General features: G+C 54.4%; 1 protein-coding gene across 3 annotated transcripts; it reads left to right on the top strand.

Annotated features, from left to right (window-relative positions):
* The first annotated feature begins 29958 nt into the window (after positions 1-29958).
* On the top strand, positions 29959-59937 carry LOC142303917 (PC-esterase domain-containing protein 1A-like). 3 transcript variants are annotated; one of them, XM_075345799.1, is made up of 12 exons: positions 29959-29988; positions 35378-35481; positions 35700-35795; positions 38043-38122; positions 54626-54858; positions 54931-55072; positions 55451-55697; positions 55892-55978; positions 56054-56113; positions 56185-56235; positions 57933-58007; positions 58399-59937. In XM_075345799.1, the coding sequence occupies exons 3-12, from the start codon at positions 35723-35725 to the stop codon at positions 58464-58466; spliced, it is 1116 nt and encodes a 371-aa protein (XP_075201914.1). In that variant the 5' UTR covers positions 29959-29988; positions 35378-35481; positions 35700-35722; the 3' UTR covers positions 58467-59937. The 3 variants fall into 3 exon arrangements, with proteins under 3 accessions (XP_075201914.1, XP_075201904.1, XP_075201922.1); XM_075345789.1 differs by lacking the exon at positions 29959-29988 and adding an exon at positions 29998-30097; XM_075345807.1 differs by lacking the exons at positions 29959-29988; positions 56185-56235 and adding an exon at positions 29998-30097.
* Positions 59938-62278: the final 2341 nt, after the last annotated feature.

The following is a 62278-nucleotide window of genomic DNA, read 5'->3' on the forward strand; positions in this document are numbered from 1 at the left end:
AAAACACACGGCTGGAAAGACGGTTCCCACGGACGGCTGCACTTGCTTTTCCCCAGTAGTTGACGGTGACGGTCCCTCTGTCCTGCACCTAAGTTGATGATGGTTGCGATGGGTTCCCACCGGTAACCCGCTCCCCGGCTTGGATATGGGCCGGAGGAGCCCTACTTTGCCCGCAGGCGCTGGCCCTGAGAAACTGGTGCCCTGGCGGTGGGTGTCTCTCCGTAACGGTCGGACTGTTGCCTTCAATCGGGACTTGGTTGTTTGGAGACAGACGTCCCCTTCACTGACGGATTTGGCAAATTATGGCGACTCCTAGCCTTGCCGGGATCCGAAAGGCCCCTGCCCTGGTGCTGACTGTTCTTCGTATACTGCTCCAGACTGCCGGGCCACTACCCGTCCGCGGTCCTTCCAGCAACCTCCGAGCAGTCACCCCTGCGGACAATCACCGCCGTTTGCTGACCTTGCTGTCTCTCAGCCCGGGGCACACACTTGGACTAACTTCAGGCTTTACAAACTGTTTCTTTTCACTTTACTTCAGCTTCTCTCCTAAGCTCCTCTACCACTTCACTTCCTTCTACTTTCATAGTATCATAGTATCATAGTTTTTAAGGTTGAAGGGAGACTCTAAGGGCGGCTTTGCACATTGCGATATTGCACGTGCGATGTCGATGGGGTCAAATCGAAAGTGACGCACATCCGGCGTCGCAGTCGATATCGCAACGTGCAAATCCTTTTTGATACGATGAACGAGCGCAAAAGCGTCGTTATCGTATCATCGCTGCAGCCTCCGACATTTCCATAATGCCGGTGCAGCGACAGGTACGATGTTGTTCCTCGCTCCTGCGGCAGCACACATCACTGTGTGTAAAGCCGCAGGAGCGAGGAACTTCACCTTACCTCCCGCCGGCTGCAATGAGAAAGACGGAGGTGGGCGGGATGTTTACATCCTGCTCATCTCCGCCCCTCCACTTCAATTGGCCGCCTGCCGTGTGACGTCGCTGTGACACCGCATGACCCGCCCCCTTAGGAAGGAGGCGGGTCGCCAGCCAGAGGGACGTCGCACGGCAGGTTTGTGCGTGTGAAACTGCCGTAGCGATAATAATCGCTACGGCAGCTTTCACTAGATATTGCACGTGCGACGGGGGCGGGACTATCGCTGCAGCATCGGTAACACATTGTTACTGATGTCGCAGCGTGCAAAGCCCGCCTAAGTCCATCTAGTTCAACCCGTAGCCTAACATGTTGATCCAGAGGAAGGCAAAAAAACCCCCCAATGTGACAAACAAGTTCCAATGGGGAAAAAATGTCCTTCCTTCGTCCACATCCGGCAATCAGACTAGTTCCCTGGATCAATACCCTGTCATAAAATCTAATATACATAACTGGTAATATTAAATTTTTCAAGAAAGGCGTCCAGGCTCTGCTTAAATGTTAGTAGTGAATCCCTCATTACAACATCATGCGGCAGAGAGTTCCATAGTCTCACTGCTCGTACAGTAAAGAATCCTCATCTGTGATTATGATTAAACCTTCTTTCTTCAAGACGTAGCGGATGCCCCCGTGTTCCAGTCGCAAGCCTAGGTATAAAAAGATCTTTGGAAAGGTCTCTGTACTGTCCCCTCATATATTTATACATTGTGATTAGATCCCCCCTAAGCCTTCGTTTTTCCTGTCTTGGTATTGCAGCCCACCCATTCCTCTAATAATCTTGGTGGCTCTTCTCTGCACCCTCTCCAGTTCAGCTATGTCCTTCTTATATATCGGTGACCAGAATTGTACACAGTATATAAGTGCGGTCGCACTAGTGACTTGTACAGAGGTAGAACTATATTTTTTTCATGAACACTTCTACCTCTTTTAATGCATCCCATTATTTTATTAGCCCTGGCAGCAGCTGCCTGACACTGTCCACTAAAGTGAAGTTTACCATCCACCCATACACCCAAGTCTTTTTCTGTGTCTGTTTTACCCAGTGTTCTACAAATAAGTACATAATCATAAATGTTATTTCCTCTACCCAAGTGCATGACCTTACATTTATCTACATTAAACACTTTCACTTCCTAAACTGTTCTGCTTGTTTACTCCTTCCCGTCCCTAGCTGGACTGCCTGGTTCTTCCCGCCTCCAGGGCTGTGAATTCCTCGGTGGGCGGAGCCAACCGCCTGGCCCACCCCCTGGTGTGAACATCAGCCCCTGGAGGAAGGCAACAAGGATTTTAGGTTAGCTTTGGTGTTCCTAACTGGGGTGTAGGGTGTGGTGGTGTGATGACCTGTGACCCCTGGCTTGCCCAGGGTGTCACATTCCCCCTTAGCAAAATGCAGACCGTCCGCGGGCTGCCCGTCCAACACCGGTTTTATTTTCTGAAGATATATAAAAAGATAAACGGTAACATATTTACATTTCATAACTTCATCCCAAATCGGGAGGTACATTTCTTAAACGTTGCAAAACGGTTTACGGTTATGGTTTCCGCTCTCTCCCACCCAAGCAACCTGGCCCTGATGCTGCCCCTAAAACCCAGGCAGCACCCCTTGACCCCAAGTCCAGCACAAGTTACCCGAGTCCTTTCGAGTCCAGTCCGAGACCTGTCCTTCCCCTCCAGAGGGTAGCCACCGGTTCCTGTGGTGGCTGGGCCCCAGCCGGCTCTACTGCGGGCCCTCCCTCCAACCTGCCTCTCCGGAGGCGGCAACTGTGGAAACGGTAACGGTAAAACAACTTATTTACATGCCACTAGCGTCTGTGGTTGCCCTGCAAGTTCACGGGCTTGTCCATGGAAAGTCCTCCATGCAACTTTTTAAACGGTCCACTCGGGGACAACGGTGCCGGCAACGGCCGGTTCTCTTAATCACGGTAGGACAATCAGGTGACTTTCACGGTAATCATTAATTTCATCATTTTTCAAAAACTTTCAAAACTTTTTCAAACAAAACTCACACAGACTTGTGGTCCCAACGGGGACTGCTGCAGCGGGCATCCGCTGCCCTTACTCCGGGTAGTCGGCTTCATCTGAGTGAGGGGGTGCAGAACTCACTCGGCTCTCCTGGCTGCCCCTCAGTTTTGCATCTAGGGCGAACCACCCCCTCTCTCCACAGTGCCGGGTATACTGTACAATGTCACCCGGCATCAGGTTACGGCCGGGATGCTCCTCAGGCACGTGGGCATTCACATCCCGCCGGGCTACAAACACTTCGGCCTCCAGGCCCGGTTCATATATAAACCCATAGCCCCGGCGGACATCAAACCGCCTCACCTGCCCTTCATACAGCGGGTCCCGGACACGGAATGTGGGCTGGCGGAGATTCTCCTTTTCTCTAATCGCTCGGGCCACCAGCTCAGCCTTCTTCCTCTCTCTTTCACCGATCTCCAGGCCCAGTGGTACCGGCTCCCTATCCCAATATGGCGCTGCTGCGAGCTCCGGCGCACGGGTCGGGCCCCGCGGGACATTCTGGACGCTGCCCACTGTCAGGGATCTGGGCGGCGGGTCCCGCGGTGTCTTGGCCTTGGGCGCTGCCTTACAGCAACAACCCGGCGCTACCTCAGCCGAGGTGTGGGGGATGGACACAGGGGCTTTCCGCTGCTGGGCCTTCGGCTCGGACCGGGCCATCAGCTCCGGCTCAGGGGACTTCTCGGGGGATGCCTCCGGTGCGGACTTCGGGGCCTTCCATGGCAGCACCTCCGACTTGCTACGGGCTCCGGCTACAGGTCGGCCCGCCGGGGCGGGCATGCTGGGTATCGCTACCGGTTGTGGTGGCAGCGGGCCTAGTGGCGGGGTCACGGCTTCCGGGCCGGGTGGCGAGGGAGGCGGCAGGGGGAGAGGGTTTGGACCGGGCCCCGCAGCCGCGATGACCGTCCCTTCAAGGGCATCGGGGCGTGGGTCACTCACCCTCCCTTCCTCGGCCTCCTCCTCGCGTCTCCGCACGGTCGCAATTACGTCCGCCATGTCGGCCTCCCACTACTCCATGAGGAGCTGCATCCTAACCTGCAGCCGTTGGTAGAGCTGCGCAGTCCGGATCACAACCCACGCCGCGGTTCCAGGCGCGGGGGCTACGGTGTCGCGGGACGGCATCCACATGCTGCTGGCGGCTTTTCCCAGGAACCAGATGTCTGCAGAGTCCTGGCGTCCCTGCTTTTATAGCTGCGCTCACATGCAGCCAGCCGCCATCGCGTCCCCCTTAGCTTCTTTCCGGCCCCTTCTCTATTGGGGCGGGGTTTTTGGCCTTCGCGCCTCTGCTACTCGAGAAGACGCTTGAGCGGGAACTTTTCGCGCCAAAGATGGCGACTTCTGAAATTTTTCAGCCGGATACCTCCGGCGGTCACAAGGCGCACCTCTACCCAACGGCAGAGCGGTAAGATCCTGTTCACAGCGCCAAGTTGTCGCGGGCGGAGGAGGGGACGCCGCGCTCTCCCTACTGCTCGGGTCCGGCTGCTGCGGCTGCTGCGGCCTGCTGCTGCTCGGTGGCTCGAGCGACGGGCCGGATCCCGGGGACTCTAGCGGCGCTCCTCGCCCGTGAGTGAAAGGGGATTGGGTTTTGGGATATAGTTTATTGTCCATGACGCCACCCACGGTTGTGGTGATTTGTTGGCACCACCGCTGCTCTGTATGGGGATCCCGGGAATGATGGTATGGAGCAGCTAATTGTTGTGTTGCCCCTCCATGGGTAGGGGTTGGTGATCCCGGGGCCCAGTGAGGAGGTGGGAGATGCAGGGCTTGGTGGGCGCAGGGACGCGGGGGCAGCCCTGTGCCTTGCGGCACAGTGGTACTCACTCAGCCTGAGACGATGAGACAGTTCTCGGTAAAACACACGGCTGGAAAGACGGTTCCCACGGACGGCTGCACTTGCTTTCCCCAGTAGGTGACGGTGACGGTCCCTCTGTCCTGCACCTAAGTTGATGATGGTTGCAATGGGTTCCCACCGGTAACCCGCTCCCCGGCTTGGATATGGGCCGGAAGAGCCCTACTTTGCCTGCAGGCGCTGGCCCTGAGAAACTGGTGCCCTGGCGGTGGCGGTGTCTCTCCGTAACGGTCGGACTGTTGCCTTCAATCGGGACTTGGTTGTTTGGAGACAGAGGTTCCCTTCACTGACGGATTTGGCAAATTATGGCGACTCCTAGCCTTGCCGGCATCCGAAAGGCCCCTGCCCTGGTGCTGACTGTTCTTCGTATACTGCTCCAGACCGCCGGGCCACTACCCATCCGCGGTCCTTCCAGCAACCTCCGAGCAGTCACCCCTGCGGATAATCACCGCCGTCTGCTGACCTTGCTGTCTCTCAGCCCGGGGCACACACCCGAACTAACTTCAGGCTTTACAAACTGTTTCTTTTCACTTTACTTCAGCTTCTCTCCTAAGCTCCTCTACCACTTCACTTCCTTCTACTTTCACTTCCTAAACTGTTCTGCTTGTTTACTCCTTCCCGTCCCTAGCTGGACTGCCTGGTTCTTCCCGCCTCCAGGGCTGTGAACTCCTCGGTGGGCGGAGCCAACCGCCTGGCCCACCCCCTGGTGTGAACATCAGCCCCTGGAGGAAGGCAACAAGGATTTTAGGTTAGCTTTGGTGTTCCTAACTGGGGTGTAGGGTGTGGTGGTGTGATGACCTGTGACCCCTGGCTTGCCCAGGGCGTCACAGTGGTATGGAGCAGCTAGATGTTGGTTTGCCCCTCCGTGGGTAGGGGGTTTGGTGGTCCCGGGGCCCGATGACGGGGGTTAGGGTGATGGACAGGCGGGTTATGGGGCCTGTGGAGGTGCAGGGACGCAGGGGCAGCGCTGTGCCGCATGGCACGGAGGTACTCACTCAGCCCAAGGATGATGACACAGTTCACGGTAAACAAATGGCTGGTTGGACGGGTCCCTCGGACGGCTATGGTGTAGATGTTCCCTGCAAGTTACCAGTGACTGTCTCTTCCCTGCACCTAGAAACGGTTGTTGGTAGCGATGGATTCCCACCGGTAACCCGCTCCCTAGCTTGGATATGAGCCGGAGGAGCCCCTCTCTTGCCCGCAGGCGCTGGCCCTGGGAAACTGGTGTTTTGGCGGTGGTGGTGTCTCCCCTTCACGGTTGGACTGTTGCCTTCAATCGGGACTTTGCTGCTGGGAGACCCGGAGGTCCCCTTCACTGATGGATTTGGCAAATTACGGCGACTCCTAGCCTTGCCGGGATCCGAAAGGCCCCTGCCAATGGTGCTGGCTTCTCTTTGTATACCGCTCCGGTACCGCCGGGCCACCACCCGTCCACGGTTTTTTCGGCAACCTCCGATCAGCCTCTCCTGCAGACGGTCACCGCCGTCTTCCAACCTTGCTGTCTCAGTCCGGGGCACACACCCGGACCAACTTCAGGCTCTGTTGCTCTCACTTTCCTTCACTTCCACTCCTGTCACTTGCTCCTCTACCACTTCCTTCTACTCTCCAAACTAATCTGTTTACTCCTTCACTTCCCCTAGCTTACTCCTGGTTTTTCCCACCTCCAGGACTGTAAACTCCTCGGTGGGTGGAGCCAACCGCCTGGCCCACCCCCTGGTGTGAACATCATCCCCTGGAGGAAGGCAACAAGGATTTGTGTTCTGACCTTGGTGTGCCTGCTGGGAATGTGGGGTGTGTGGTGGTGTCATGACCTGTGACCCCTGGCTTGCCCAGGGCGTCACACACACACACACACCCCCACATGGTGCATATGAGCAGCCGCCCCTCCCCCCAGTCAGGAGCTGAAAAAAGCAGCAGGGGAGGAGTTCAGTCAGTCGGAGGAGAGCAGCAGAGCAGTCAGGAGTGTGTCTCCTGGGCTGCAGAGAAAGTTGCAGAGCGGTCAGGGGTTGGATCCCCTGGACTGCGGGAACAGGTCAGGCACTAGGAGGGAACTCAAAGTGGACCGGGGCAGGGTAGTGGCCCGCCGGCATCAGGAACCCGGAGTAGTGCAGGGAAGTGGACTTCCCCCGTTCCAACCAGAGGAGCTAAGCAGACTACAAGGTGCAGTGCAACAAAAGAGGGCTCCTGCTCATTGCACCATGTGTGGGACCAGCACACCCCTCCAAAAGGCTCCCGGTCACCGGCAAGTTGGTTCACAAAGGACTCTGTGTTTCCTGACAACACACATCAGCCTAGCTTCATCCAACACCAAGACAACCGAACTGTGAGTTTCCTGCTCCCTGCAATCCCTGCCACCACCACAACTCCCAATTGGGCCCTGGGACTACACCTCCCCTTCCCGTGGAGGGGATTCCACCTTGCTGCCCCACACCACCAGTCCCGGGCACGATCCCCAGAGGCAGCGGCGGTGCCACCATCTCATCACCGCAACCCACGGGTGGCATCACGGACAATGTCCCTTACCTAATCCCCTTTTTGCTGTGGAGCCTGGGATCACAGACCGGGTCACGCCACCTACAGAAGCGACCCCTTGGCCCGGATCTGAGTACCCCCTATCCCTGGGCTGCAGATTCGGCGGCCACGACACAGCGGGGTTCCCAAGTGCAGAAGGTGCCGACACAGGGGAACTCTGGCTGGGCCCAGCCCCAGCGCAGAGTAAATCGGAGCAGCCCGCAGACGCTCCATGTGACGCCCTGGCAAAGCCAGGTTGTCACAGAAAGAGTTAATCCTCCTTGGTAATCTGATCTCACACCGGTGCAGCAAGACAAACCACATCCCCCAGGGTAAGAGAAAAGCAGAGCAGAGGGGAGGGGCTGGAGCAGAGTGTTTGGAGAGGAGACAGAAGAGGAGCCTGGAGTTGTAGCTCCCAGGCTGATAGTAAGCGTGCTCCAAGAGGGCCGGGACAGGCCGTAGTGAGGAAGGGGCCAGAGGTAGCCGGAGAAGGGTAGTGGCCCCCCGGTACCTGGGTGACCTGGATCACTACAGGGGAGTGGATTCCCCGTTCCCGGCTGAGGAGAAAGAGGAAGAGACTGGAGAGAAAGGCACCTGGCTGCAGGGAAAGAACAGGAGCTGCTGCACCGTGTATGGGACACTAACACCCCCGTACCGAAGGCTGCGGACACCGGCAGTTCCTAGTTTACCAGTGACTCCGTGTGAATTACTTGTGAGTACGCCCGTGCCCTCGGGCACCGCACCGCAGCACTGCGCCCTGCTTACCCCATCACCGGGCCCCGGGACAGCCAACCCCCTACCCACGGAGGGGAGAACTAACATCTAGCTGCTCCATACCATCACTCCCGGGATCCTCGTCCAGAGCAGCGGTGGTGTTCCAACCTCACCACAACCGTGGGTGGCGTCACGGACAATCTCCCTTACCAAATCCCCTTTATACTGTGAAGCCTGGGATCACAGACCGGGTCACGCCACCGTGATACCCACAGAAGTGACCCTGTGGCCCGGATCTGAGTAACCCCTGGTCCCCGGGCGACACACTCCATACTGGGAGCAGCAACAGCGCCAGCTGGGTAGGGAGATTGCCGCCCGCGAGAAGCGCAAGGCAGAAGTCTTATCCCAGACCATCCAGGAGAAGGACAATCTGCGCCATGCCACCTTCCGGGTGAGGGACCCGCTACACGAAGGCCAGGTCCGGCTCTTCGACCCCCGACATGGATGGGGATTCATTTTCGAGTCGGGCCTGGAAGCCGAGATCTTCATGTCCTGGAGGTTTTATCCTTGCCTCCAGAGCCAGCCCTCCTCACCACCAGGTAATACAGCGGCTCCTCTATATTTAGGTGCGGGGTGCTTACCATCCTCACGCACACTGCTTCTGCCCTGTGGCTTTATCATTTTTCACCAACTTTTGTACTGCTCCATAGCCACTGGGCAGACTTGTGCTTGGTTTTCACCTTGTCACTTGTCTACATTATGTCTCTTTGGGGGCCACATGTTCATTTATATGCCTGATCTTAGGCACACATGTACTGAATTATATACAGGTTTTTTCATGTGCATGTTAAAAATAGGATTGACGTAAAATAAATATGCTTAGCCAGTATATTAACGAGTGGAGAGAAATAGGTGCAAAATCATATGTGGATTTATTCAATAAAAGTTAAAGTCATTACAGAAAAATAATGTCTTGGCTTTAGTTAGTGAAGAGAGAAAGATAAGAAGATAAAGAAAAGAGTCCATTTATCTGAAGCTGGGTTCACACTAAGCGACAGCGACGTCGCTGTTATTTCACCATTTTCGGTGACGTAACAGCGACCTTGTAAGTCGCTGTTATGATCGCTGCTTAGCTGTCAAACACAGCAGACGCAGCAGCGATCATAACGTCGCTACATGTGCAGGGAGCAGGGAGCCGCGCACACTGCTTAGCGCTGGCTCCTTGCTACAGTACATATCGGGTTAATTAACCCGATGTGTACTGCAGCCACATGTCACAGTGCAGAGAGCAGGGAGCCGCGCACACTGCTTAGCGCTGGCTCCCTGCTCTCCTAGCTACAGTACACATAGGGTTAATTACCCGATGTGTACTGCAGCCACATGTGCACAGGGCAGGAGCCGGCACTAGCAGCAAGAGCGGCGGAGGCTGGTAACGAAGGTAAACATCGGGTAACCAGGGAAAGGTCTTCCCTTGGTTACCCGATGTTTACGCTGGTTACAGCTTACCGCAGCTGCCAGTGCCGGCTCCTGCTCGCTTCATTTCGTCGCTCTCTCGCTGTCATACACAGCGATGTGTGTGTCACAGCGGGAGAGTGACGACCAAAAAATGAAGCTGGACATTCAGCAACGACCGGCGACCTCACAGCAGGGGCCAGGTCGTTGCTGGATGTCACACACAGCGACAGCGACGGGACGTCGCTGCAACGTCACAGAAAATGGTGACGTAGCAGCGACGTCGTTGTCGTTGTCGCTTTGTGTGACACCAGCTTTATATAGCTGTGATGTTGTGATAAGCCGTCGTCTCTCCTTCGTCTGGTGGAGAATGGTCCCATCCTAACCCTTTGAAGTGTGGTCTGCTTATGCGTCGCCCTGGGCAAGCCAGGGGACACAGGTCACACACCACCACACCCTACATCCCAGGTAGGAACATCTCAGCTAACCAAAAATCCTTGTTGCCTTCCTCCAGAGGCTGATGATTCACACCAGGGGGTGGGCCAGGCGGTTGGCTCCGCCCACCGAGGAGGTCACAGCTCTGGAGGCGGGAAAAACCAGGCAGATTAGCCCAGGCAGGGCTCGAGTGCAGATAGCTCAGGGAGGAGCAGGAGTGAGGAGCTAAGTAGAGGAGTTAAGAAAGTGAAAGTAGAAAAGTGGAAAAGGAGGAAAGCAAGTGAGGTGACAGGAAAGAAAGAAAGCCTGAAGGGTCCAGCTTGGTGTAGGACCAGGTCAGCAAGGTCAGCAACGGCGGTGACTGTCTGGAGGGGGACCGTTTGGAAGTTCCTGGAAGGACCCCGTAGGCTGTGTGCCCGGCGGTCTGGAGCAGTGTTCCGAAGGACAGTCAGCACCAGGGCAGGGGCCTCTCGGACCCCGGCAAGGCTTGGAGTCGCCATAATTTGCCGAATCCGTCAGTGAAGGGGACGTAGATCCCCCAACAACCAAGTCCCGATTGAAGGCAACAGCCCAGCCAGTGTAAGAGAGACACCGCCACCGCCAAGGCACCAGTTTCTTAGGGCCAGCGCCTGCGGGCAAATAGTAGAGCTCCCCCGGTCCAGCTTGAAGCCGGGGAGCGGGTTACCGGTGGGGACCCATCGCAACCAAAAGATACACAAAGGTGGAAGGAAGAGGGACATCACCGTCACCTACCGGGAGAGCAAGTGCAGCCGTCCGTGGGACCGTCTATCCAGCCGTTTGGTTTACCGTAAAACTGTGTCCACGTCTCAGGCTGAGTGAGTACCACAGTGCCGCAAGGCACAGCGCTGCCCCCGCGCCCACCGGGCCCTGCACCTCCCAAACCATCACCGGGCCCCGGGATCACCAACCCCTACCCACGGAGGGGCAACACAACACCTGGCTGCTCCGCATCACCATCCCCGGGACCCCTGTACTGAGCAGCGGTGGTGAAATCACCACAACCGTGGGTGGCGTCACGGACAATAAACATTTCCCACACCCAACAAACCCCTTTCACTCACGGGCGAGGAGTGCCGCTCGAGAAGCCCCCGGGATCCGGCCCACCGCTCGAGCCACCACTGAGCAGCAGCCGCCGGACCCGAGCCGAAGGGGTGAGCATAGTGTGCTGACACCCTCCTCCCCGCCCGCGACAACTTGTGTGACGCCCTGGCACAGCCAGGTTGTCACAGAAAGAGTTAATCCTCCTTGGTAACCTGATCCCACACCGGTGCAGCAAGACAAACCACAGCCCCCAGTGTAAGAGAAAAGCAGAGCAGAGGGGAGGGGCTGGAGCAGAGTGTTGGAGAAGCAGACAGAAGTGGAGCCTGGAGTTGTAGCTCCTAGGCTGAAAGAAAAGCGTGCTCCGAGAGGGCCGGGACAGGCTGTAGTGAGGAAGGGGCCAGAGGTAGCCGGAGCAGGGCGGTGGCCCCTCTGTACCTGGGTACCCGGATCACTACAGGGGAGTGGATTCCCCGTTCCCGGCTGAGGAGAAAGAGGAAGAGAGTGGAGAGAAAGGCACCTGGCTTCAGGGAAAGAATAACAAGGGCTGCTGCACCGTGTGTGGGACACTAACACCCCCGTACCGAAGGCTGCGGACACCGGCAATTCCTAGTTTACCAGTGACTCCGTGTGACTTACTTGTGAGTACACCCGTGCCCTCGGGCACCGCACTGCAGCACTGCGCCCTGCTCCCTGCTTACCCCATCACTGGGCCCCGGGACAACCAACCCCCCCTACCCACGGAGGGGAGAAATAACATCTAGCTGCTCCATACCATCGCTCCCGGGATCCCCGTCCAAAGCAACGGTGGTGTTCCAACCTCACCACAACCGTGGGTGGCGTCACGGACAATCTCCCTTACCAAATCCCCTTTATACTGTGGAGCCTGGGATCACAGACTGGGTCACGCCACCGTGATACCCACAGAAGTGACCCTGTGGCCCGGATCTGAGTACCCCCTGGTCCCCGGGCGACACACTTAAATATAATTAAACTCCTCCCTCTGATTCTCCTTGTCTCTTTAAATGGTCTTGGAACATTATTTCAAGAACTCTCTATCATTTTTAGCTATAGCATTATGTCATATCACGTGGTCCAAAATCTGCAGAGTAAAGGGGGCTTTACACGCTACGATATCGTTAATGTTTAGTCGTCGGGGTCACGTTGTTAGTGACGCACATCCGGCGTCATTAACAATATCGCAGCGTGTGACACTGACCAGCGACCTTAGGTGACCTCAAAAATGGTGAAAATCGTTCACCATGGAGAGGTCGTCCCAAACTCAAAAATCGGTAAGGGTTGTTTATCCAGGTGGTTCATCGCTCATGCGGCAGCACACCTATGTGTGACACCGCATGAGCGAGGAACGTCTCCTTACCTGCCGCCGGCCACAATGCGGAAGGAAGGAGGTGGGCGGGATGTTACATCACGCTCAGCTCCGCCCCTCCGCTTTGATTGGCCGGCCACTTAGTGAGGTCGCGGTGACGTCGCTGTGATGCCGAACGTCCCTCCCCCTTGAAGGAGGGATTGTTCGGCAGTCACAGCGACGCCGCCAACCAGGTAAGTATGTGTGACGCTGCCGTAGCGATAATGTTCGCTACAGCAGCGATCACAAACAATCGCATGCGCGACAGGGGCGAGTACTTACACGGTCGCTATCGCTACAAATTGCTAGCGATATCGCTACCATGTAAAGCCCCCTTTAGTGTCATGCGCAGTACAGACTTGTAAAACCAAACAATTTACCCTTTTCCATAGAATGTACAGACCTTTTGAAGCTCGCTGACCCTTGACCTTAGTGTAACACTTAGAAAGACTTCAATGCTAATTTCAGATCTTCGCTCAAATACCAGATAGAATATAGCCCTGAGCTGTCAGCTATTGATGTACCATGGCAGATGGCTTGGTTCTACCCATGTCAGATGTCTCTGGCTAGAAACGTCAACTCACAGGCACTCTTAAAGGGATGGGCAAAATACATACATTTTATGAATGCATGTAATCAAGTTTATGAATCAAATCTCCATAAACTCACTATTTTACAGTGCACCCCCATAGATCGAGCCGCTGTACCTTTCTGTGAGGTAAATCCTGGGATATGAAGAGGAATTATGACTAGAAGTCATAATTGCTCTCATCACTCCCTGGCAGTGCCCCCCTCCCTCCTTGTTCCCAAATGTCCAGCATCTGTGAAGGTGTCACATCCCACTTACACCTCCAACAGCCATCTCCTCTGATATGGAGATGAGATGATGTGCGGACAATGGACACAGGATGGCTCCCTGCCGTCACCCTGTAACAAGAGTTGTATCTCATTAGCAAGGCTATGGAAGTAGCCAGACAGAACGACTCCAGTAAAAAATGGTTCATATCTCGCAAGCCATATCTCCGATAAATATGGCAACCATAAAAATGGTGTTTGCGCAGGCGGACGATGCTGGCACACCTTTTTTATGGAAGGGGGAGCTTGGGAAATACCCCAGGCGTGATATCAGCCATATGGGAACTCGTAGACAGGTCATGAGTCCCCTCGTTCTGTAGCTAAATTCATAACTGTCACAATGAGAGCATTGGCGTCCGCCTACGACGCTCCCAGGCAAAGTTATGGCCAATATCCCCTTTGCTGGATAATTCTGATCCATGCAGGGGGAGTGGCAGTGCTTCCCTGTGAGGTCACTAAGGTAGGAGGGGACCTGGATCTGCCCAGGTTGATAACCCTACTTCGGCCATTTTCCAGTGTTCTTCTCGCTGGGGGCACGTGCAGGAAACATCTGTGGGAGTTCCTAGAAACCTGGTCTACAGCGCCCCCCTGTGGCCAGACACACAAGGTAACTGATGTAATTGTATACCTGTTTGTAACCCATGCTTTATCTGTAACTGTACTCTGACATAACTGTATATTCTGTAGATTCCCTATTGTATATATTGTAGTTTCTAGTGTGCTTTAGGCGATTAAATTATATAATTAATCTTGGGCTGTTCTGTTATCTCGATCTTGAATCCCACGTCTGTGTGTTCGGCTAATAGTTACCGTAAATCGGTTGGTGGCAGCGAATTGTGCCAAGGATTATTGTGGGGAGGCCAGTGAGATTCGGGGAGATTTTATATATTCCGCCCGCGGAGGTCGGGGGAATATATACCTTACTCTCACCGGGGACCCTGCAATAATCGGCATAAGTAGTATAGCGGCCTCCTTGCTTATTGTCGGGCAATTCCATAATTGGCCTGACTATAAGAGGGGCGCTAGAGAGCGCGTCATGTGCTCTGTCTGTCGGGAGGTATAAAGGAGGGGTGACACCCCCTTGCTACCCCCCGATTGTGACGTACTGGTAGCCAGCGCGGGGGATTTCTGAGTGACCCCCCCGGTGGTTTGTGACATATTGGTGGCATAGCGGTGGGATCGAGATAATAGTGTGTGTGAGTGTGAGACCCATACTCCCAGACACTAAAGACTGCCTGCAGCAGCTGTGGCTGCTGGGGTCTTCAGACCAGCTCAACACTAGAGTGTCAGAGTGCAGATACTGTAAGGTGTGTGGAGGCATCAGGTGTCAGTTCTGTGTCAGTGACCAAAGTCTGCAACAATGGCTGATGGCACCAGGAGCAGAGCTATGCAACTGGCCAATGCTAAAGCAGGAGCCGAAGAGAGGGAGGACGGTGCTGTGGACAGCAATGAGGAGGTTGCCCACGAGTCCTCCAGGAGCTCGACGCCAGAAAACAGCTCTGCAGAGGACATTGCACAACCGGGCACTGCTGGACAAGATGAGGAGCAGCTCGCCCAAGGGTCCTCAACGAGCCAGATGCCAGCCCTCCGCTCTGCAATGGACAGTGAATCACCAGGCTCCGCAGCGGGCCGCAGATCACCACGTGCCATTCCACCGAGCCTGGGAGGCTCGGATAGCCTTCTTCAAATGGCTATGGCCCTACGCCAGGCTGGAGACCGGGAGGGCTACAAGGAACTCATGGCCGAGCGTGAGCGGCAAGCAGCGCGTGAAGAGCGCCAGGCAGAGCGTAACTACCAGCTGCAGCTAGCTCAGCTCCGGCCCTCATCAGCCACCCGTGACCTTCCAGACACCAAACTTCCAAAGGTCCGTGTTGAGGACTTCCCAGTGCTGGAGAAGGATGGAGACTTGGACTCTTTCTTGACTGCTTTTGAACGGACTTGCTTGCAGCATCATCTGAACAAGGACCAGTGGGCCAAATACCTGACCCCCCGTTTAAGGGGTAAGGCCCTGGATATCCTTGGGGACTTGCCTGCTGAGGCGGATCAGGGCTACGACACCATCAAGCGGGCCCTGATCCAACAGTACAACCTCACCCCGGAGTCCTACCGCAAGAAGTTCCGGACGCTACAGAAGGGACCAAAGGACTCCTGGGCTGACCACCGGCGGGCACTTGCCCGAGCTGCCGACCACTGGACCCAAGGCCTGCAGCTTTCCACCGGACCGGAGATCCTGGACTTGTTCATCACGGAGCAACTCTTGTGGAACTGCCCTGAGGATCTCCGCCAGTTCATCCGAGACCAGAAGCCAAAGGGGTCCACGGCTACAGCTGCCCTGGCCGATGACTACACCAACAATCGGGCTCCTGAAGCCAGGAGAGCAGCCACCAGCAGCACCTGGAGAGGGGGTAAGATGAACTCTGCGACTGCCCCACCTGCCCCTAGACTGCAGGGGGTGTCCCCCTCAACTCCCCTCTCCAGGCCCGTGGCAGAGCCAACACGGTGCCACCAGTGCAACCTACCTGGACACTTCAAGGCCATGTGCCCTCAGCGTCCCAAGGCCCCGGCTCCGTCCCCGTACCAAGGGCCGCCCAAGGTGTATTGTGTGGGTGGGGGTGGTGGTAGGTCCCTGGACAGCTTCCAACCTGTCACCGTCGGCCAGTCGGTGACCATAGGACTGCGAGACAGCGCCTCGGAGGTGACTCTGGTGCGGCCTGAGATGGTGTCCCCCCAAGACTTGATCCCTGGAAAAACCCTCGCTGTCTCCGGGATTGGAGGCATTGACCCGGCGCTGCCTGTTGCTGACATTTATGTGGACTGGGGCGCAGGGCGAGGGGTGAGGGAGGTGGGGGTAACTGATCGGATCCCTGCAAACGTGCTACTTGGGACAGATTTGGGGCAAATAACCTCCCAGTTTGGCCCCGCCCCAAAGGCTGAACCTTCAGCCAGTGCTGACGTGCCTCCGGACAATGTTAATGTGTTATCTATGAATGATGTAAGGGAGGAGGGAGTGAACTCTGATATTTCTGCTTGCACAGACACCATAGACACACACACAGCTGCAGCTGTGACAGGGGAGGGGGTCAGAGAAAGGTGTGACAATGCCTCTACAAGTAATCAGCCTGTGAGCTGGGATCTGTTGCCCTCTGCAGGGATAAGCAGAGAGCAGGGTGCTGCAGGGGGAGGACCAGTGTGTGGGGTGGGGGCTACCACAGCAAATGTGGGGTCCCCAGAGATTTCACAGCGGGGTTCTGTTGCTGCAGGAGGGGAACAGGCAGGTGAGATTGGGGCCGGTCCAGGAGCGGAAGTGCTCCCAGGTAAGATCTCGGTGCAGGGTTCCCCCACAACCGGGGTGTCAGGAAGCCAGGTAGGTCTGCCTGAACCGGCGACTTGGTCAGGAATGGAGGAGGAGCAGGCACGACCCACGGTCGCAGCGGCTGTGGCCGCTGTCACCCGCAGTGGGAGTGCTGGAAGCCAAGGGGCCTCCCGGAGGTCCGATAGCTCTTCCCCTTCTGACCAAGTGGCAGCCGAGTCAGGTGGAGGCCAGGACACAGGTCCCGGGGTACTGACCGAAGATGTGACAGTCTCGTCGATTCTGGCCACATCTGGTCAGGGGTTTCAGGCAGCGTTAGAAGCTGACGACAGCCTGAAAGCTCTAAAGGAGCAGGCGGCACAGCCTCCCTCGGACTCGGACCCGGAGCGAGTGGTCTGGGACCAAGGACGGCTGTACCGGGCCACGGTCCAGCAGGGTTCACCGGAGGCGTGGCCCAGGGACCGACAGTTGGTGGTACCCTATCCGTTCCGGACGGAGTTGTTGCGGATCGCACATGAGATTCCGATGGCCGGACACCTAGGGATCGCTAAGACCAAGGCCAGGTTAAACCAGCATTTCTACTGGCCAAAAATGGGGGCCGATGTGGCTGCCTACTGCCGTTCGTGTGAAACCTGTCAGAGAGTGGGGAAGGCGGGGCCACGCCCCAAAGCCCCACTGGTATCTCTGCCCATCATCGATGAGCCTTTCAGGAGGGTGGCTGTGGATCTGGTCGGCCCGCTGGCCATCCCCAGCAGCTCCGGGAAACGCTTCATACTGACGGTAGTGGACTATGCCACCCGGTACCCAGAAGCAGTGGCCTTGTCGTCCATTCGGGCTGACAAGGTGGCCACCGCATTGCTGGAGATTTTCTCCCGAGTGGGTTTTCCCCAGGAAATGCTCACTGACCGGGGGACCCAATTCATGTCCCAGCTGATGGAGACCCTCTGTAAGCAAGTCCAGGTGCGACATCTGGTGGCCAGCCCGTACCATCCACAGACTAATGGCCTGTGCGAGCGGTTCAATGGCACCTTAAAGCAGATGCTTAAGATGTTGGTCGACTCCCATGGGCGTGACTGGGAGCGGTATCTCCCACACCTGTTATTTGCTTACCGGGAGGTTCCACAGGCCTCAACAGGATTCTCACCGTTTGAGCTCCTGTACGGGCGACGTGTGCGGGGCCCCCTGGCTCTGGTGAAAGAGGCTTGGGAAGGGGATTTGGCCACCCCTGGAGTGTCGGTCATCGAGTATGTCATGCGCTTCCGGGACAAAATGCAGGCCTTGACGCAACTGGTACACGACAATATGGCTCAAGCCCAGGCTGATCAGAAGCGTTGGTACGACCAGAACGCTTGTGAGAGGACCTACCAAGCGGGTCAAGAGGTGTGGGTACTGGTCCCCGTACCACAGGACAAGCTTCAGGCAGCCTGGGAAGGCCCATACCTCGTGTACCAGCAGCTCAACCCTGTGACGTACCTGGTCACCCTGGACCCTGCCCGTGGAAGGCGGAAGCCCTTCCATGTGAACATGATGAAGGCACATCATGAGCGGGAGGCATGTGCGCTCCCCGTGTGCAACCTGCCCGAGGAGGGAGAAGCGGAAACCCTCTTGGATATGCTAGCCCAGGTTAGGGCAGGCGGATCCATTGAGGATGTGGAGGTTGGCCACCAGCTCTTGGAGGACCAACGGTCCCAGCTGTGGGCCACCCTACACCCCTTCCGGGGGTTGTTTACCAACCAGCCCGGAAGGACTGACTTGGCTGTCCATCACGTGGACACTGGGGATCATCCCCCGATCCGGCATTCAGCATATCGGGTCTCCCTGGAGGTGCAGCAACACATGCGCCAGGAGATTGACGAGATGCTGGAGCTGGGGGTGATCCAGGCATCCAACAGCGCTTGGGCCTCGCCTGTAGTCCTCGTCCCTAAGAAGGACCGAACCACTCGGTTCTGCGTGGACTACAGGGGGCTCAATGCTGTCACGGTCGCCGATGCGTACCCAATGCCACGCATCGATGACCTGCTCGATCAGTTGGCCGGGGCTCAGTACCTGACCATCATGGACCTGAGCCGGGGATATTGGCAGATCCCCCTGACTCGCAAGGCCAGGGAACGCTCTGCCTTTATTACCCCATTTGGACTGTACGAGTCCACGGTGATGCCATTCGGGATGAGGAATGCCCCTGCCACTTTCCAGCGGATGGTCAACACCCTGCTCAAGGGACTTGAAGGGTACGCGGCCGCGTACCTGGATGACATTGCCGTCTTCAGTCCCACCTGGGAGGACCACCTAGAGCATCTAGCACAGGTGCTCAGGCGGATCCACCGGGCAGGTTTGACCATCAAGCCGGGAAAGTGTCAGCTGGCCATGAGCGAGGTCCAGTACCTCGGTCACCGGGTAGGTGGGGGAACGCTGAAGCCCGAGCCTGAGAAAGTGGAGGCCATCGCATCCTGGCCCACCCCCAGGACCAAGAAGCAGGTGATGTCCTTCTTGGGGACCGCTGGGTACTATAGGAGGTTTGTTCCATGCTATAGTAGCCTGGCAAAGCCCTTGACGGACCTCACCAAGAAGAAGCTGCCCTCTGCAGTCGATTGGACAGTGGACTGCGAGACAGCCTTCCGGGCCCTAAAGGACGCCCTGTCCAGCCCGCCCGTGCTACAGGCAGCCGACTTCACGCGGCCGTTTGTAGTACAGACCGACGCCAGTGACTTCGGCCTCGGTGCGGTGCTCAGCCAGGTGGACTCGGCGAGCCAAGAGCACCCAGTCTTGTACCTGAGCAGGAAGCTGTTACCAAGGGAAGTGGCCTATTCTACAATGGAGAAGGAGTGCCTGGCCATAGTGTGGGCCCTGCAGCGTCTGCAACCCTATCTATACGGGCGCCACTTCATCGTGGAGACGGACCACAATCCCCTCAGCTGGTTGCACACCGTCTCTGGGACGAATGGGCGATTGTTGCGATGGAGCCTTGCGCTCCAGCAATACGACTTCACCATTCGCCACAAAAGGGGCCGTGACCACGGTAACGCAGACGGGCTGTCCCGACAAGGAGAGGTCGCGGACGGGCGCACGGGGGAACACCGGAGTGTGCTGCCCCCTAGCGCCCTCAAAAGGGGGGAGGTGTGAGGTAAATCCTGGGATATGAAGAGGAATTATGACTAGAAGTCATAATTGCTCTCATCACTCCCTGGCAGTGCCCCCCTCCCTCCTTGTTCCCAAATGTCCAGCATCTGTGAAGGTGTCACATCCCACTTACACCTCCAACAGCCATCTCCTCTGATATGGAGATGAGATGATGTGCGGACAATGGACACAGGATGGCTCCCTGCCGTCACCCTGTAACAAGAGTTGTATCTCATTAGCAAGGCTTGGAAGTAGCCAGACAGAACGACTCCAGTAAAAAATGGTTCATATCTCGCAAGCCATATCTCCGATAAATATGGCAACCATAAAAATGGTGTTTGCGCAGGCGGACGATGCTGGCACACCTTTTTTATGGAAGGGGGAGCTTGGGAAATACCCCAGGCGTGATATCAGCCATATGGGAACTCGTAGACAGGTCATGAGTCCCCTCGTTCTGTAGCTAAATTCATAACTGTCACAATGAGAGCATTGGCGTCTGCCTACGACGCTCCCAGGCAAAGTTATGGCCAATATCCCCTTTGCTGGATAATTCTGATCCATGCAGGGGGAGTGGCAGTGCTTCCCTGTGAGGTCACTAAGGTAGGAGGGGACCTGGATCTGCCCAGGTTGATAACCCTACTTCGGCCATTTTCCAGTGTTCTTCTCGCTGGGGGCACGTGCAGGAAACATCTGTGGGAGTTCCTAGAAACCTGGTCTACAGCGCCCCCCTGTGGCCAGACACACAAGGTAACTGATGTAATTGTATACCTGTTTGTAACCCATGCTTTATCTGTAACTGTACTCTGACATATGTATATTCTGTAGATTCCCTATTGTATATATTGTAGTTTCTAGTGTGCTTTAGGCGATTAAATTATATAATTAATCTTGGGCTGTTCTGTTATCTCGATCTTGAATCCCACGTCTGTGTGTTCGGCTAATAGTTACCGTGAAGCGGTTGGTGGCAGCGAGTTGTGCCAAGGATTATTGTGGGGAGGCCAGTGAGATTCGGGGAGATTTTATATATTCCGCCCGCGGAGGTCGGGGGAATATATACCTTACTCTCACCGGGGACCCTGCAATAATCGGCATAAGTAGTATAGCGGCCTCCTTGCTTATTGTCGGGCAATTCCATAATTGGCCTGACTATAAGAGGGGCGCTAGAGAGCGCGTCATGTGCTCTGTCTGTCGGGAGGTATAAAGGAGGGGTGACACCCCCTTGCTACCCCCCGATTGTGACGTACTGGTAGCCAGCGCGGGGGATTTCTGAGTGACCCCCCCGGTGGTTTGTGACACTTTCAAATACATTTTTTGGTGTTTTTTACATTAAGTACAGGTGCATGTGTGGGTTATTTGACCTATACATGCACACTGCAATATAAAATATATAGAACACCTCCCTGGCCTGGTTCTGTTCGGCAACTTTTCTACCCCACAACTATCTATTAAGGAATTTCTGTCCTTACCCACACCCCGTTGACCTATTCCTTTTTTGCATGTTTTATACTATTTTGTATTGTCCTTAATAAAAATGTATATTTTTGTACACTATCTGTGCCTTATCTCCTTTTCCTCCTTTTTTGATATGTCCCGGAGGGATGTCTATTCCCACCTGCTCGTGGGTCATCCCGATCGAGACCTGGAGCCCGGCGAGCTGGTGAGCTACACCCGGCACCGTGGAAAAAGGGGGTAGTTTGCCCTGAATGTCAGGAGGAGGGTCCCCCGAAGTGCCCTGCAGTGCGGCCACTCCTCTCCGCCACCCTCCAGTCCCGAGTATCCCGATGATTATTACAAAAGTTAAATAGGTAGCGGTTCCCGGCTACCTTACTGCCCGTCCCCGTTAGGACTATGTTGAAGTTCCTGTTTTATTGATGTTTTAAACAAGAGACAAGGCCGAGAACTTGCAGGCCACCCAAAAACTATTGGGCCTTGTAAATAGCCCCTGGGCCAACCTTTGTCATCATCCCGCAGCCTCCGGAGAGGCTGGTTGGAGAAAGGGCCTGTGGCAGAGTAGGCTGGGGTCCCGTCACCATGTAAACCGGTGACTACCCTCCGGGTCAGGGGTCCCCTGGATGTGGGACCTCTGAGAGAGACTGCCGGGTAAGGAACTTATTACCCGGCCCGTGTGGGCAACACCCGGACCCGAACCCGTTTCCTGGACTGGGGAAAAGGGGTGCTGACCTGGTTTGTAGAGGCAGCATCAAGGTGTAGGTTTGTTTGGGTGGGTTATGGTGAAAAGGACCCGGTCCCGTCCCGTTCCCAGTTAATAAAAATGTTTGCAACGTTTAAGAAAAATGCCTCCAGTCATAGGAAGAAAATAAGCTTGCGTAAAAGATGTAAATATGTTATTATACTTGTATATATGTTTTCCTTTTTATCTTTTCCAGTTTAAAGCAAAAATAAACCAGTGGTGGTCGGACAGCCCGCGGACGGTCTGTGTTTAACCAAGGGGGAGTGTGACGCCCTGGCCGGGCCAAGTAGTCACAAATAGGGCCCCGCATTACACCAGTCCCTCACCAGGTAATACACAGCCGACTATGTACGTCCTAGTCACCTCCCTCAGGGCTGATGGGCACACCAGGGGGCGGAAACAGGCGGTTGGAAGACGCCCACCGAGGAATCCTGATAGCCTGAGGCAGGAGAAAGTACAGTTCGGAGTTGGAGAGTGAGACAACAGTTTGAGAGTTCAAGGAGAGTGGAGGTCAGGCCTGTTGGTGGCAGGCCTGAGACAAACTGACAGGTGCCAGGGTCGGAGCCCTGGTGCCTTAGGCTAGGAGGCAGACAGTGGTCTCATCTGCAGGAGCCGGGAATATGGCTCGGTGGAACCGTGGTGGACCGGGGCAGGGTGGTGTCACGCCGGTACCGACCCAGGGAACCGACCCGGAAACCGGAGCACACAGGGGGGTACTCAGACCCTGAAGCTAGGTCCAGAAACGACTGGGGACTAGTTAATTCACTGATTGAGGCCAGGACTCTAGGTCCTGTCCCACCCAAAGTCCCGAAAGAAGACAACAGCCCACCGAGGGGGATAGAAGGCCACGGCTCAGCGATCCCACGGGCCAGCGTCTGCGGGCAAGGGCTCCCTTGGCCGTCACAAGCCGGGAGCGGACTCCTGAAGTTGCAGGGTCAGGTAGTCCAACATTCACAAAGGTGCGGGAGAAAGACAGAGACCACCAGCCGGGTGGGGGACCAGAACGCAGCCGGCTGCGGGCACCGACCACCATCATTTTGGTTTACCAGAGACTCGTGTGTTTCCTTTAATAGTGAGTACACCAGCACCCTGCGGTCGCCCATCTCCCTGCATCAACGCCCACCGGGTCCCGGGGCCACCATCCCTGCCCACGGAGGGGTTAACAACTTGCTGCACAACATCTCCCCTGGGTGCCCCGTCACAGCAGCGGTGGTGTCCAACCTCACCAAACACCGTGGGTGGCGTCACGAACTCTAATACGGCCCAGCCGTACATATACATCCAACCCCCCCCCGCCTTTTCATTCGGAGCGTCCGCAGGACCCCCCAGATCCGGAGAACCTCGAGCCACCCACAAAAGGTCCGGATCCGAGCAGCAGCGGCTGCTGGTCACGGGGGCGGCACATCTGCTTTTGGGACTTTGGTTGGGACAGGACTTATAATCCTGCCCTCAATTGGTTAATTAGCTAGGCCGTTGGTTCCGGTCCTGGCTTCAGGGTCCGAGTACCCCCTTGTGCAGTTTCCGGTCGGGTCTCCGGTGTCGGTACCGGCGGGCTCCAACCCTGCCCCGGTCCACCTCGGATCTCCGGCAGCCATCTTCCCGTCGCCTGCTAATGTGACGCCCTGGACTATTCAGGTCGTTCCAGGTAGACACAACAACACTACACACCCCCTTCCCAGTTAGGTAACAGCAGTCAAACTTAAAGCCTTGTCACCACCCTCCAGGTTTGATGTCCACACCAGGGGGGGTGGAGCCAGGCGGTTGGCTCCACCCACTGAGGACTTCACAGGCCTGGAGGCAGGAGAACAGAGTAGTGGGAGTTGAAGTCTAGCCCAGGCTCTGGAAGGAGTCAAGTTCAAGTCCAGAAGCAGACCTGTGCTCAGGCCTGCCAAAGACTACTCCGGTGGCTGGGTTGGAGCCCAGTCACCATTGGCAAGGAGGCAGACGGTAGTGGCCGCCTGTAGGAGACCGAGCATACGACCGGTGGAACTGTAAGGGACCGTGACAGGGTAGTGGCCCGCCGGAACCGGGGAGCCAACTGGATACCGGAGCACCAGGCAGGGTACTCAGACCCCGAACTAGGCTAGAAGCCACCACCATAGTCAAATTAACTGATTGCGGTCTGGACCTCAGGGGTTTATTCCCACCTAAGTCCCGATTGAAGGCAACAGCCCAACCATTCCGGATAAGTGCCCCCGCCAAGGGCCAGAGATCCAAAAAGCCAGCGTCTGCGGGCAAACGGGCTCCTACGACAGATACACGCCGGGGAGTGGACTACCGGTGCCCAGGCACAGGAGTCAAGGTTCACACACAGAGGTGCAGGAGAAAGGCGGACATTACCAACCTAATCCGGGAGAAGCTGCAGCCGGCTGCGGGCCCCGTTCATCACTCCGTTTGATTTACCAGCGACTCTAGAGTCTTGTGTCAGAGTGAGTACACCAGTGCCATCCGGCACCGCACCGCAACACTTCACCCTGAACCCCGGCCCTCGCCAACCAGACCCCGGGACCAACATCCCCTACCCACGGAGGGGTCAACACCTAGCTGCGCCACTACACCGCTCCCGGGGGCCCCCACACTTTCACCGCAGCGGTGGTGTCTACAATCACCACAAACCCGTGGGTGGCGTCACGAACTATCACCTCAAACCAAACACCCCAAATTCCCGCGTGTAGCGCCAACTCCCCTTGCAGAGCGACGTGACCCCCGGGTCCGAGAGAGGCTCGAGCCACCACCTGCAGTGCGAGCACGGATCAGAGCGGCTCGGCAGTCGCAGCCGAGCCCGCGGGGAGGTAGACGGAGACCACCGGCTGCCACCTAGCCAATGCATTAGGGCTCCTTCCCTGGTACCGTTAAACTTGAGCTTCTCCTCAGCTGTAGCTACCCCTAGCCCCAGCCCACACTCCTCTCAACCTGAGCCTCCCCTCCGCTGGAGCTACCCCCAGCCCACACTCCTCTCAACCTGAGCTTCTCCTCCGCTGTACTGTAGCTACCCCTAGCCCACACTCCTCTCAACCTGAGCTTCTCCTCCGCTGGAGCTACCCCCAGCCCACACTCCTCTCAACCTGAGCCTCCCCTCCGCTGGAGCTACCCCCAGCCCACACTCCTCTCAACCTGAGCTTCTCCTCCGCTGTACTGTAGCTACCCCTAGCCCACACTCCTCTCAACCTGAGCTTCTCCTCCGCTGGAGCTACCCCCAGCCCACACTCCTCTCAACCTGAGCTTCTCCTCCGCTGGAGCTACCCCCAGCCCACACTCCTCTCAACCTGAGCTTCTCCTCCGCTGGAGCTACCCCCAGCCCACACTCCTCTCAGCCTGAGCTTCTCCTCCTCTGGAGCTACCCCTAGCCCCAGCCCACACTCCTCTCAGCCTGAGCTTCTCCTCCGCTGGAGCTACCCCCAGCCCACACTCCTCTCAGCCTGAGATTCTCCTCCGCTGGAGCTACCCCTAGCCCCAGCCCACACTCCTCTCAGCCTGAGCTTCTCCTCCGCTGTAGCTACCCCCAGCCCACACTCCTCTCAACCTGAGCTTCTCCTCCACTGGAGCTACCCCCAGCCCACACTCCTCTCAACCTGAGCTTCTCCTCCACTGGAGCTACCCCCAGCCCACACTCCTCTCAACCTGAGCTTCTCCTCTGCTGTAGCTACCCCCAGCCCACACTCCTCTCAACCTGAGCTTCTCCTCCGCTGTAGCTACCCCCAGCCCACACTCCTCTCAACCTGAGCTTCTCCTCCACTGGAGCTACCCCCAGCCCACACTCCTCTCAACCTGAGCTTCTCCTCCACTGGAGCTACCCCCAGCCCACACTCCTCTCAACCTGAGCTTCTCCTCCGCTGTAGCTACCCCCAGCCCACACTCCTCTCAACCTGAGCTTCTCCTCCGGTGTAGCTACCCCCAGCCCACACTCCTCTCAACCTGAGCTTCTCCTCCGCTGGAGCTACCCCCAGCCCCAGCCCACACTCCTCTCAACCTGAGCTTCTCCTCCGCTGGAGCTACCCCCAGCCCACACTCCTCTCAACCTGAGCTTCTCCTCCACTGGAGCTACCCCCAGCCCACACTCCTCTCAACCTGAGCTTCTCCTCCGGTGTAGCTACCCCCAGCCCACACTCCTCTCAACCTGAGCTTCTCCTCCGCTGGAGCTACCCCCAGCCCACACTCCTCTCAACCTGAGCTTCTCCTCCACTGGAGCTACCCCCAGCCCACACTCCTCTCAGCCTGAGCTTCTCCTCCGCTGGAGCTACCCCCAGCCCACACTCCTCTCAACCTGAGCTTCTCCTCCACTGGAGCTACCCCCAGCCCACACTCCTCTCAACCTGAGCTTCTCCTCCGCTGTAGCTACCCCCAGCCCACACTCCTCTCAACCTGAGCTTCTCCTCCGCTGTAGCTACCCCCAGCCCACACTCCTCTCAACCTGAGCTTCTCCTCCGCTGTAGCTACCCCCAGCCCACACTCCTCTCAACCTGAGCTTCTCCTCCACTGGAGCTACCCCCAGCCCACACTCCTCTCAACCTGAGCTTCTCCTCCACTGGAGCTACCCCCAGCCCACACTCCTCTCAACCTGAGCTTCTCCTCCGCTGGAGCTACCCCCAGCCCACACTCCTCTCAACCTGAGCTTCTCCTCCGCTGGAGCTACCCCCAGCCCACACTCCTCTCAACCTGAGCTTCTCCTCCACTGGAGCTACCCCCAGCCCACACTCCTCTCAACCTGAGCTTCTCCTCCGCTGTAGCTACCCCCAGCCCACACTCCTCTCAACCTGAGCTTCTCCTCCGCTGGAGCTACCCCCAGCCCACACTCCTCTCAACCTGAGCTTCTCCTCCGGTGTAGCTACCCCCAGCCCACACTCCTCTCAACCTGAGCTTCTCCTCCGCTGGAGCTACCCCCAGCCCACACTCCTCTCAACCTGAGCTTCTCCTCCACTGGAGCTACCCCCAGCCCACACTCCTCTCAACCTGAGCTTCTCCTCCACTGGAGCTACCCCTAGCCCCAGCCCACACTCCTCTCAACCTGAGCTTCTCCTCCGCTGGAGCTACCCCCAGCCCACACTCCTCTCAGCCTGAGCTTCTCCTCCGCTGTAGCTACCCCCAGCCCACACTCCTCTCAACCTGAGCTTCTCCTCCGCTGTAGCTACCCCCAGCCCACACTCCTCTCAACCTGAGCTTCTCCTCCGCTGTAGCTACCCCCAGCCCACACTCCTCTCAACCTGAGCTTCTCCTCCGCTGTAGCTACCCCCAGCCCACACTCCTCTCAACCTGAGCTTCTCCTCCACTGGAGCTACCCCCAGCCCACACTCCTCTCAACCTGAGCTTCTCCTCTGCTGTAGCTACCCCTAGCCCACACTCCTCTCAACCTGAGCTTCTCCTCCGCTGGAGCTACCCCCAGCTAACACTCCTCTCAACCTGAGCTTCTCCTCCGCTGTAGCTACCCCCAGCCCACACTCCTCTCAACCTGAGCTTCTCCTCCGCTGGAGCTACCCCCAGCCCATACTCCTCTCAACCTGAGCTTCTCCTCCGCTGTAGCTACCCCCAGCCCACACTCCTCTCAACCTGAGCTTCTCCTCCGCTGTAGCTACCCCCAGCCCACACTCCTCTCAACCTGAGCTTCTCCTCCGCTGGAGCTACCCCCAGCCCACACTCCTCTCAACCTGAGCTTCTCCTCCACTGGAGCTACCCCTAGCCCCAGCCCACACTCCTCTCAACCTGAGCTTCTCCTCCGCTGGAGCTACCCCCAGCCCACACTCCTCTCAACCTGAGCTTCTCCTCCACTGGAGCTACCCCCAGCCCACACTCCTCTCAACCTGAGCTTCTCCTCCGCTGTAGCTACCCCCAGCCCACACTCCTCTCAACCTGAGCTTCTCCTCCGCTGGAGCTACCCCCAGCCCACACTCCTCTCAACCTGAGCTTCTCCTCCGGTGTAGCTACCCCCAGCCCACACTCCTCTCAACCTGAGCTTCTCCTCCGCTGGAGCTACCCCCAGCCCACACTCCTCTCAACCTGAGCTTCTCCTCCACTGGAGCTACCCCCAGCCCACACTCCTCTCAACCTGAGCTTCTCCTCCACTGGAGCTACCCCTAGCCCCAGCCCACACTCCTCTCAACCTGAGCTTCTCCTCCGCTGGAGCTACCCCCAGCCCACACTCCTCTCAGCCTGAGCTTCTCCTCCGCTGTAGCTACCCCCAGCCCACACTCCTCTCAACCTGAGCTTCTCCTCCGCTGTAGCTACCCCCAGCCCACACTCCTCTCAACCTGAGCTTCTCCTCCGCTGTAGCTACCCCCAGCCCACACTCCTCTCAACCTGAGCTTCTCCTCCGCTGTAGCTACCCCCAGCCCACACTCCTCTCAACCTGAGCTTCTCCTCCACTGGAGCTACCCCCAGCCCACACTCCTCTCAACCTGAGCTTCTCCTCTGCTGTAGCTACCCCTAGCCCACACTCCTCTCAACCTGAGCTTCTCCTCCGCTGGAGCTACCCCCAGCTAACACTCCTCTCAACCTGAGCTTCTCCTCCGCTGTAGCTACCCCCAGCCCACACTCCTCTCAACCTGAGCTTCTCCTCCGCTGGAGCTACCCCCAGCCCATACTCCTCTCAACCTGAGCTTCTCCTCCGCTGTAGCTACCCCCAGCCCACACTCCTCTCAACCTGAGCTTCTCCTCCGCTGTAGCTACCCCCAGCCCACACTCCTCTCAACCTGAGCTTCTCCTCCGCTGGAGCTACCCCCAGCCCACACTCCTCTCAACCTGAGCTTCTCCTCCACTGGAGCTACCCCTAGCCCCAGCCCACACTCCTCTCAACCTGAGCTTCTCCTCCGCTGGAGCTACCCCCAGCCCACACTCCTCTCAACCTGAGCTTCTCCTCCGCTGGAGCTACCCCCAGCCCACACTCCTCTCAACCTGAGCTTCTCCTCCGCTGGAGCTACCCCCAGCCCACACTCCTCTCAACCTGAGCTTCTCCTCCGCTGGAGCTACCCCCAGCCCACACTCCTCTCAACCTGAACTCCAAACGCAAGCTGCTTGGTTTCCCACCCCGGGCTGTCTAGACCTCTAGGTGGGCGTTCCCTACCGCCTGGTCCCGCCCACTGGTGTGCCTGTCTTGCCCTGAGGGGGGTGACTAGGGTTCAGGTCGGCTGTGTGTGACCTAGGTGAGGGAGGGTGTTATGCGGGGCCTATTGTGTGACCACCTGGTTTTGCCAGGGCGTCACATAAATACCCCCCTTTCATTTGAGTGGCCGCACGACACCCGGGTCCAGAGACCCTCGAGCCACCGCGGATCTGCCACAGGGCGCACACAGGCATCCTCCCATCATCTCCGCCCCTCCCCTGCGTCTCTGCCCCTCATCTGTGTCTCCGCCCCTCCCCTGTGTCTCTGCCCCTCATCTGTGTCTCCGCCCCTCATCTGTGTCTCCGCCCCCTCATTATTGTCTCCGCCCCTCCCCAGTGTCTCCGCCCCTCCCCTGTGTCTCCGCCCCTCCCCTGTGTCTCCGCCCCTCCCCTGCGTCTCTGCCCCTCATCTGCGTCTCCGCCCCTCCCCTGCGTCTCTGCCCCTCATCTGTGTCTCCGCCCCTCATCTGTGTCTCCGCCCCTCCCCTGCGTCTCTGCCCCTCATCTGTGTCTCCGCCCCTCATCTGTGTCTCCGCCCCCTCATTATTGTCTCCGCCCCTCCCCTGTGTCTCCGCCCCTCCTCTGCGTCTCCCCCTCATCTGTGTCTCCGCCCCTCATCTGTTTCTCCGCCCCCTCATTATTGTCTCCGCCTCTCCCTTGCGTTTCGTCCTCTCATCTGTCTCTGCCTCTCCCCTGCGTCTCCGCCCCTCATCTGTGTCTCCGCCCCTCATCTGTGTCTCCGCCCCTCCCCTGTGTTTCCATCCCCGCTTCTGAGTATCCTCCAATCCCGTGCCTTCTTCCCTTTATCGCCGCCTCTCCCGTGGCTTCCGCCCTTTATCTCCGCCTCTCCCGTGGCTTCCGCCCTTTATCTCCGCCTCTCCCGTGGCTTCCGCCCTTTATCTCCGCCTCTCTCCCGTGTCTCCTCCTCCTCTGTATCTCCGCCCATCTATTGTGTCTCCTCCCCCTTATCTCCGCCCATCCCTTGTGTCTCCGCCTCTCTCATGTGTCTCCTCCAATCCCCTGTGTCACACAGTGTGGAGGGCGGGGTTAGCGGAGCTATGTGTGGGCGGAGCCTGCAGTGGAGTTTCTCGGTATGTTCGGGTGTGAGAGGCCGGGGGTGAGAGCGGCCCGGGCTGTGCTGAGTGCGGCCGTGCACTGCGGGGAGAGCGCTGCACCGAGCCGTGTACACCGCTGTGTGCTGTATGTATACCACTGCTATATCTCTATACTGTCCTCCTGTCCTGCAGAGCATCTCACCTATATCTCTATACTGTCCTCCTGTCCTGCAGAGCATCTCCCCTATCTCTATACTGTCCTCCTGTCCTGCAGAGCATCTCCCCTATCTCTATACCGTCCTCCTGTCCTGCAGAGCATCTCCCCTATATCTCTATACCGTCCTCCTGTCCTGCAGAGCATCTCCCCTATCTCTATACTGTCCTCCTGTCCTGCAGAGCATCTCCCCTATCTCTATACCGTCCTCCTGTCCTGCAGAGCATCTCCCCTATATCTCTATACTGTCCTCCTGTCCTGCAGAGCATCTCCCCTATCTCTATACTGTCCTCCTGTCCTGCAGAGCATCTCCCCTATATCTCTATACTGTCCTCCTGTCCTGCAGAGCATCTCACCTATATCTCTATACTGTCCTCCTGTCCTGCAGAGCATCTCCCCTATCTCTATACTGTCCTCCTGTGCTGCAGAGCATCTCACCTATATCTCTATACTGTCCTCCTGTCCTGCAGAGCATCTCCCCTATATCTCTATACTGTCCTCCTGTCCTGCAGAGCATCTCCCCTATCTCTATACTGTCCTCCTGTCCTGCAGAGCATCTCCCCTATATCTCTATACTGTCCTCCTGTCCTGCAGAGCATCTCCCCTATCTCTATACTGTCCTCCTGTCCTGCAGAGCATCTCCCCTATATCTCTATACTGTCCTCCTGTCCTGCAGAGCATCTCCCCTATATCTCTATACTGTCCTCCTGTCCTGCAGAGCATCTCCCCTATATCTCTATACTGTCCTCCTGTCCTGCAGAGCATCTCCCCTATATCTCTATACTGTCCTCCTGTCCTGCAGAGCATCTCCCCTATATCTCTATACTGTCCTCCTGTCCTGCAGAGCATCTCCCCTATCTCTATACTGTCCTCCTGTCCTGCAGAGCATCTCCCCTATATCTCTATACTGTCCTCCTGTCCTGCAGAGCATCTCACCTATATCTCTATACTGTCCTCCTGTCCTGCAGAGCATCTCCCCTATCTCTATACTGTCCTCCTGTGCTGCAGAGCATCTCACCTATATCTCTATACTGTCCTCCTGTCCTGCAGAGCATCTCCCCTATATCTCTATACTGTCCTCCTGTCCTGCAGAGCATCTCCCCTATCTCTATACTGTCCTCCTGTCCTGCAGAGCATCTCCCCTATATCTCTATACTGTCCTCCTGTCCTGCAGAGCATCTCCCCTATCTCTATACTGTCCTCCTGTCCTGCAGAGCATCTCCCCTATATCTCTATACTGTCCTCCTGTCCTGCAGAGCATCTCCCCTATATCTCTATACTGTCCTCCTGTCCTGCAGAGCATCTCCCCTATATCTCTATACTGTCCTCCTGTCCTGCAGAGCATCTCCCCTATATCTCTATACTGTCCTCCTGTCCTGCAGAGCATCTCCCCTATATCTCTATACTGTCCTCCTGTCCTGCAGAGCATCTCCCCTATATCTCTATACCGTCCTCCTGTCCTGCAGAGCATCTCCCCTATCTCTATACTGTCCTCCTGTCCTGCAGAGCATCTCCCCTATATCTCTATACTGTCCTCCTGTCCTGCAGAGCATCTCCCCTATCTCTATACTGTCCTCCTGTCCTGCAGAGCATCTCCCCTATCTCTATACCGTCCTCCTGTCCTGCAGAGCATCTCCCCTATCTCTATACTGTCCTCCTGTCCTGCAGAGCATCTCCCCTATCTCTATACCGTCCTCCTGTCCTGCAGAGCATCTCCCCTATATCTCTATACTGTCCTCCTGTCCTGCAGAGCATCTCCCCTATATCTCTATACTGTCCTCCTGTCCTGCAGAGCATCTCCCCTATCTCTATACCGTCCTCCTGTCCTGCAGAGCATCTCCCCTATATCTCTATACTGTCCTCCTGTCCTGCAGAGCATCTCCCCTATATCTCTATACGGTCCTCCTGTCCTGCAGAGCATCTCCCCTATCTCTATACCGTCCTCCTGTCCTGCAGAGCATCTCCCCTATATCTCTATACTGTCCTCCTGTCCTGCAGAGCATCTCCCCTATATCTCTATACTGTCCTCCTGTCCTGCAGAGCATCTCCCCTATCTCTATACTGTCCTCCTGTCCTGCAGAGCATCTCCCCTATATCTCTATACTGTCCTCCTGTCCTGCAGAGCATCTCCCCTATATCTCTATACTGTCCTCCTGTCCTGCAGAGCATCTCCCCTATATCTCTATGCTGTCCTCCTGTCCTGCAGAGCATCTCCCCTATCTCTATACCGTCCTCCTGTCCTGCAGAGCATCTCCCCTATCTCTATACCGTCCTCCTGTCCTGCAGAGCATCTCCCCTATCTCTATACCGTCCTCCTGTCCTGCAGAGCATCTCCCCTATATCTCTATACCGTCCTCCTGTCCTGCAGAGCATCTCCCCTATCTCTATACTGTCCTCCTGTCCTGCAGAGCATCTCCCCTATATCTCTATACTGTCCTCCTGTCCTGCAGAGCATCTCCCCTATATCTCTATACTGTCCTGTCCTGCAGAGCATCTCCCCTATATCTCTATAACCGTCCTCCTGTCCTGCAGAGCATCTCCCCTATATCTCTATACCGTCCTCCTGTCCTGCAGAGCATCTCCCCTATATCTCTATACTGTCCTCCTGTCCTGCAGAGCATCTCCCCTATATCTCTATACTGTCCTCCTGTCCTGCAGAGCATCTCCCCTATATCTATACTGTCCTCCTGTCCTGCAGAGCATCTCCCCTATCTCTATACCGTCCTCCTGTCCTGCAGAGCATCTCCCCTATATCTCTATACCGTCCTCCTGTCCTGCAGAGCATCTCCCCTATCTCTATACTGTCCTCCTGTCCTGCAGAGCATCTCCCCTATATCTCTATACTGTCCTCCTGTCCTGCAGAGCATCTCCCCTATATCTCTATACTGTCCTGTCCTGCAGAGCATCTCCCCTATATCTCTATACCGTCCTCCTGTCCTGCAGAGCATCTCCCCTATATCTCTATACCGTCCTCCTGTCCTGCAGAGCATCTCCCCTATATCTCTATACTGTCCTCCTGTCCTGCAGAGCATCTCCCCTATATCTCTATACTGTCCTCCTGTCCTGCAGAGCATCTCCCCTATCTCTATACCGTCCTCCTGTCCTGCAGAGCATCTCCCCTATATCTCTATACCGTCCTCCTGTCCTGCAGAGCATCTCCCCTATATCTCTATACTGTCCTCCTGTCCTGCAGAGCATCTCCCCTATATCTCTATACTGTCCTCCTGTCCTGCAGAGCATCTCCCCTATCTCTATACTGTCCTCCTGTCCTGCAGAGCATCTCCCCTATATCTCTATACCGTCCTCCTGTCCTGCAGAGCATCTCCCCTATCTCTATACCGTCCTCCTGTCCTGCAGAGCATCTCCCCTATCTCTATACTGTCCTCCTGTCCTGCAGAGCATCTCCCCTATATCTCTATACCGTCCTCCTGTCCTGCAGAGCATCTCCCCTATCTCTATACTGTCCTCCTGTCCTGCAGAGCATCTCCCCTATATCTCTATACTGTCCTCCTGTCCTGCAGAGCATCTCCCCTATATCTCTATACTGTCCTCCTGTCCTGCAGAGCATCTCCCCTATATCTCTATACTGTCCTCCTGTCCTGCAGAGCATCTCCCCTATATCTCTATACCGTCCTCCTGTCCTGCAGAGCATCTCCCCTATCTCTATACCGTCCTCCTGTCCTGCAGAGCATCTCCCCTATCTCTATACCGTCCTCCTGTCCTGCAGAGCATCTCCCCTATCTCTATACTGTCCTCCTGTCCTGCAGAGCATCTCCCCTATATCTCTATACGGTCCTCCTGTCCTGCAGAGCATCTCCCCTATATCTCTATACGGTCCTCCTGTCCTGCAGAGCATCTCCCCTATATCTCTATACTGTCCTCCTGTCCTGCAGAGCATCTCCCCTATATCTCTATACTGTCCTCCTGTCCTGCAGAGCATCTCCCCTATCTCTATACCGTCCTCCTGTCCTGCAGAGCATCTCCCCTATATCTCTATACCGTCCTCCTGTCCTGCAGAGCATCTCCCCTATCTCTATACTGTCCTCCTGTCCTGCAGAGCATCTCCCCTATATCTCTATACTGTCCTCCTGTCCTGCAGAGCATCTCCCCTATATCTCTATACTGTCCTCCTGTCCTGCAGAGCATCTCCCCTATCTCTATACCGTCCTCCTGTCCTGCAGAGCATCTCCCCTATCTCTATACCGTCCTCCTGTCCTGCAGAGCATCTCCCCTATATCTCTATACCGTCCTCCTGTCCTGCAGAGCATCTCCCCTATATCTCTATACCGTCCTCCTGTCCTGCAGAGCATCTCCCCTATCTCTATACTGTCCTCCTGTCCTGCAGAGCATCTCCCCTATCTCTATACTGTCCTCCTGTCCTGCAGAGCATCTCCCCTATATCTCTATACTGTCCTCCTGTCCTGCAGAGCATCTCCCCTATCTCTATACTGTCCTCCTGTCCTGCAGAGCATCTCCCCTATATCTCTATACGGTCCTCCTGTCCTGCAGAGCATCTCCCCTATATCTCTATACCGTCCTCCTGTCCTGCAGAGCATCTCCCCTATCTCTATACTGTCCTCCTGTCCTGCAGAGCATCTCCCCTATATCTCTATACGGTCCTCCTGTCCTGCAGAGCATCTCCCCTATATCTCTATACGGTCCTGCAGAGCATCTCCCCTATATCTCTATACCGTCCTCCTGTCCTGCAGAGCATCTCCCCTATATCTCTATACTGTCCTCCTGTCCTGCAGAGCATCTCCCCTATATCTCTATACTGTCCTCCTGTCCTGCAGAGCATCTCCCCTATATCTCTATACTGTCCTCCTGTCCTGCAGAGCATCTCCCCTATATCTCTATACTGTCCTCCTGTCCTGCAGAGCATCTCCCTTATATCTCTATACTGTCCTCCTGTCCTGCAGAGTGTGTGTGTGTATGTGTGTATATATATATATTATATATAGTGTGTGTGTGTATGTATGTAAGTCTGTGTATATATGTCTGTGTGTATATATGTGTGTGTGTGTGTATATATGTGTGTGTGTGTATATATGTCTGTGTGTGTGTGACTTTCCAGCGGTGACGCACACGCCAGGATAGATAACACTATAATACCGCACACCGGCACTGACATGATGTCGCACTCATTACGCTGTAGGAACCAGTGATCAGTCTCCTATAATACTGCAGTTGTTGACTCTTTCTTTCCTATAGATCGCCCCGGGGCGCCCCCTGGTGGGGGTCACACTGACCGCGTCCTCCATTATTCCCTCTGTGGACGTCGCTCGCGCTGTTCTAGGACGTATTTCCCGTAACAAGTAGGTGACATTTCTTCCCAGCACTTTTAGTTTCTCTGTTTATTGACTGCGGTGGATGAAAGCCGGACCCCAATAACCTGTCGGACCCCAATAACCCTCCGCCCTCCCGTATACTGCAGTATTGGGGGGACAGATGTCCTGTGCTTGTAACGCTCCATCATGCTGGGGCCTGTGGGGAGTTCTGCTGTCGGTGACGGCCGTCTCTCTGTCTCTTACAGGCTCTGGATGTTGGGGTACAGTTATGGGGGGCTTCCGCTCCGCTGATGTCCAGCAGTTACTACACAACAAGTTTGTCGTTATCCTCGGAGACTCCAGTAAGTGACGACTTCCTCCATGTACTGTGTGTATATAGTGTACTGTATCCGTGTACTGTATCCGTGTACTGTATCTGTGTACTGTATCTGTTTAATGTGTATGTATCTCCCTCATGTCTGAGCAGTTCTCCCCAGTAGTCAGGTCAGGGCCGGCTGCTCCTGGTGGTGATGGCTCTGGCCTCGTGTCTGAGCAGTTCTCCCCAGTAGTCAGGTCAGGGCCGGCTGCTCCTGGTGGTGATGGCTCTGGCCTCGTGTCTGAGCAGTTCTCCCCAGTAGTCAGGTCAGGGCCGGCTGCTCCTGGTGGTGATGGCTCCGGCCTCGTGTCTGAGCAGTTCTCCTCAGTAGTCAGGTCAGGGCCGGCTGCTCCTGGTGGTGATGGCTCCGGGCTCGTGTCTGAGCAGTTCTCCTCAGTAGTCAGGTCAGGGCCGGCTGCTCCTGGTGGTGATGGCTCCGGGCTCGTGTCTGAGCAGTTCTCCTCAGTAGTCAGGTCAGGGCCGGCTGCTCCTGGTGGTGATGGCTCGGGCTCGTGTCTGAGCAGTTCTCCTCAGTAGTCAGGTCAGGGCCGGCTGCTCCTGGTGGTGATGGCTCCGGCCTCGTGTCTGAGCAGTTCTCCCAGTAGTCAGGTCAGGGCCGGCTGCTCCTGGTGGTGATGGCTCCGGGCTCGTGTCTGAGCAGTTCTCTCCAGTAGTCAGGTCAGGGCCGGCTGCTCCTGGTGGTGATTGCTCCGGGCTCGTGTCTGAGCTGTTCTTTCCAGTAGTCAGGTCAGGGCCGGCTGTTCCTGGTGGTGATGGCTCCGGGCTCGTGTCTGAGCAGTTCTCTCCAGTAGTCAGGTCAGGACCGGCTGCTCCTGGTGGTGATGGCTCCGGCCTCGTGTCTGAGCAGTTCTCCCCAGTAGTCAGGTCAGGGCCGGCTGCTCCTGGTGGTGATGGCTCCGGCCTCGTGTCTGAGCAGTTCTCCTCAGTAGTCAGGTCAGGGCCGGCTGCTCCTGGTGGTGATGGCTCGGGCTCGTGTCTGAGCAGTTCTCCTCAGTAGTCAGGTCAGGGCCGGCTGCTCCTGGTGGTGATGGCTCCGGCCTCGTGTCTGAGCAGTTCTCCCCAGTAGTCAGGTCAGGGCCGGCTGCTCCTGGTGGTGATGGCTCCGGCCTCGTGTCTGAGCAGTTCTCCTCAGTAGTCAGGTCAGGGCCGGCTGCTCCTGGTGGTGATGGCTCCGGGCTCGTGTCTGAGCAGTTCTCTCCAGTAGTCAGGTCGGGGCCGGCTGCTCCTGGTGGTGATTGCTCCAGGCTCGTGTCTGAGCAGTTCTCTCCAGTAGTCAGGTCGGGGCCGGCTGCTCCTGGTGGTGATGGCTCCGGCCTCGTGTCTGAGCAGTTCTCCTCAGTAGTCAGGTCAGGGCCGGCTGCTCCTGGTGGTGATGGCTCGGCCTCGTGTCTGAGCAGTTCTCCCCAGTAGTCAGGTTAGAGCCGGCTGCTCCTGGTGGTGATGGCTCCGGGCTCGTGTCTGAGCAGTTCTCCCCAGTAGTCAGGTCAGGGCCGGCTGCTCCTGGTGGTGATTGCTCCGGCCTCGTGTCTGAGCAGTTCTCCCCAGTAGTCAGGTTAGAGCCGGCTGCTCCTGGTGGTGATGGCTCCGGGCTCGTGTCTGAGCAGTTCTCTCCAGTAGTCAGGTCAGGGCCGGCTGCTCCTGGTGGTGATGGCTCCGGGCTCGTGTCTGATTAGTTTCTCCCCAGTAGTCAGGTTAGAGCCGGCTGCTCCTGGTGGTGATGGCTCCGGCCTCGTGTCTGAGCAGTTCTCCCCAGTAGTCAGGTCAGGGCCGGCTGCTCCTGGTGGTGATTGCTCCGGCCTCGTGTCTGAGCAGTTCTCTCCAGTAGTCAGGTCAGGGCCGGCTGCTCCTGGTGGTGATGGCTCGGCCTCGTGTCTGAGCAGTTCTCCCCAGTAGTCAGGTCAGGGCCGGCTGCTCTGGTGGTGATGGCTCCGGGCTCGTGTCTGAGCAGTTCTCTCAGTAGTCAGGTCAGGGCCGGCTGCTCCTGGTGGTGATGGCTCCGGCCTCGTGTCTGAGCAGTTCTCCCCAGTAGTCAGGTTAGAGCCGGCTGCTCCTGGTGGTGATGGCTCCGGCCTCGTGTCTGAGCAGTTCTCTCCAGTAGTCAGGTCAGGGCCGGCTGCTCTGGTGATCTTGGCTCCTGGTGGTCTTGGCTTCTCGTGGTCTCGGCTCCTGGTGGTCTCGGCTTCGGGTTCACGGTGTCTCCTTTCTCTTTCAGTCCAGAGATCGGTGTATAAGGATCTGGTGAAGTTCCTGCAGACTGACAGTTTTCTTACCTTTAATCAGCTGAAGCATCGGGTGAGGTTCTGGGTTCTCTTGGTTTTCGGGGCTGGAGGGTCTCCGCTTTGTCTCCGCTTTGTCTCCGCTTTGTCACACTTGTCCTTGTTATATGTTCGTGATTATATAGTCAGTGAATCGCAGGGAAGAGAAAGCGGAAAAGTCTTTGTTCCGCGAATCACTGAGAAGAGATGGGAAATATCTGTGTCCGGCAATCGTTTGGTAAATAGAAGATAATCACATCAGAGACCCCAGGCCCTGTAATTACCATGACGATTGCAGCTCTGGAGACTCCGCCTGCCGTTATCAGGGACAGGGGCCCTCATAAAGCAGTATTGAGGCGAGTGATGGTCTGGTCTTGTGGTCCTGGACCAAGACGCCCCTATGAGGATTGGTCCAGGCTTGTGACGTGCTCACAAAGTCTAGTCCCGGGCTGTGATTTTTTTCCCCCGTCTCCCATGTAACCCACGGCGTGAATGTAGCGCCCCTGAGACACTCAGGGCACTACAGGAACTGCATCCTCTTGGGGATGCAGGACCTATTCCCTGGGACCTGGGAGTACCAGAGCCGATACCACCAAAGCACACCCAAAATCCTAGTTCTCCACTCCACACTGGGCATAGAGGGTTAACCATGTAAGGGGATGGTCGTCATGGGAAGGAACGAGTCTCCGTGTATAGCCAGCCTGGAGGGAGGGTCAGTCAGTAGTCGGTAGGAAAGTGTGGCACACAGTAGAGGTGTGCGGACGTGCCGGAGCTGGGTCCGTGCAGCGGTGACCACGGGGGCACAGGAGAGAGGTTGGATACTGGAGATACACTGGGACTGGAGCACGCACGGGGCACAAGGTACTAGATCAGGCACCAGTTCTACACGCCTTGATAAATACCTGCCCGGTGAGGACACCTTCACGGACTTCACCGAACCAAATAATCCGGGGGCATCAGCAGTAAACTAGGATCTGGGTTCAGACACTTACCTCTCTGCAGGGTCCGCACTGTCCGCCGTACGGAGGAGACTGCACCCCAATAGGGACAGTTGGGCCCAAACACTCCACTCTACGGGGACCCAACCAACAGAGTGTGCCGGGGACAGAGCAACCTGGGTCACTACATTGGCACTGATTCTCCAAGGACCTGAAACGCATCTGCACTAAACGTATCAAATATCGGGGGAAATGCATAAGAGCAGCAAACACGCAATATTCAGCATGGTGTGTGGTCCGGACACCTGCAGAAAAAACCCCGCAGAATTTACACTGCATGTGAACACGGCCTCAGCGGTACATTTTTATATTTTTTTTATTATGGGTTCATAAGAGAAAATTAATCACCCCATACTTTTACGCCATGTACCGATCCCATTAAATAATCTGATGGCTGTGTTGTTCGGATCGTTACGATTACAAGGACACCAAAGCACAAAAATTACGTTCTAATTTTTTTATTAATTTATTTAGGGGAATAAAAATCTCTTACTCTCCTGTAGTATACAGGTCATAGAGACGCTGCTCTCTACACTGGATCCCTGTGTGCAGTGGAGTCAGAGGCCGCACTGCAGCTTCGAGTATAGAAAATTCTCCCTCTGACATCACCGGAGTCTGTGGCTCAAAAGATAGGGCTCCTGCTGAAATGTTTGAGGGTTGTGGTTTGAATCCAAAAAATGGATGAAAAATTAACGAAAAAAAATTACATATTTGCAATTATTTCTCATTTTATAGTAGGGGTGGGGAAACTCCGGTCCGTGGGCCGTATGTGGCCCACAATGGCTTTTTCTGCGGCCCCCGGGGACCGCAGTGCTGTGGCGGCAGCCGCATGTTGCTGGCTGGGTGACCCTTTAAAACCTTGCATGGCGCGTTCAAAGCTAATTTACATGAAGGACTACGTACCCACGCTGGCACTGGCTACGTGAAGACGTACTTTGTAGGCGCGAGGTGCGCTCCAATACAGCAGAAGAGGAGCGACTGCCCCATCATCCCCAGGTCCTACTGTGCTGGGCAGCGCTCTCTGTGCTTGGCGGCAGCGCTCTCTTTGCCTGGCGGCAGCACTCTCTGTGCTCCTAGCCCCCCCCCCCCCCCCCCCGCCCAGGTCTGCTTGTGCCCCAGACTCCCCCCAGTCTGTCTCTGCCCCCCAGTCTCCCCAGTGATCTCTGTGCACCCAGCTTCCCTCACAGCTGTCTGTGCCCCTGTGGCATCCCCCAGGGCTGTCTATGTCCTTCCAGCATTCCCCAGGGCTGTCCGTGCCCCCTGCTATGTATATACCACAGCAATGTTTGTGCCCCCAGCTATGTCTGTGAAACCCAGTTATGTATATACCCCAGTGATGTCTATGCCCCGCTGCTTCCCTAGTGATGTATATTCCTCTCAACCCTCCCCAGCAATGTTTATGCCCCCCCTGTTATGTCTGTGCTCCTCATCAATGATGTATATATCCCCAGTGATGTATGTACCCCCAACTGATGTCTATGCAAACAGCCACATCTATGTCCCGCAGCTTTTCTAGTGATATATACTCCTCCCAAGTGATTTATTTGCCCTCAGCATCTCCTTTCATGTCTATGCCCCCAGCCTCCCCAGTGATCTATATTCCTCCCAACCGTCCGATGTATATGCTCCCATCCCCTCCTGTGATGTGTATATACAGCAGTCCCAGCCAACTGAAACCTGGAAAAGCAGTTGTGAAAAGCAAAAAGATCAGTATCGCCTAATATCACAGCTGCACCAAAGATTAGAAGCTCCGGCCGGCACCGTGAGTGAATTGTGTGACCAAATATAGCAGGGTCGTCTGGACAAGATCCGTGACTGCCGGGACAGCGGGACCGGGACAGCGGGATCGGAAGCTCAGGTCCTTTCCAATGTTGTTGCAAAATTTGACTCTTAAGCTGGGTTTACACACTGAGACTTTCTAGCGATCCAACCTGCGATCTCAACCTAGCCGGGATCGCTACAAAGTCTCTGGTGAGCTGTCAAACAGGCAGACCTGGCCAACGACCTAACAGCGATCCGGACCTGCAGAGCGACTAGCTGGTCGTTGGGGACGTGTCAAAAAAGCAGGTGAACTTCACCCGACTTCATTTAATGCCACGCGGCTCTGTGTGCCGTGTAAATAAATAAATAATTAAAAAATCCGGCGTGCGGTCCCCCCCTATTTTAATACCAGCCAGATAAAGCCATACGGCTGCAGGCTGGTATTCTCAGGATGGGGAGCCCCACGTTATGGGGAGCCCCCCAGCCTAACAATATCAGCCAGCAGACGCCCAGAATTGCCGCATTCATTAGATGCGACAGATCTGGGACTGTACCCGGCTCTTCCCGATTTGCCCTGGTGCGTTGGCAAATCGGGGTAATAATGAGTTATTGGCAGCCCATAGGTGCCAATAAGTCCAAGATTAATCATGTCAGGCGTCTCCCCGAGATTCCTTCCATGATTAATCTGTAAATTACAGTTAAAACACACACACACACCCGAAAAATCCTTTATTAGAAATAAAAAACACTAACAAATTCCCTCATTACCAATTTATTACCCACAACAAAGCCCTCCATGTCCGGCGTAATCCACGGTCCTCCAGCGTCGCATCCAGCTCTGCTGCATGCAGGTGACAGGAGCAGCAGAAGACACCGCTGCTCCTGTCACCTCCACGCAGCTAATGAAGAGAGCCGTGTGATCGGCTGAGCTGTCACTGAGGTTACCTGGATCCAGCGGTGGATGCAGCGGTGGCCGCGGGTAACCTCAGTGACAGCTCAGCTGATCGCGCTACTCACCTCAGTTGCTGGTGATTTTCCCCCCCCTCTCTCATACTCACCGATCACCGGCGCTGCACGGTGTTCACACTGCTCCGGCGGCTTTTCCTTTTTTGAAAAAGCCGGACGCTCATTAAACAATCTCGTATTCCCTGCTTTCCCCGCCCACCGGCAAATGTGATTGGTTGCAGTGAGGCACGCCCACACGCTGAGTGACAGCTGTGTCACTGCACCCAATCACAGCAGCCGGTGGGTGTGTCTATACTGTGCAGTAAAATAAATAAATAAATAATTAAAAAATCCGGCGTGCGCTCCCCCCAATTTTAATGCCAGCCAGATAAAGCCATACGGCTGCAGGCTGGTATTCTCAGGATGGGGAGCCCCACGTTATGGGGAGCCCCCCAGCCTAACAATATCAGTCAGCAGCCGCCCAGAATTGCCGCATACATTAGATGCGACAGTTCTGGGACTGTACCCGGCTCTTCCCGATTTGCCCTGGTGCGTTGGCAAATCGGGGTAATAAGGAGTTATTGGCAGCCCATAGCTGCCAATAAGTCCTAGATTAATCATGTCAGGCGTCTCCCCGAGATTCCTTCCATGATTAATCTGTAAGTGACAGTAAATAAACACACACACACACACCCGAAAAAATCCTTTATTAGAAATTAAAAACACAAACACATTCCCTCATTACCAATTTATTACCCACAACAAAGCCCTCCTTGTCCGGCGTAATCCACGGTCCTCCAGCGTCGCATCCAGCTCTGCTGCATGCAGGTGACAGGAGCAGCAGAAGACACCGCCGCTCCTGTCACCTGCACGCAGCTAATGAAGAGAGCCATGTGATCGGCTGAGCTGTCACTGAGGTTACCTGGATACAGCGGTGGATACAGCGGTGGATACAGCGGTGGCCGCGGGTAACCTCAGTGACAGCTCAGCTGATCGCGCTACTCACCTCATTTGCTGCGTGGAGCTGACCGGAGCGGCGGTGAGTAGCGCGATCAGCTGAGCTGTCACTGAGGTTACCCGCGGCCACCGCTGCATCCACCGCTGGATCCAGGTAACCTCAGTGACAGCTCAGCTGATCACACGGCTCTCTTCATTAGCTGCGTGGAGGTGACCGGAGCGGCGGTGTCTTCTGCTGCTCCTGTTACCTGCATGCAGCAGAGCTGGATGCGACGCTGGAGGACCGTGGATTACGCCGGACAAGGAGGGCTTTGTTGTGGGTAATAAATTGGTAATGAGGGAATTTGTTAGTGTTTTTTATTTCTAATAAAGGATTTTTCGGGTGTGTGTTTTTTAACTGTAATTTACAGATTAATCATGTCAGGCGTCTCCCCGAGATTCCTTCCATGATTAATCTAGGACTTATTGGCAGCTATGGGCTGCCAATAACTCCTTATGACCCCGATTTGCCAACGCACCAGGGCAAATCGGGAAGAGCCAGGTACAGTCCCAGAACTGTCGCATCTAATGTATGCGGCAATTCTGGGCGGCTGCTGACTGATATTGTTAGGCTGGGGGGCTCCCCATAACGTGGAGCTCCCCATCCTGAGAATACCAGCCTGCAGCCGTATGGCTTTATCTGGCTGGTATTAAAATTGGGGGGGACCTCACGCTGGATTTTTTAATTATTTATTTATTTATTTATTTATTTTACTGCACAGTTATAGACATGCCCACCGGCTGCTGTGATTGGGTGCAGTGACACAGCTGTCACTCAGCGTGTGGGCGTGTCTCACTGCAACCAATCATATTTGCCGGTGGGCGGGGAAAAGCAGGGAATACGAGATTGTTTAATGAGCGGGCCGGCTTTTTCAAAAAAGGAAAAGCCGCCGGAGCAGAGTGAACGCCGTGCAGCGCCGGGGATCGGGGATCGGTGAGTATGAGAGAGGGGGGGACACTTCAGTCACTCGGGGGATTAGCGGTCACCGGTGAATCCTTCACCGGTGACCGCTAATCAGTACGCTACACAGACAGAGCCGCGGAGTCGCTGTAAAGTCCCCTTTACACACTGAAACTTGCTAGCGATCATGCTGCACAGCGGGAAACAAAGGACCTAGGAATGGTCCTGAACGATTTGTAGCGATCAGCAACTTCACAGCAGGGGCCAGGTCGCTGATAGGTTTCACACACTGCAATGTCGCTGGGGAGGTCGCTGTAACGTCACAAAACCGGTGACGTTACAGCGATGTCGTTTGCGATGTTGCAGTGTGTAAACCCAGCTTTAGTGATAGTCATCGGAGACGGCTTTTTTTTTTTTTTTTTTTGTAGACTATAGGAGACGTGCTCTGCAACCCATAGAATTGATAGTGGAAGACAAATACAGGCGTATCCACACGTTGACATTTACCTAGACATTGCTTGGAAATCCCCTCGGGATCACGCAGATGTCATCTGTACACGCAGTATCCTATTTTACCAGTGAAACTAGACTTGTGGTCAGCAACACAGAAGCCGGGGTAGAAACACTTTCTGTAGTCTTTTCAAAAATACACGATGATATGATTCTTACATACAGTGGGTACGGAAAGTATTCACACCCCTTTACATTTTTTACTTTGTTTCATTGCAGCCATTTGGTACATTTTTTTTTCTCATTAATGTGCACTCTGCCCCCCATCCCCCATCTTGTCAGAAAAGAAACAAAAGTAGAAATTTTTGCAAATTTGTTAAACAAGAAAAACTGAAATTTCACATGGTCATAAGTATTCAGCCCCTTTGCTCAGTATAACACGTGGTCATAAGTATTCAGCCCCTTTGCTCAGTATAACACGTGGTCATAAGTATTCAGACCCTTTGCTCAGACACTCCTATGTAAGTCCCATGCTGTCCATTTCCTTGTGATCCTCCTTGAGATGGTTCTCCTCCTTCATTGGAGTCCAGCTGTGTGTAATTACACTGATAGGACGTAATTTGGAAAGGCGCACACCTGCCTATATAAGACCTCACAGCTCACACTGCATGTCACACCAAATGAGGATCATGAGGTCAAAGGAACTGCCCAAGGAGCTCAGAGACAGAATTGTAGCAAGGCACAGATCTGGCCAAGGTTACAAAAGAGTTTCGGCAGTACTCAAGGTTCCTAAGAGCACAGTGGCCTCCATAATCCTTAAATGGAAGAAGTTTGGGATCACCAGAACTCTTCCTAGACCTGGCCGTCCAGCCAAACTGAGCAATCGTGGGAGAAGAGCCTTGGTGAGAGGTAAAGAAGAACCCCAAGATCACTGTGGCCGAGCTCCAGAGATGCAGTAGGGAGATGGGAGAAAGTTCCACAAAGTCACCTATCACTGCAGCCTCCACCAGTCGGGCCTTTATGGCAGAGTGGCTGACGGAAGCCTCTCCTCGGTGCAAGACATATGAAAGCTTGCATAGAGTTTGCAAAAAAAAAAATACATGAAGGACTCCAGACTATGAGAAATAAGATTCTCTGGTCTGATGAGACAAAGAGAACTTTTTGGTAATAATTGTAAGCGGTATGTGTGGAGAAAACCAGGTACTGCTCATCACCTGCCCAATACAATCCCCACAGTGAGACATGGTGGAGGCAGCATCATGCTATGGGGCAGGGACAGGACGACTGGGTGCAATTGAAGGAAAGATGAATGCAGCCGAGTACAGAGATATCCTGGAAGAAAACCTCTTCCAGATGCTCTGGACCTCAGACTTGGCCGGAGATTCACCTTCCAACAAGACAATTACCCTAAGCACACAGCTAAAATAACAAAGGAGCGGCTTCAGAACAACTCTGTGACCATTCTTGACCGGCCCAGCCAGAGCCCTGACCTAAACCCAATTGAGCATCTCTGGAGAGACCTAAAAATGGCGTCCACCAACGTTCACCATCCAATCTGACGGGACTGGAGAGGATCTGCAAGGAAGAATGGCCGAGGATCCCCAAATCCAGGATCCCAAGAAGACTCATGGCTGTACTAGCCCAAAAGGGAGGGTGCCTCTACTCAATACTGAGCAAAGGGGCTGAATACTTATGACCATGAGAGATTTCAGTTTTCCTTGATTATAAAATTTGCAAAAATTTCTACATTTCTATTTGTTTTCTGACGGGATGGGAAGATGGGGGGATGGGGTGTAGAGTGCACATTAATGAGAAAAAATTGTACCAAATGCCTGCAATGAAACAGTGAAAAATTTAAAGGGGTCTGAATATTTTCCGTACCCACTGTATGTCATTCTACATCACTAATGGAGTGTGGTCCTCAGACCACGTGGGTGCACCACCGCCCTGGACTAGACCAAATCATCAGTAATGGAGTGTGCCCTGGAACAGACCACTTGAGAGTGCCACAGGTGAGCATCACTGCCCTGGACCAGACTGCATGGTTGACCAGTCTTCCGGCTCTGGTGACTATTCCTCTAGCTCTGGTGACCATTCCTCCGATGAGTATTCCTCTGGTGAGAATTCCTCCTGCTCCGGTGACTACTGCTCCGGTGATAATTCTTACAGCTCCGGTGATCATTTTTATGGCTCCTGGGAGCATTCCTCAGGCTCCAAGGGCTATTTCCTCCAGCTCTGTTGAGGATGGCTCCTGTGAGTATTCCCTCCAGCTCTGGTGTCGATTTTCCATGGTTCTGGTGTCGATTTTTTTTTTTCCCGCCTCTGGTGTCGCTTTTTTCCCCGCCTCTGGTGTCGCTTTTTTCCCCGCCTCTGGTGTCGCTTTTTTCCCCGCCTCTGGTGTCGATTCTCCCCCGCCTCTGGTGTCGATTCTCCCCCGCCTCTGGTGTCGATTCCTCCAGTGACTATTCCTCCGGCTCTGGAGAGAATCCCTCTGTCAGTTTTCCCGGTTACACTCCGTGTGTACACAGCCGTACACGCACAGGGGACCTGTCTGAAGCTAGACAACCACCAGGCGCTCCGGGCAATATACAATTTTAGGAACCTGTTTCCTTCTGTTCACACACAGCTCCAGACACAATCTAAATCCCGAGGATGGATGTGTATGAAGTGCGCGGTCCGTACAGTCAGGTCCACCATTACCAAGCACAGGGACTTTCTGTTCTGTCAGTGCCACAAAGTTCCTTCATCCCCAGATGTCCTCAGTCCAAGGTTTTCTCGGCAGATTAGTTACACGCTCCAGTGTAAACATTGGGAAACAGCAGAGGTTCTCTACATCCAGTGTCCTCAGCTGTGGCCGAAAACCCACAAACCCCAGTCTCCAGAACACGATGACCCGTTACAGGTGACACGCAGATAAACAGCAGGATCTATAAACAGATATAAACCCAATGCGTATATCACCGCTCTCTTCCCACCGGACATAAAATATACATTTTGTTATTGCCGCATCCGTACAGGCCGCTCTCTCCAGACCCTTATTCCTAAAATAATTGTATCCACGCTTTAAATGCCATAAAGAAAAAGAATAATCTGCTTCCCTCTCTTCTCCCATGAGCCCGGACACCTCCTGTTATACTGTATGGAGTGGGGAGAAGAGCGGGAACAAGGGAGATGCAGAAAGTGCTGCTGAGCTTTCTAACAAGTACTTTACCTCCCCCGAGCTGTAGTCACAGCTGCCCTGCTCAGTGCTGCTGTGTAATGTGTAGCAGCATGGAGGGCCTGGCAAGTGTTTATATCACTGCAGTGCTGTGTACACAGCTGCCCTGCTCAGTGCTGCTGTGTAATGTGCAGCAGCGAGGAGGGCCTGGCAAGTGTTTATATCACTGCAGTGCTGTGTACACAGCTGCCCTGCTCAGTGCTGCTGTGTAATGTGCAGCAGCATGGAGAGCCTGGAAAGTGGTTATATCACTGCAGTGCTGGATTCACAGCTTCCCTGCTCAGTGCTGCTGTATAATGCCCTCCATGCTGCTGCACCTGGGAAGTGTTTATATCACTGCAGTGCTGGATTCACAGCTGCCCTGCTCAGTGCTGCTGTGTAATGTCCTCCATGCTGCTGCTTCTGAACATATGCTATATAGACAGGACATCATAGCAGTGCGTCTCCTCACCAGCCCAGCGCCTGCAGAGGGGAATATAGGTGAAAATGCTGGATACAAGTCTATCGTGATATTGATCGTGTACACACAGGACGGCTTATTCTGAAACGTTACATGAAAGTCCAGTTCCCCTTCAACTCTCCCTTTTCTCTTACTCTCCACTGTGATGGTGAACAAACCATTGCCGTTTTCTGCCTTCGCACTTTGCCCTCCAGTCACACATTCTTTTCATCCATGCAACACTCCTCCCTGCTTCTTCCTCGCCAGCACTCCCCCCTGCTTCTTCCTCGCCAGCACTCCCCCCTGCTTCTTCCTCGCCAGCACTCCCCCCTGCTTCTTCCTCGCCAGCACTCCCCCCTGCTTCTTCCTCGCCAGCACTCCCCCCTGCTTCTTCCTCGCCAGCACTCCCCCCTGCTTCTTCCTCGCCAGCACTCCCCCCTGCTTCTTCCTCGCCAGCACTCCCACCCCGCTTCTTCCTTGCCAGCACTCCCACCCCGCTACTTCCTTGCCAGCACTCCCCCCAGCATCTTCCTCGCCAGCACTCCCCCCTGCTTCTTCCTCGCCAGCACTCCCCCCTGCTTCTTTCTCGCCAGCACTCCCACCCTGCTACTCCCCCCAGCATCTTCCTCACCAGCACTCCCCCCTGCTTCTTCCTCGCCAGCACTCCCCCCCCCCCCCCCCCTGCTTCTTCCTTGCCAGCACTCCCCCCTGCTTCTTCCTCGCCAGCATTCCCCCCTGCTTCTTCCTCGCCAGCATTCCCACCTGCTGCTTCCTCGCCAGCACTCCCCCCTGCTTCTTCCTCGCCAGCACTTCCCCCCCCCCCCCTGCTTCTTCCTCGCCAGCACTCCCCCCTGCTTCTTCCTCGCCAGCACTCGCCTCTGCTGCTTCCTCGCCAGCACTCGCCTCTGCTTCTTCCTCGCCAGCATTCCCACCTGCTTCTTCCTCGCCAGCACCCACCTCTGCTTCTTCCTCAGCAGCATCAACTACAGAGAAAAATGTCTGTCTAGAATGGTTTCAGCCCCTCTTCTTATCTTGCGCTGTGGTACTGGTCCGGTACTTACCCATTTATGAAGGTGTTCGGGATTCACAGATCCTAGCACGTATTCAATGAGGGCAGAGGGTCCAGACTGAGCCAGAAGAAAAGAGTCATGAAGTCCATTCACACTGACAGATTTTCCGGACAAGTCCAGACCGGCTGCCGCTCAGCCAAGGAACGAGTGAAACGCCCGAAATGATGATCGTTCTCGGCAGCACATCATATTCTGTAATCTGTGCTGCCGAGAACAATGGCTGCCTATGTGCCCTGAACGATCTATTACAGACCACAGTTAAGGCGCAGCCGTACTGTGTGAACAGAATCCTAAACGCCGCAGGCCGGCCACCATCTATCACTGTGTACATAGACCCTCAGACTGCTGGTACTCCACGATATATAAAGATCCATCACAAGATCACAGCCACATACAGGCCGGTGAGGACAGGTTTGGGGGGCTCCTATACTGCAGATAAGGGGGTCTGCGGCTTTAAGTATAGTGATTCTATTGCTCTGGTTTGAGCTTGTCACATCAATGCTGGTGTCACTGATCACCGATGTCCTTTGGGTCCTTCTTCTCTTCATGGTCCCCTCTGATGGATGGTGGCTTACACTGCCTTATTGAGATCCTGGTGTCACTGATCGCCGATGTCCTTCGGGTCCTTCTTCTCTTCATGGTTCCCTCTGATGGATGGTGGCTTACAATGCCATATTGAGATCCTGGTGTCACTGATTGCCGATGTCCTTTGGGTCCTTCTTGTCTTCATGGTTCCCTCTGATGGATGGTGGCTTACACTGCCTTATTGAGATCCTGGTGTCACTGATCGCCGATGTCCTTTGGGTCCTTCTTGTCTTCATGGTCCCCTCTGATGGATGGTGGCTTACAATGCCATATTGAGATCCTGGTGTCACTGATTGCCGATGTCCTTTGGGTCCTTCTTGTCTTCATGGTCCCCTTTGATGGATGGTGGCTTACAATGCCATATTGAGATCATGTATTTTTCTGAACTAGTTATCTAAACTGTCTTCTCTGAGCCGACAGTGCGAGGAGGGGGGTACACTGATGGGCAAAAGGGTAACAATGTTTTGCACTTTTGACTTTCTGACTCCAGATCTCACCATCCACTCAAGCCTCAGATGTGAGGCTACCATCATCTAATAGCCAAGATGATGGTCTATCTCATATGCTAAATAGCTGCAAATCACATTTATATATGATTAGTTATGCAAATTCTCCTCATGTCAATGCATTGTTAGTGTTTTGTAAATTCACCTTTTGGCTTTCACCCCTCCTGAATTCTAGACATGATCTCCATCAGATTCAAGCATATTTTGACCGAAATCTGATCACAGGTCTCTTCTCCTCGTTCCCAGTGTTGGTGTATACTGGTCAGGTCTCTTCTCCACGTTCCCAGTGTTGGTGTATACTGGTCAGGTTTCTTCTCCACATTCCCAGTGTTGGTGTATACTGGTCAGGTCTCTTCTCCACATTCCCAGTGTTGGTGTATACTGGTCAGATCTCTTCTCCACATTCCCAGTGTTGGTGTATACTGGTCAGATCTCTTCTCCACGTTCCCAGTGTTAGTGTATACTGGTCAGGTCTCTTCAATATGTTCCCAGTGTTGGTGTATACTGGTCAGGTCTCTTCTCCACGTTCCCAGTGTTGGTGTATACTGGTCAGGTCTCTTCTACACGTTCCCAGTGTTGGTGTATACTGGTCAGGTCTCTTCTCCGTGTTCCCAGTGTTGGTGTATACTGGTCAGGTCTCTTCTCCACATTTCCAGTGTTGCTGTATACTGGTCAGGTCTCTTCTACATGTTGCCAGTGTTGGTGTATACTGGTCAGGTCTCTTCTCCACATTCCCAGTGTTGGTGTATACTGGTCAGGTCTTTTCTCCATGTTCCCAGTGTTGGTGTATACTGGTCAGGTCTCTTCTCCACGTTCCCAGTGTTGGTGTATACTGGTCAGGTCTCTTCTCCACGTTCCCAGTGTTGGTGTATACTGGTCAGGTCTCTTCTCCACGTTCCCAGTGTTGGTGTATACTGGTCAGGTGTCTTCTCCACATTCCCAGTGTTGGTGTATACTGGTCAGGTCTCTTCTCCACGTTCCCAGTGTTGGTGTATACTGGTCAGGTCTCTTCTCCACGTTCCCAGTGTTGGTGTATACTGGTCAGGTCTCTCCTCCACGTTCCCAGTGTTGGTGTATACTGGTCAGGTCTCTCCTCCACGTTCCCAGTGTTGGTGTATACTGGTCAGGTCTCTTCTCCACGTTCCCAGTGCTGGTGTATACTGGTCGGGTCTCTTTTCCATGTTCCCAGTGTTGGTGTATACTGGTCAGGTCTCTTCTCCACGTTCCCAGTGCTGGTGTATACTGGTCAGGTCTCTTCTCCATGTTCCCAGTGTTGGTGTATGCTGGTCAGGTCTCTTCTACACGTTCCCAGTGTTGGTGTATACTGGTCAGGTCTCTTCTACACGTTCCCAGTGTTGGTGTATACTGGTCAGGTCTCTTCCCCATGTTCCCAGTGTTGGTGTATACTGGTCAGGTCTCTTCTCCACGTTCCCAGTGTTGGTGTATACTGGTCAGATCTCTTCTCCATGTTCCCAGTGTTGGTGTATAGTGGTCAGGTCTCTTCTCCACGTTCCCAGTGTTGGTGTATACTGGACGACTCTCTTGGGGATGTATACAGCTTTCTCTTCACCCACAAGTGTTGGATTGGGTTGAGGTCTGGGGACGGTGGGGACAATTCAGCTTCTCTACTTCATTGTCATTGACCCATTTCTTCTCCAATCTCGGCGTATGCTTCGGGTCGTTCTCCTGCTGGAACACTATGTCGTCCTTTTCATACCCATAGTACTCGAGAGTATGAAGTAACTCGTCTTGTAGGATCCTCACATATAGCTCTGCATTGAGACCACCATCCATCCTAGTCAAGTGTCCAACGCCTTTGGCTGTGAAACAACAATATCAGGGTTCCTCCACTGAACATTACAGTTCCTTCTTCAATTTCTCGATTCGTTAGCCCCTGTTCCCGTGTTTCTTCCAGACCCATTTGCCCCCATCAGAGCCGTGTACTGACTTCCTTCTCATCGCTCCAAATCTCCCGTTTCCAATCTTCCACTTTTCATTCTTTATAATCTGGAGCTGATGCTTCTTATGAGGATATTGCAGTTGAGGCTTCTTCACCTTTTTTCGGGCCACCATTCCAGACTTTTGTAACGCGCGTCGCCCGGTGTTTGCATGGACATCTGTGATCTCATATTATGGAGCAGTCGAGCCGTCTCCACTGCCGGGTTTGTCGCCTCAACGCTGATAGACCTTGTGATGAGTAGAGATGAGTGAACCTGATTGTGAAACCGAACACCAACTTAAAAAAAAAATAAAAAATCAATGTTTGGGTGCTTTGTGTGCAAACCGCACTCGCACGAGCAAAGCTGAGCTCAGGTACGCTCAGTGCTCAGCCCTGTGCGAGCCACTCGCAGTGTTTGAACGGCTTGTACTGAGGATGTGAGGATTATTCAGAGAAAAGTGATGATAGTCAGCTGTCCTGGTACATCCACCCAACCCCCTGCAGCGCAGCCAGAAGAACATCCTGCGCTGCCAGAAATCAGCAACTGGTGGAGGTGACAAATTCAATTAGGCCAGTTCCTGAGCCAGCACACCCCCTGCGGAGTGAATTGCCCTGCTCAGGAGGTAGGAGGAGAACTGCAAGTTTATGACCGAGCCTCAAAGGATTAGGTCCAGACTCTGCTAGTCTGAACGGAGCCGTTGAAAAAGTTACAATATTGGGGAATACGTCAATTCCACAAATAAGATAGGCATATTTTCAGATTCCTGACAGCAAGACACACGTCTTTCCGCTAATCTGTAAGATGTGCGGAGCCAACAATAATCAATAACTAGGTGTAGAAAGACCACAGGCACCCCGAGTTTCCTGTCTATGGATAGATCAAATAATAAGGAGAAATATTATTGGCATATCTTCCATGTGAGACGCTCAGGGGCAGAGATATGAGGAAAACTGAAAATCTATATTTCACTGGATAAGTAGAAGGCCAGCCCAGTGTGAGGTCATAGGTGGGAGGGCACATGTAATGCGGCCAGATTCATAACCTCAGAGCTTTTTTTTGTGATGTGCTTTTCCGGGTGGTGTTGTGTGATACACATGGGGGAAGTCCCAGGAAGCTTGTGGCTCCACAGCGCCCCCTGTACCAGCCACCATTCATATTCATAAGGAACAAGGTAACTGTTCCATCTGTGTATCTGTTTGTAAACATGTCTTATCTGTAACTGCACTTCTGACATATAATCTGTAAATCCCATCTTGTATATACTGTATTATCCAGTGTGCCCTTAAGGCGATTAAATATATAATTTAATCTTAAGCTGTTTCTTTTATCTTTATTCCCAAATCCCATATCCTTGAGTTCGGCTAAGTTTACATGCTACCTGGGCTGCTTTCTGGCCCGATATACAGTAGTCCAGCTAACGGACCAGGACTATATCTAATGAGGAACTGATGGCAGTCTATCGCACTGTACTGGGACTGGCAGAATTCTGTTCCACTGGGGCTAGTGGAAAGTTCCTGTTGGGGTTGTGGGAAAGCTGGGTGCCGCACCGGAGGTGGCACAGCTGACTCAGTTCCACTCCCCGTGTCTCTCTGTGCCTGTGGGGATAGGAGGATTCAGTGCTGCATTGTGCCATGTGGACCTTTGGGGTGCAGACCGTCGCGTGTTGGAGGAAGTGACGAGGTCGTCTCTCTTGTCCCCAATGTATTAGAGACGTCAGGGTTGGGCTGAAATGTGCAGTTTCATCACAGATTGACAGGGTCGCGACCGAGCGGAGGAATGTCCGAGTGACTCGACCCCCCCCCCCCCCCTTCCCCGGCCCGGTTCGTGACAGAGGGTAATAACAGCACGATTACATGTAGTGTACAACACAAAAAATTGTGTGAAAAAGCTGCCCACCATACCCTGGAAGACTCAAACAGCCAATCAGTTTTTTTTCTCTGGGGTTCGGGTGAAGCTCGAACCAGTAGAGGCTCGGCTCGTTGGCTGCCTTTGAACCGAACCTCCATGGGTTCACTCCGATATTTTGACTGGACGGCCACCTCTTGACTTTTGAATGGATGGGCAGACTTCATTTCCTATTCTTCCACCTCTCATGGCTTACATGATGCAGCTTGGAAATTTTCTTGGCCCAGAGACCGCTATCGATGAACTGGGTGATACTGTTACTCTTTTCTTGTAAAATCTTCTACATGGCGGCTCCTCAATTTGAACCAGTGACTTTCACTTGGGAAGAAACCTAATAACACATGGAGCTATTAGGGAATGTGAGAACAGGTTGTGATTTGTAGTATATGGGAAGAAAAGGAGCAAAACAGTAACAATGCACAGACAGGAGGAGAATCTGCATAACTGATGTTATGCTACATAGAGGCAAATCATATTTATGTGTGAGAAGCCAAGATGATTGTCTATAAAAATGAAGGTCATCTCGCCCTCAAAGCTGTAGAGGAAGAGAGATATGGAGTCGGAAAGTCAGAAGATCAGAACATTGTTACCCTTTTGCTCATCATTGTATTTCCATTCTTTCATTGGTAGCTTTGTATCTGGATCTTCCTTTATTATTGGGATGTTATTAGACAGCGGAGGCCACTTCTGCTTTCTGGTGGGTTTTCCTTTTTCATCCATTTTTTTTTTTTTTTCCTCTGATTCCTCCTCATTTTTCTGCACTTTTGCAGTGATACATGCCCTCCATCCTCCTCTACATGGCTGAGCCGTTGTGTTTCTCTCTGCAGGGGGAATTCATTTTTGAGAACGACGTGCTGATAGAGGGCGGCCAGCATGAGGAGATGCACAATGGGACTACGTATCGGGAGGTGCGGCAGTACCGGAGTGGCCACCACCTCGTCCGCTTCTACTTCCTGACCCGCGTCTACTCCACGTACCTGGAGAGCATACTGTCAGATTTCCAGAGTGGCCCCCAACCGGACGTGCTGATGATAAACTCCTGCGTCTGGGACGTCAATAGGTGACCACCGCCGCCATGGTAGCTGCCACCATACTGATTACTGTTCCTCATTGTCCTCATCTTCTTCTGCAGGTATGGTGACCATCATCTGGAGGCCTACAAGACCACACTGGACCTCCTGTTCCTGCGCCTCAAGGAGGTGCTGACCCCCCATTGCCTCATCCTCTGGACCACGACCATGCCGGTCGGATACAAGGACGACGAGATCCCAATGGTAACTGCTGCAATGTCGCAGATGTTGGTGGGATTTGATCCTAGGACCCCAATGCTCCACATGAGCCCGGTGCTGCCTGGAGTAGACGTACATGGCACCATGTTTGGGTTGAGCGTTGTGCTCTGTTTGATGCCGTCACCTCACACAAATGGCCTCTGTTTGGCAGGTACACCAAAAAAAGACCTCAATATATACTTTCCACAGACGTCTCCACACGTGGCTCTATGTAGATGGACACTGGGGCACATCATCCACAGGGTCCCACTGTAGTGACGGTACCTGCCTAGTGTGTGGTATTTTTATCGTGTACCTTTTGTGATGCAATCTTTTCGGTGGCATTGTTGTTGTCATTCCTGCTTTGCTCTTATGCGTCTCCAGTTCCAGACCCCCCCACAGAACGTGCGGATGGACATGGTGATGGGGAACTTCTACAGCTCCACATTGGCGGATTTCCACAAGGTGGACGTGTTGGACATGCACTACCACTTCCGCCATGACCTGCGCCACCGATGGGTTGACGCCATCCACTGGAATTTTCTGGCACATCGGAAGTACACCCAGATCCTGTTGAGCCGCATCGCAATGGCTTGGGATGTGGAGCCACCAAAGGACAATTTGCCGGAAGGTGTGTGATACATTATATCTGTCCTCCATACACTCCCCCTGTGGTCTGAGGAGCTCACAATCCGGTGAATCTAGACCAGACCATCCCCCACCCATATCATTAAGTCCTGGGCCATGTAGCGTTTAGCTCTGCACGGTGTAGGGTCCTCATCCTGCCAGGCTTGTTACAATCTTCTTTTCTTCCCCACGTTTCAGGCTCTGTTCATCTCGTTGCTCCTCATCCGGTTGCACCTTGTCCAGAGCTGCGACCTCCAAGACCGGAACAAGAGCTGTATACTCAGGGTAAGTATCATCACTGCCCGCTCTATGGGGTAATAGTGAGATAGTCCAGCCACAGGTTAACATCTCTCTGTGCAGGGGCTGTATACATGCCAGGATACACATCATTCGATGGGAGTGATATCAGCGCTGTGTCTGGTGAGTATGACTGCCGCATACTTCTCTATGGACTCAGTAACGTTATGTGTAACCCATACTCTGTCTGCCAGGCGTCCCATGCCCCGGGAATGACACGAATGACAATCTCATCAGCTCAGACGGTGAGAGCCAAGCACAAGTCATCTCCCATCTGTCCCCCTCCATCATGACATGACTGCTCCTGTCATGTCATCTCACACTCCTCTTCCTGCACCATGTCATCTCCTACTCCACTTTGTCCTGCACCATGTCATCTCCTAGTCTTCTTCCTGTACCGGGTCGTCTCCTCCTCTTTTTCCTGCGCCATGTCGTCTCCTCCTCTTCCTGCACCGTGTCGTCTCCTACTTTTCCTGCACATGTCGTCTCCTCCTTTTCCTGCGCATGTCGTCTCCTCCTTTTCCTGCGACATGTCGTCTCCTCCTCTTTCTCCTGCGCCGTGTCGTCTCCTCCTCTTTCTCCTGCGATGTGTCGTCTCCTCCTCTTTCTCCTGCGCCGTGTCGTCTCCTCCTCTTTCTCCTGCGATGTGTCGTCTCCTCCTCTTTCTCCTGCGCCGTGTCGTCTCCTCCTCTTTGTCCTGCGCCGTGTCGTCTCCTCCTCTTTGTCCTGCGCCGTGTCGTCTCCTCCTCTTTCTCCTGCGACGTGTCGTCTCCTCCTCTTTCTCCTGCGACGTGTCGTCTCCTCCTCTTTCTCCTGCGACGTGTCGTCTCCTCCTCTTTCTCCTGCGACGTGTCGTCTCCTCCTCTTTCTCCTGCGACGTGTCGTCTCCTCCTCTTTCTCCTGCGACGTGTCGTCTCCTCCTCTTTCTCCTGCGACGTGTCGTCTCCTCCTCTTTCTCCTGCGACGTGTCGTCTCCTCCTCTTTCTCCTGCGACGTGTCGTCTCCTCCTCTTTCTCCTGCGACGTGTCGTCTCCTCCTCTTTCTCCTGCGACGTGTCGTCTCCTCCTCTTTCTCCTGCGACGTGTCGTCTCCTCCTCTTTCTCCTGCGACGTGTCGTCTCCTCCTCTTTCTCCTGCGACGTGTCGTCTCCTCCTCTTTCTCCTGCGACGTGTCGTCTCCTCCTCTTTCTCCTGCGACGTGTCGTCTCCTTCTCTTTCTCCTGCGACGTGTCGTCTCCTTCTCTTTCTCCTGCGACGTGTCGTCTCCTCCTCTTTCTCCTGCGACGTGTCGTCTCCTCCTCTTTCTCCTGCGACGTGTCGTCTCCTCCTCTTTCTCCTGCGACGTGTCGTCTCCTCCTCTTTCTCCTGCGACGTGTCGTCTCCTCCTCTTTCTCCTGCGACGTGTCGTCTCCTCCTCTTTCTCCTGCGACGTGTCGTCTCCTCCTCTTTCTCCTGCGACGTGTCGTCTCCTCCTCTTTCTCCTGCGACGTGTCGTCTCCTCCTCTTTCTCCTGCGACGTGTCGTCTCCTCCTCTTTCTCCTGCGACGTGTCGTCTCCTCCTCTTTCTCCTGCGACGTGTCGTCTCCTCCTCTTTCTCCTGCGACGTGTCGTCTCCTCCTCTTTCTCCTGCGACGTGTCGTCTCCTCCTCTTTCTCCTGCGACGTGTCGTCTCCTCCTCTTTCTCCTGCGACGTGTCGTCTCCTCCTCTTTCTCCTGCGACGTGTCGTCTCCTCCTCTTTCTCCTGCGACGTGTCGTCTCCTCCTCTTTCTCCTGCGACGTGTCGTCTCCTCCTCTTTCTCCTGCGACGTGTCGTCTCCTCCTCTTTCTCCTGCGACGTGTCGTCTCCTCCTCTTTCTCCTGCGACGTGTCGTCTCCTCCTCTTCCTTGACCTTGATTCCCATGTGACTGGTGCATTATAGTGATGACATTTTCTGTGTTTCAGCCGTTTCGCCCTTTGCGTCTGATAGCCTAATACTGAGCGCAGACCTAATCCCCGGCTACTTCAGCCCTCCACGAGGTAATGACCCTACAGTCAGTGACTACGGTGGGATTTATAGAGGTGAGGTCAGGGAACTCTGGGACACTATTCTGTTGGTACACCATGTCTTATCCTACAATCACCTCCAGAGCTGCAGTCACTATTCTGCTGTTACATCATACTTTTACTCCAAATAAGCAACTAATAGAAGTGAGTGCAGCTCTGAAGGTGAGTGGAGTGATACATGGCGTAACTCAGGAAGAGTAAAGTGAGTGCTTGTTATATGCAGATGATGGGTGGAGTTGTCCTTGCACTTCTGAGTCTGATCACGTATCTTGTCCTCCTCTTCCCCCTTCCTTCATTTTCCCCATGATGTTGCCACCCATGAACTTCGGCTGCTTTACCCCCCTCCCCCTCCCGGGAATCACAGGATCCTGGAAAATGAGACGACCAAGAAGCCTGAAGCCGAGAGCGGGCTGGAGACACCCGTACCGCTGACCCCCAAGACTTCCTCGCTTCTTGTACTGAAGCTCTCGGAGGATTTCTATAACCTGCTGATAAAGTGTTCTCGCCTTGGAGGGCGAGCGGCCGGGGCAGGAGCTCCTCTTGGCTCCTCCGCATCTTCTGTTGTTTCTTTCTGATCATGTGACCTGGGTTCCATTCATGCTTTGTTAACATTGTATCCAGTGAAGCCTCCACAGCCGCGATTGGAGAAGTAGGATCATGTGACTTTTCACAAATGACAAGCTATAGCAGCTCTGTGATTGGTCCAGACGTGGCTGAGGTTATAAAGAGAAGGAGTCGTACGATGATGTCACAGATTCCTTCATAGATGGAAATGGAATTATTTCCTGTATGCGCGGTGGCACAGATCGGAGGATGGGCTTGTGCCTTGTATCATTTGTTGTGTGCGCGGTGGCACAGATCTGAGGACTGGCTTATGTCTTGTAGTATTTTCCGTTTTTTCGCGGTGGCACAGATCGGAGGACGGGCTTGTGCCTTGTATCATTTGTTGTGTGCCCAATGGCACAGATCGGAGGACGGGCTTGTGCCTTGTATCATTTGTTGTGTGCGCAGTGGCACAGATCGGAGGATGGACTTGTGCCTTGTATCATTTGTTGTGTGCGCGGTGGCACAGATCGGAGGATGGGCTTGTGCCTTGTATCATTTGTTGTGTGCGCGGTGGCACAGATCGGAGGATGGGCTTGTGCCTTGTATCATTTGTTGTGTGCGCGGTGGCACAGATCGGAGGATGGGCTTGTGCCTTGTATCATTTGTTGTGTGCGCGGTGGCACAGATCGGAGGACGGGCTTGTGCCTTGTATCATTTGTTGTGTGGGCGGTGGCACAGATCGGAGGACGGGCTTGTGCCTTGTATCATTTGTTGTGTGCCCAATGGCACAGATCGGAGGACGGGCTTGTGCCTTGTATCATTTGTTGTGTGCGCAGTGGCACAGATCGGAGGATGGACTTGTGCCTTGTATCATTTGTTGTGTGCGCGGTGGCACAGATCGGAGGATGGGCTTGTGCCTTGTATCATTTGTTGTGTGCGCGGTGGCACAGATCGGAGGATGGGCTTGTGCCTTGTATCATTTGTTGTGTGCGCGGTGGCACAGATCGGAGGACGGGCTTGTGCCTTGTATCATTTGTTGTGTGCGCGGTGGCACAGATCGGAGGATGGGCTTGTGCCTTGTATCATTTGTTGTGTGCGCGGTGGAACAGATCGGAGGACGGGCTTGTGCCTTGTATCATTTGTTGTGTGGGCGGTGGCACAGATCGGAGGACGGGCTTGTGCCTTGTATCATTAGTTGTGTGCGCGGTGGCAGAGATCTGAGGACGGGCTTGTGCCTTGTGACTATGTTCCATGTATTTTCCAGGCGCTGGTCCCGTCTGCATCGAGTTGAGCTCTTTTTCATTTTTCTGTACTGTATTTATATTTATTTTTTTCCATGAATACTGACGTTGTTGTTATATATAATAAATGATAAATTGTTACTTTGTGGTTGGAGTCGTTTGTCTTTTTTTCACCTTTCCCTTCACTAGCATTTGCATCAATTGTGTGGGAGGATCAGGGGCCGCAGCCGCCATCTGATTATTCACCTTATCCACTGAAACTGTGGTTGTGCCTGATGGCGCTGGACTGGTGAGTGTGTGCCGCACTGTCAGAGTATCATCTGTCTCCATACTATGCTACCCTGTGAGGGAATGTGTAATCCGGTATACCCCACATACGGTATGTCCACTATGGATTAAGCTCCGGATGTTACATTACTTCCTTGGTCCTGTGCAATCATCATCAGTAACTGTGAGTGGAGTTTATGCAACCTCTGCGTGACGCCTGTGGAGAGTGAATATGGTTCAGCCCATGTAATGATTGTGGAGACACGGGGGTCAGTGGGTGCTCTCGTCCGCTGGCCCAGCCGCCTTTAGAAAGACAGCGTGGTCCAGGGCTCATCTTAACTAAACGCACGACCTCCTTAACCGTGGGCGGAACACTACTCAGACAACACAGGGTGAGGGAATCACAATATTAAGACTTTATTGGATCCCCAAACAATTAATGGCACATAACACATAACCAGCAAAACACACAAATGTAACAGGCAACAGAGTCTCACCCTTCCACTGGCTCACCAGGGATTAGAATGTCTGTGTCTCAGAGCTTCCAGGGCTACTTACTCCAATCCAGCAGCACCCCGCTTTCGGCAGGCACCCACCGTCTCTGGAATAACGCCAGATTTAGGAAGCTGGCTGAGGTCTGCAAAGTCTGTACCAGGTGACCAATTTGTCCCAACCTGGGTTTCCTCCTTAAGTAGTCTCTGGTATGATGATATAATCCTGGCAGCCGGAGTCGAAATCCCTAGACTGTGGATATGGTCTCCAATCGGAACCAAAGTCCCTAGATTGAAGCCACAAGGTATCCTGATCCTCTAGCCAGCTCCTAAAGAGCTTAGACTGGATCATGCATATCCATCAACAACTACCTGGTGACTTAAAGAAATCCCTTTTATAGCCACAGCCTTCCACTTGGATACACTGCGTCCTCATCGGATTGGTTGGACAAGATTGCTTCTCCCATTGGATGAATTTCAAGCTGCATGGATAATGTTCATTTAAATGATGTGGGTAGGAAGACTGAGGATATCTACATGGAGCCTGCAAGTCACCAACTAGACAATGGCTACTAAGGTAATTACATTAGCAATACATAACTACATTACAATGATTACTGGAAGGGTATGGAGAAACAATAGCTAAGCAAACATGAGTTAATGCACAAAAGAACAATACGTCTGGCTGAATGTTAAGAAACTTTAACCCATGAGAGTCCATGTCGTCACAATGATATCATACTAAAAGTTCTGGTCACTGAGATGGTACCCACCTGTAAATATCCTGTGTGGTATAGTCCACGTGGTATAGTCCATGTGGTGACCTCATACAGTTCTGGTGACTAAGTTGGTGACTCCCCATTAGCTCCCTGTGAAGAGCCAGTGTGATACAGTAACTGAGATGGGGCTTCTGGCTGATCAGGGCACAGCTGCATGTCAGTACCGGGGTGTGCTTACATCCGCCGCTCTTATTGTTGTACGGGGCGTGCTTACATCCACCGATCTAATTGCTGTGCAGGGCGTGCTTACATCCGCCGCTCTCATTGCTGTGCAGGGCGTGCTTACATCCGCCACTCTCATTGTTGGGCAGGGCGTGCTTACATCCGCAGGCTCTCATTGCTGTGCGGGGCGTGCTTATGTGGCACCCCAGTGGTCCTGGGAGCCACTGTGGCGTTATTCTCATCACTGGGAGCAATGCCATGCTTGGAAGCAGTGGGGAAATCTCTGCCAGGTACACTAACATGCAACACTACTTCCTCCTCTGGACCAGTAGGGGGAGCTCATAACCTGTGTTGAAGGGAGCCTCTCTGGACATACTGACTTGGAGGAGGGATTAGGGGGCAACGGGAAGCCAGACCTCAGAAACTTAGTAGGAAACAAAGAGAACAGGCGCTGTCTGAGATGGGCTACCCAGCTCTCAAGGACCGAGCGCACAGCGCGGGACACCGGTGTGCCAGGCTACTGGGTACTAATGGCCCTGTAGTAACGCCAGAGGGCAGAGGATTCTACCTCTCTGGCCCATCTGAAATCCGGAGGTGAAGTGGCAAGAAAGAGCCCGGGGTTGCTGCTACAGAGTAGGCCCCAGTATCGGCCCACGCTACCCATCAGACGGAAGATACAAACACATAGAAAGAGGGATGCTGTGCAGCTTCAGGCCACAGCGATATACACCTGCGCACAGAAGAAGGCTTACAACCAC

Source organism: Anomaloglossus baeobatrachus, chromosome 1 (genome assembly GCF_048569485.1).
Source record: "Anomaloglossus baeobatrachus isolate aAnoBae1 chromosome 1, aAnoBae1.hap1, whole genome shotgun sequence".
Taxonomy (NCBI): Eukaryota; Metazoa; Chordata; class Amphibia; order Anura; family Aromobatidae; genus Anomaloglossus; species Anomaloglossus baeobatrachus.

What these genes read in the sequence shown, in the direction of transcription:
- LOC142303917 (XM_075345799.1), top strand. Translation starts at nt 35,723, where the DNA reads ATGGGGGGCTTCCGCTCCGCTGATGTCCAGCAGTTACTACACAACAAG. An exon ending in TTAATCAGCTGAAGCATCGG is followed by an intron (nt 38,123 to 54,625) that starts GTGAGGTTCTGG and finishes TTCTCTCTGCAG; the next exon opens with GGGGAATTCATTTTTGAGAA. An exon ending in TGCGTCTGGGACGTCAATAG is followed by an intron (nt 54,859 to 54,930) that starts GTGACCACCGCC and finishes CTTCTTCTGCAG; the next exon opens with GTATGGTGACCATCATCTGG.